General features: G+C 45.1%; 1 protein-coding gene and 1 long non-coding RNA gene across 9 annotated transcripts; one reads left to right on the top strand and one right to left on the bottom strand.

The window, feature by feature from the left end:
• Positions 1-42897: 42897 nt before the first annotated feature.
• LOC144457874 (uncharacterized) lies at positions 42898-46938 on the bottom strand. Its single transcript, XR_013487465.1, has 2 exons — positions 46103-46938; positions 42898-43851 (listed from the first exon to the last, which is right to left on the bottom strand). It is a non-coding gene; the product is annotated as an uncharacterized LOC144457874 (long non-coding RNA).
• Positions 46939-47119: 181 nt separating this feature from the next.
• Positions 47120-66158, top strand: SERBP1 (SERPINE1 mRNA binding protein 1). Of its 8 annotated transcripts, none has more exons than XM_020993010.2 (9): positions 47120-47640; positions 50255-50405; positions 51085-51228; positions 51361-51432; positions 52490-52609; positions 59752-59929; positions 62683-62730; positions 64650-64823; positions 65761-66158. In XM_020993010.2, the coding sequence occupies exons 1-9, from the start codon at positions 47235-47237 to the stop codon at positions 65815-65817; spliced, it is 1350 nt and encodes a 449-aa protein (XP_020848669.1). In that variant the 5' UTR covers positions 47120-47234; the 3' UTR covers positions 65818-66158. The 8 variants fall into 8 exon arrangements, with proteins under 8 accessions (XP_020848669.1, XP_020848668.1, XP_020848673.1 ...); XM_020993009.2 differs by having other exon boundaries at positions 51337-51432; XM_020993013.2 differs by having other exon boundaries at positions 47123-47640; positions 52535-52609.
• The last annotated feature ends 4885 nt before the right edge of the window (positions 66159-71043 follow it).

Below are 71043 nucleotides of genomic sequence, written 5' to 3'. Positions count from 1 at the left end.
CAAGAACAGCCAGTACAAACCATCCCCCAAAGCTAGAGTCTGGGGGGAAGTGGGCTCAAGCTCAGAGAGCACATTTAGCAAAGTTACCTCACAGTCTCTCATTGCTAGAAGTCCCTTTCTTCCATTCATGAGGTAGTCAATAAATTCCTCTTAGGCACAGAATGGTCTTGGTTGGACTCCTTTGTGAAGCTGTGAATCTTAAGTTGCCCTGGGCTCCCAACTCAAATCCTACCCCCAGCTTCTGTGTTGCTGAGGGACATGATGCTAGGACAATGATGGGAAGATGGGAAGTCCAAAATCCTCCATTCTTACATGTAGGAAATGGCAAAACCAGAATTTGGGTTCCATGATTTCAAGTTCACAGCTCCTTTCACCACCCTGGGCTACATCTCTTCTTCCAACAAGGTGAGAAGGTTTAGTTAAGTGCATACCTGGTGAGAGTCTACATCATCTTCCTTCTCCTCCCCAACAAGGGGGAACCAGTGGGAAAATCTAGAGTGGAGCAGGTGTGCAAACGGAAGGTGAATGTATCAAGAATCTTAGCATCTCCAAGTCAGGGAGGATTTAAGAAGTCAGCCCATCATAGGATCATCAATTTCCAGCCCGAACAGACCTGCGAGTTTATCTGGTCCAACCACCTCATTTTCCAGAGAAGGAACCTAACACCTAGGAAAGTTAAATGATTTGCTTGAGATTATACAGGTAGTAAGTAACTAAGCCAGAATCTGAATCCAGGTTCCACTCCAAATCCAGCCCTCTTTTCACATGATCACAGTATGATGAACCATTATAGCAGAGTATAGTAATGGTTACTCACTTACAATTAAGATTATTAAAAAGTTCATTCCTAATAGGAGCTGGAGGAAGTCAGGGTAACCCCAGAATCCTAATGCATATTCTAGAGTTGGGGGGGGGTCTTAGAGATCTATTGTACAATCCAACTAAGACAGGAGGTGAGGCTTGAGGATGTGCCTACAAGGGCAGCAAAAGGAATGAGAGAGAGTATATTTTTCTTAGTTTTCATTGTACTTCACTTTATTGTCATACATAAAAGGAGATGGGGCCATCCAAAGAAACACAAAAGTTCACCTCCTACCCTCCTTTACAAACGTGGGGGACAATGGGTGTAGAACGCAGCAGGCGCTGTCTGACACAGCTGAGGGTTTGTTGAACTGCTTTATTTTTTATATTTTGTTTACAAGCGATGGCTTGCTGGGGCAGGAGAGGGGAAAGAGATCTACTCAGAAGTGAAGATGACATAAAAATAAAACACATTGACAAAAATTAAACAAGTGATGTCATAGAATGGCAGGACCATAGAATCATAGATAAAGTTAGAAGGGAATGCAGAAGCCATCTATTCCAACTCCTTCATTTTTACAGTTAGAGAAACTGAGGCCCAAAGAGGTTATGTGCCCGTAGATGAGCTCTGAGCTCATTCTAAATCCCATGGATGAATGAGGAGCGGTGCCCTGGTCTCCTGACTCATCTGTAGCATGGTGAGCTTTCAGGAAAGATGTGAATGGTCAGGGTGAGGATGGCCTTGCTCACCCAATGTTGGTTGGATGCTGGGACTCCAAGCCTGCCTTACAGCTCTAAGGAGATAAAGTTAGGACAAATAAAGGAAAATACCATTTTACAAACCCCATAGGAAACATGTGAAGCTCTGTCTGCACCAGCTGAGGCTCCAGGACCCCCTAAGAACCCTGGCTTTTTGTGAGCATGACACATTAGGGCATGACTCAAAGCTGACCACTTTCTGGCAAGATTGTTTTATTTTGTTTTATTTTTACTAACACCCTTCCCCTATCCCCATTGAACACTGTTACAACCTCTGTTTGAAACATGGGTAAATAGCTCAGCAAAATCAACCACCAAGATGGCGGGATCTGTTGATGTAGTCACCATTCTGCATCTATAGTGTTCCACTTCTCCACCAAGAGGAGGTCATCTCTTCTCAAGGTTGCAGTGGGGAGGGCACAGGACCTGGAGTTGGGTAGACAAGCTCAGAAACATGCTAGCTGTGTGACCCAGGGCAAGTCATTTAACCTTTGCCTGCCTCAGTTTCCTCATTTGCAAAACAGATCACAATAGCACCCACCTCACAGGGTTGTTGTGAGGCTAAAATAAGACAGTTTTTGTAAAAGCACTTTTATAGCTTAAAAAGCTATAAAAATGCTAGTCATCATGATTACTATTAAGTCATTTAACTTCATCAGACCTCAGTTTCCTCATCCGCAAAATGGAAATAAGAACAGCATCTTCCTCACAGGGTTGTTGTGAGGCTTACATGAGATCATTTTTGGGAAGCTGTGAGCAAACCTTGAATAGCGACAGAAATACTCACTGTTAGGATTGCACAGAGTTCAGGTCTCTGGCAAGTAAACTAACCATCCCATAGTCACTGAAAGTGCTGATGAAAGTCTTCCCTTCCTAGGAATCCACCCTCCCCCCCCACATAAACATACACATACTCAAATGCACTCTCACACACATTCACTCACATACAATACACACACAACACCCCCCCACAGGCATAAAACCTACTCACATCTACCCACCACACATCCACAAACATCACGTGCACACAATACATGTCCTTACACACATTCACGTCCTTACACACATTCACATCTACATACCACAGTCTCACACACATACACATTTTCACACACATATGAACCACACACTTATACATTTATATACTCACACACTCTTACCCACCTACCACACACTCACACTACAGGCATACACTACATACACTCATACACATTCACACTCAACCTACCACATACTCTCACACACACTCTCACACGCTTACACTCATACCACACATACTCACACCCGCCTACCATCCATCTACCCACACACACCATATATACACATACACCCTGACTTCCTGGATCTCTGCTTGGCTTTTTGGCAAATAACTTCAATTTACAATCTTGGTTCTGCTTCCAGGAGCCAAGATGGTGGAGTAAGAAGTAAATCGCTCTTATCCTCCTTCACTGACCTCTGAAAGCCCGGAAAATATCCACCCAGGAAAAACCCTCAGGCAGCAAAAAGACAGGGCACAGCAGTCTTGTACCCCAGGAAACTTGGGGGATTAATGAGAAAGGCCCCTCTCGCTCTGGGGGAGCAGTATAGGACTGAAGGCAGCCAGCGGCAAGCCGCACCTCAGCATACCAAGGGGAGATCCTGAGACCCAGGTTGGTGGAACAGGCAAGTGCCCACACCATCCACGCTGAGCCTCAATTTAGGAAAGGGAACTGGTAGACATCAGCTCGGAAAGCAACGCTGGGTGACGGCGTTCTGCAGCAGCAAAATCACCTGGTGCTTCAACACAGCTCTGGGAAGCACGACTGCAGAAGGCAAAGTTACAGGCTGAAATCCACCAGCACCGAAACATCCATGTGCAAGGCCCCACTGAGCAGGAAAAGAAGCCTGGGTAAGTGCCCCCTTCGCTCCAGCAGGAGAACTCAGCATTTTTTTTTTAAGTCAGAAAATAGGCAAACACTATGAACAAAAAGCAGAAACAGAAAATGACGATAGATTCTTATTTTGGGGAAAAGGAAGATCAAGACCCAGACTCAGAAGAGGACAACGTTGTTAATATACCCACATAGGAAACCTCAAAGGGGAACATGAACTGGCCTCAAGCCCAAAGAGCCTTCTTGGAGGAGCTCAAGATGGATTTGAAAAGTCCAAGAAGAGAGCTAGAAGAAAAACGGGGAAAAGAAATGAGAGGCATGCAAGAGTCAATAGCTTGGAAAAGGAAGGACAAAAATTAACTGTAGAAAACAAGTTCTTAAAAGGAGAATTGGCCAAATGGAAAAGGAGGCACAAAAACTCACTGAAGAGAGGAACTCCTTAAAAATAAAGTGGGCCAAAAGGAAAAGGAGGTACAAAATCCAATAGAAGAAAACAACTCCTTAAAAATTAGAATGGGGCAAGGAGAAGCTAATGACTCTAGGAGAGAGCAAGAAGCAGTCAAACAGAAATGAAAGAATGAAGAAGTACAAGAAAACATAAAATGCCTCATGGGTAAAAACAACTGACCTGGAAAATAGATCCAAGAGAAACCATTTAAAAATTATCGTTCTACCTGAAAACCATGGTGGAAAAAAAAGAGCCTGGACAACATCCTTCAGGAAATGACCAAAGAAAACTGCCCTGAGGTCCTAGGACCAGAAGGTAAATTAGTCATCCAAAGAATCCACCCTTCACCTCCTGAAAGAGATCCCAAATGGAAAACACCAAGGAATATAATAGCTAAATTCCAAAACTACCAGATCAAAGAGAAAACACTTCAAGCAAGCAGCCAGAAAGAAACAATTTAAATATCATGGAACCACAGTCAGGATTACAAAGGACCTTGCAGCTTCTACATTAAAAGATAGGAGGCTGTGGAATACAATATTCTGTAAGGCAAAGGAGCTTGGATTAGAACCAAGGATCAACGACCCAGCAAAACTGAGCCTAATCCTTCAGGGGAGGAGATGGACATTCAGTGAAATAGGGGACTTCCAAACCTTCCTGATGAACAGACCAGAACTCAATGGAAAATTTGATCTTCAAATACAAAACTCAAGAGGGGCATGAAATGATAAACAGGAAAGAAAAAAACATTATTAATAAAGACAAACTATATACATCCCTACAAGGGAAGACGACACTTGTAACTCTTAAGAACTGTAATGTCATTATGACATTTAAAAGGTAATACACTTAGAGGGCATGGGTTTAAGTTGACTTTGATGTGATGGTAAAAAATCTAATTAAGTGGTGAAAAGGGATTGTGCTGGGAGAAGAAAAGAGGAGGCAGACAAAGATAAACTACATCACATGAAAAGGTACAAAAACCAAATACAGTAGAGGGAAAGAAGGGAGGGAGGTGAGCATTATCTGAACCTTATGCTCATCAGATTTGGTTCAAAGAGGGAATAACATAATCAGTTAAGTATAGAAATCTAACTTACTCTATAGGAAGTAGAAAGGGTGAAGGGAAAAGAAAAGAGATGGGACCAATAGAGAGGAGGGCAGATTGAGGGAAGGGTGGCTGACAGTAAAACTCTACTGAGGAGGGAAAGGGAAAAAGGAGAGAAAAAAGCATAAATGAGGGGGAAGAGGAATAGGATGGAGAGAAAAACACAGATAGTAATCATAACTGTGAATGTGAATGGGATGAACTCTCCCATAAAATGGAAATGGATAGCAGAGTAGATTAAGAACCACAAGCCTACAATATGTTGTTTACAGGAAACACATTTGAAGCAGAGGCATACACACAGAGTAAAGGTAAAAGGCTGGAGCAGAATATATTATACTTCAGCTGAAAAAAAAAAGCAGGGGTAGCAATCCTGATCTCAGACAAAGCAAAAGCAAAAACAGATCTAATTAAAAGAGATAAGGAAGGAAACTACATCCTGTTAAAAGGTATCATAGATAATGAAGTAATATCATTACTAAACATATGTGCACCAGGTGGTATAGCAGCCAGATTCTTAAAGAAGAAGTTAAAGGAGATACAGGAAGAAATAGACACCAAAACTATACAACCTCCCCCTCTCAGAACTAGATAAATCTAACCACAAAATAAACAAGAAAGAAGTTAAGGAGATCAGTAGAATCTTAGAAAAGTCAAATATGGTTGATCTGTGGAGAAAACTGAATGGAGACAGAAAGGAATATACCTTTTTCTTGGTGGTACATGGCACCTACACTAAAACAGACCACGTACTATGGCATAAAAACCTCACAATCCAATGCAGAAAGGCAGAAATATTAAATGCATCCTTTTCAGATCATGATGCAATAAAAATCACATGCAATAAAGGGCCATGGAAAGACAGACTAAAAATTAATTGGAAACTAAATAATCTAATCCTAAAGAATGAGTAGGTCAAACAACAAATCATAGAAATAATCAATAACTTTATTCAAGAGAATGACAATAAGACAATATACCAGAATTTATGGGATGCAGTGAAAGTGGTCCTTAGGGGCAGTTTCATATCTCTAAATGCTATATGAATAAAATAGAGAAAGAAGAGATCAGTGAATTGGGCATGCAACTAAAAAAGCTAGAAAAAGAGCAAATTGAAGATCATTAATTAAATACCAAATTAGAAATTCTGAAAATCAATCAATTAATTTTTAAAAACAGATTAATAAAGTTGAAATTAAGAAAACTATTGAATTAATAATTAAAACTAAGAGCTGGTTTTATAAAAAAAAACAATAAAAAGAGAAACTTTTGATTAATTTAAAATTTTTAGAAAAGAAGAAAACCAAATTACCAGCACCAAAAATGAAAAGGGTAAATTCACCACCACAGAAGAGGAGATCAAAACAATAATTAGGAACCATTTTGCCCAGTTGTATACCAGTAAATTTGACAATCTTAGTGAAATGGATGAATATTTACAAAAAATATAAATTGCCCAGATTAATGGAAAAGGAAATAAAATACTTAAACAACCCCATTTCAGAAAAAGAAATTGAGCAATCCATCAATGAACTCCAGCTCTAAATGCAAGCTCCTGCCCTTGGAGATCTCATGACCAGATGTCCCTGTTCCCCCCCCCCAATTTTCCTCGTTCATCTCATCCACTGACTAAGGACTTGGCAGCTGCCAAAGGCTGGCCCAATCCATTCTCCCTAGAAATAGACTCTGATTCTAAGAAGAATCAGCCAAATTCCAAACTAACTATGGAAGGCTGAGATTCATGAGGAGGCACCTTCAGCCTTTCAGGGTTCTAGACTAGAACAGGCTGACTTCTGAGCTCCTGTCAGCTCTAAGTCTATGACCCTAAGACCATTACGGTCTTCCCCCTCCTCCCTCACCAAGATTTTTTATTCAGATTAAAATGTGCATCAAGAGAAGTTTTAAAAGGGGAAAGGAGGCACCCAAGGGTGACATGCAGCCTCAGGGGAGTCTGAGGAAGGGGAAACAGATGAAATACCAGATTTTCCTTGATGATGGTGATGGGGTCGGGGCAGCGGGATTGAATATAATGTAATTAAATTCAACAAATATTTATTAGGTATTTATTAGGTTTGGAAAGGACCAGTGGACATTTGATTTGCTGATTATGTATGTTTGCTATGAGAGTTTTATGGGTTTTTTTTTCCCATGGTGAAGTTGGGAGGAAGAGGCTTTAGTGGAAAAGAAAGAAGGTGGATTGTTTTTAATTGTAATTTTAATTAAAAAACAAAATAGATTTTAAAGTGCCTACTACATATGTGTCAAGCGCTACTTCGGAACTCAAACAGTGCCTGCCCTCAAGGATCTTACATTCTACGAGGATGTGTTATCAACATATTGACACTCTCCTAGTGCCAGGTTCTCTCATAGCAAGAGGCATCACAAAGCAAGGACCCGATGTTATCAAATTTAAAAGCCGTCAGATGGCAATTGAATTTGTTATTCTTCCTGGGAGATGGTGGGGAAAGGGGATCATGGCAATGCATTCTTTTCAGATCTGAAGGGGAAAAAACACTTCTCAGGAAGATGATTTTATAAAAAAAAAAATTCTTGTAAGATGATAGATTTCAAGTCTGAAATACTCTTAGATTCAAGCCCCTCATTTTATCAGGGAGGAAAGTGAAGCCAGAGGTTAAGTGACTCACAGGTCACACAGCTGGTGAGTGTGTAAGCTGAGACTGAATAACAATAAAAACAGCATTTATATAGCACTTTAAGGTGTTTGAAGAACTTTGTAAATATTATCTCATTTTATGCCCTCAATGACCCTGGGAGGAAGATGCTATTATTATCCCTGTTTTACAGATAAGGAAGCTGAGGTAGACAAACTTAGATAACTTGCCCAGGGTCATGTAGCTGATTAGTGTTTGAGGCAGGATTTGAACTCAGGTCTTACTGACTCCAGGTCCAGAGCTCTACCCATGATACTACACTGTTTCACAAGCAGTACAGTCAAGGAAGTACTTACACTTGCTGAAGGGCTGAGGTGAGTAAAGTAGGCCTGGCCAAGGATGTGGCAGTCTGATGGCCCACCAGGCAGCTTAGGGGACAGTGGAAAGGCAGCTCTGCCAATTCCCTCCTCAGCCTTTGCGTGGCAGGGAATGCCACCAACTTCCAGGCATTGATTACTGTTTATCTAGGACTAGGACAGATGGATCTGAGGAAGGAATGGGGAAAAAAAGAGGCTTTGGAAAAAGATGATGGCCTGTCGGTGTTATTGGAAGCAAAATATGTACTGAGGAACTGGAGAATGGCTGAAAAAAACCTCCTGGTGTCCCAGTCCCCAGGCTTGCACCCTCAGTGTCAGCAGTGACTCCTCCCTCTCCATCATCCCACAGATCCACCGAGTCACCCAGCCTGGCCATTTCGACCTTCAGAGCATCTCCTGGAAACATCCCCTTATGTCCACTCACATGGAGACAACTGAAGTTAAAGTGTCCATCACCTCATGGGGACTGGTGCAATACCATTTGCACCAATCTCCCTGACTCTTCCTCTCCTCTCCAATCGATTCTTCACTCCCCCACCAAAGCACAGGTCTGAGGACGTCCTCTCTCTCCCTCACTTAATAAAAACCAGTAGCTCCCTATTTCCTCCGGGATCAAATAGAAAATCCTCCATTTGTCTGACCTCTTCTGACCTCTCTTTCTTCTCACCCTTCACTGCTCTCCATATACCCTGTTATTGGCCCATTCACCACTTTTCTAATAGGACACTCTATCTCCAGGCCAGAAATGCTCTTCCCTTCGCCTCTGGGTCTTTGTTTCTCTGCCTTACTGTCTCAGGGAGGGGGTCCTTAGAGCCCAGGATTCCAGCCTGGATGTTGCCAGCCCAGCAGAGAAGCTCTAGGTGGAGAATGTGCTTTGGACTCAGAACTTGGAGGGACTAATGCTATGTGTGAATTTAACTAACCTTTGAACCTAATCGCCCCTGCCCCAGACACTGAAGAGGTAAAGTGGGGATTATGTCTCCCGAGGGTTGGGGAAAAGTGTTGTCTCAATGTTGTGGTTATCCCTTTGAAGTACGTATTCTTTTGTAAAAACTAATCTGGATATTAGTGGTTAAATTGAACTGGGGTGCAGGGGACTATCCACTACAATTGGGGAAACCCTATCAGTGGAGGCTGCAGCCAATAGCAGAGAGCCTAGGCACCCCCAAATCTCCTGAAGGGTCTTGGAGAACCCGGGAGGAGGAGGGAGATGTAACACGCCTGGCCTGCAGATGGTGGGGCCAGGATGGCCAGTGTTAGATAAGGAACAGTGACTAGGAAGACTTCAAAGAACCACTATGGAGGAGGTGTGTGAAATGATGCTAGGCCGAGAAAGCAGAGCCCAAAGAACAATATACGCCAGGGTTCCCAAAGCCACCAGTGACAAGCACCAAGATCTTGGTGAACTACGATGGTCAGGGTCAGTACCGTCCTGCCAAAGGTCAAGGACCCAGCCCCCCTTTCCATTAATGAACAACAAACTCAATTCTAAACAAAGGCTTTGATTTGGGGAGGAGGGATTATGGTGAGAAGCCAACAGCAGTGATCCTAGTGTCCCAAAGGAGGAATGAATGAAAAGACAGTCAAGGAACCATTTAAAGAACATAGAGAAGATGGCAGAAGGCGGTTCAGAAGGGCAAGGGACACACAGCGCAGAGGTGGGACAACCACATGAAATCTCATATGCATTTAAAAAACCAAAGGCTAAATGTAAGAGAGATTCCTAGTGCCCTGTACATCCAGTCTCCCACCTCACTGTCATTCGTGATCAGCTCCCACACTGACAAGTTGTAAGTAGACAAATCAGTTAAACTTTGTGGGGCTCAGCTTCCTCATCTGTAAAATGGGATGATAATCCTTATGATAGCTATCATGTCTCTAATCACAGCAAACATTTATGTAGCACTTTAAGATTTGCAAAGTGTCCTACATATGTTAAACCATTTGATCCTGACAACAGCCCTGAAAGGCTGGTGAGGTCATTTTCCCCATTTTACATATGAGGCTGAGCGTGGTGAAGAGGCTTGCCCAGGGTCAAGAAAAAACAATAAGTGACATTCATGTAGCATTTTAAGATTCCCAAAGCACTCTGATGGTTTTATCCCAGTTTAACAAATGAAGAAGCTAAGGCAGAGAGGGGTCAGTGACTTACCCAGAGTCACACAGCTAGTAAATGTCTGAGGCAGGATTTGAACCCAGATCTTCCTGACTTCTCGACCATTGTTAAATCTACTAACTCAGGTTGCTTCATGTACTACCCCATCACAGGGCTATTGTGATGAAAATATCTTGTAAACCTCCAAGTGCTATCAGCACTTCTTGTAGCTCTCAAAAGCTGGAATCAGACAGGGTGTCCATTGACTGGGGAATGACTTTCCACACTGGTACTAGAGGAATGGAAGTGAAGTCAAGTCAACATTTATGACGCACCTACTATGTGTCAGGTACTGTGCCAAGTTCTGGGGATACAGTGAAAGGCAAAAACCTGATGATGCCCTGGAGGAGCTCACTACCCAATGGCAGAGGCAGTGTGTTAGCAATTATGTACAAATCAACTTTAGACAGGAAACGCTGTAGGATACATTGTGGATGATTGACAGAAGAATTAAGAAGGGTGGGAGAAGGCTTCCTGTGGCAGGTGGGATTTTAGAGGGGACTTAAAGGAAGCCAGGGAGGTCAGTAAGCAGAGTGGAGGAGGGAGAGTGTTCCGGGCATGGGGGACAGCCAGCGAGAATGCCCAGAGCCCAGAGGGGAGGGGTCTTGTCCATGGAACAGCCTAGAGGCCAGTGCAGATCTGTACATGCCATCAGATGCCTTGAGTTTGGCTTCACTGTTTTTCTTTGTTACAAGGAAGTATCCTGCCATACGACTGAGAGGCGAATAAGCAAATTTGCACCAATAAAACCTTTTTCAAGTGCTGTAAAAATGGGTCATTATGAACCTACAAGACCGCAGCATCAGAAAAAAGGCTGCAAGAGAAAGGACAGGTCAGAGTGAGCTGCAGGTGCCTTCGCCTGCTTGAAGCGCCACAATTCTGCCGATGACATGGTAACTTAAAGTCACGCGTTAGCAGCGCTGGTGTATCTGCTCAGCCGGGCTCCAAGCCACTGTTTAATAGTGAGAAGAGTTCCTTCAGAGTTCAGGATATCTCCAGCTGGTGTTTTCATCCAGCCAGATAATCTGATCATCTCTATTCAGTTTAAGGTTAACTGGAGGTGAGGTGTAGCTTGGTAGAATCAGTTATATTCAAGTACCTGGGATTTGCTTAAACCACCCAAAGTAAACACAGAACCTGGTACATAGTAAGTATTTAATAAATGCTTGTTTCTGTATTCCCTCCCTTTATTCCTTCTTTCCCCCCTCCTTCTTTTCTTCCTTTCTTTTATATTGCAGAATTCACTTTTCCCTGGCCTCATTTCTTGCCACAAGTGACTTCTGAGGAGGACAGAATTGGTCCCAACTAGATAGGAATGTGAATTTATTTCCTTCCTTCCTTCCTTCCTTCCTTCCTTCCTTCCTTCCTTCCTTCCTTCCTTCCTTCCTCCCTTCCTCCCTTCCTCATTCCCTCCCTCTCTTCCTGTTTTCCTTCTTTCCTCTCTCCTTCCTTCCTTCCTTCCTTCCTTCCTTCCTTCCTTCCTTCCTTCCTTCCTTCCTTCCTTCCTTCCTTCCTTCCTTCCTCCCTCCCTCCCTCCCTCTCTCCCTTCCTTCCTTCCTTCCTTCCTTCCTTCCTTCCTCCTCCTTCTTCCTTCCTTCCTTCTTCCTCCTTCCTTCTCTCCTTCCTTCTTCCTTCCTTCCTTCCTTCCTTCCTCCTTCCTTCCTTCCTTCCTTCCGTCCTTCCTTCCTTCCTTCCTTCCTTCCTTCCTTCCTTCCTTCCTACCTTCCTTCCTTCCTTTCTTCCTTCCTTTCTTCTTTCCCATATTTGCTCTCTAGGTTGCCAAGTATTAGGCTCAGGTTGACTGAGGGTCATGAGATACAGGGTGCAGCTCCACTTACACTTGCATCGCTGGGCTCTGGACTAAAACTCCAAAAGCATGCATCTGTTTTCAATGTCATTGTATAGATTCAGGTTTGCTTATGCTTGATATCTGACAATTTTTAAGAAAAGTCCACCTTCATCCCTCCCTGCACCATCCAATGCTGTTCATCATGACAGAGAGGTGAGCCTGAGTTTGTGAAAGTTCTGCCATTGGGATGCAAGATCAGGTGAGTCCTACGAAACTGGAGAGGCTTCCAGAGACAGTGTGGACATTCCATTATCCAGTGAGATATATTTGTAGAACGCTTAGCATCGTGTCTGGTACATAATAGGTACTTAATAAATACTTGTTTCCACCTCCCGGCTTTGTCTGAGAACCAGCCTGGCTAAGCTCAAAGCAGTTCACCAGGTTAGCCTTAGGTGGGATGGCTTTTTTGGCTACACAAAGACCCTCTGACATCACAAACTCAACATGCCCAATTGCCTTAGGGAGGCAGACCAGTGAAGGTTTGTGCTGGCTTGAATAGAGCCACCAAGTTAGAGGTTTTGTTGCTGGCAGTCAAGCACAACAGTACATCTACAGTCATTTGTAACGTGTCCTGTAGTGGGCTAGGGGTTGGATAAAGGCAGGAACATGGCCCCTGACTGCTGCACTGGCTGCATTTCTGTGAAACGTCATTTGCACTCTTCAAAGACGAGCTGAGAAATGAATTTCCCCTTGGTTTCCACACGGCCTTTATGCTTGTGATGTGGTTTTTGTTTTCTTCCAGGGCAGAAAGGGATGGGATAGAGAGTCAGGTTCACAATCAGGGATTTAACTGCAGTTAATGGGAATGATCTAACCCTAAGTCATGTATCTGGAACCAAGGACTGTGAGTTTGCCTTAGAATCAAGGAGTAGAAAAAACATAAACTTAGTATTAGCCTATGGCATATTACTTACTTCTGTTAGTCTCCTGGCTAGATGTGGTAGATCATATGGTTGGCTACCCACCACAAGGGGCAGCTAGATGGCTCAATGGATAGAGTGCTGGACCTGGAGTCAGGAAGACTTACTAGTCTTCCTGTGCGAGCCTGGGCAAGTTACTTAACTTCTATTTGCCTTAACCTACTAGAGAAGGAAATGACTCCAGTATCTTTGCCAAGAAAACCCCAGGGACAATATGGTCCACAGGGTCATGAAGAATTGGACACGACTGAACAACTGAATGACAACAACAATCCACTAAGAGCCTTAGCCTGCCCGTGTCAGGAAGAGGCTTTCTAGTCACTGCACTTTGTGGATAGTAAAAGAAAGCAGCAGATGTCCCTGAAGACCTGGAGATCTGCAAATGGAAACAGAGAGCGCTTCAGTGTCCATGAGACCAGTAGGGATTGCAGAGTGGAGACATGGTGCCAGCCAGAGGCAACCCAAGATCCAGCAAAGAATAGAGACATAATAATCAATGGAGAACAGCATAGAACAGTGTGGTGGCATTACCAAAGGACAATAGCAGCTCTGCTGAGTTAGAGAGTGCCTGGGCCACACATTTCCTTACAAAGGTACCCTCCATGCATGAGTCCTGGCCACACGGGCTCCTGACATTTGTGCACAGGCTCTGGCCACTTGGGCTCTTGGCATTTATCTCTTTATGGATATTCCCCTGGCCACATTTGGTCCCCATATGTGTGCCTTCCTTGAATGTCCCTTGGTCATATGTGTTCTCTGCAAGTCTGCTTTTTTCTTTTCTTTTCTTTCAGCCAAAGACAATATTTATTGGAACATCCATCATATTGGGCAGACTCTTAAGAAGCTTACATTAGTAAGCTATTGGTTAGATTATAAGAATCTCAGCATCTTAATAGAGACAAGATGGACTTTATGTACAGAAAGACCATGAGAGGGATCTGGGAGTGGGCAAGTAGTCTGAGGTAATAGAACTCCAGGGGTGGCCAAGGGAAAATGGAGCCTAGACAGGATTAAGGGTGGGAAGTGGCCTGGGGACATAGGGAGGTCTAGGCTAAGTTAAGGGTAAAAGAGAATTGGGAGATTATGTGTAGCCACAAAGAAATGCCAGTTGATGGGATTGTAGTCTCAGGCTAAAGCCAGAGACTTGGCCATGTGGGATAGTCCAGGGTTTTTCCTTTTTGGGGGTCTAGATCCCATCCTCATCATTCCCCCCTCAAACAAATGGGACCCAAATTCTTTTGGGGTAAGGGGCAAAGGTCTCATCTTCTGAAACTGCTTCTTACTGGCAAGGGGTGTAGAGCTGTCCCTGCCTCACGGGGGTCCCAAAGAGGAGGTTGACTGGAACCAAGTGTAGGCTGCATCCAAGGAATGATGGGGGGGGGGACATTGGCTGGTACCCACTGTTTGCTACCAACTGTAGGTGAATGGCCTGTAGTCTAGAAGACACAAATCTGACAGAAAAGAAACAGCAGGGCCCAGATATAAAGCAGGGATTAGATTTAGGGCCAACTTTTAGAGGATAATACATCCTTAGCTCTGTTTGGATTCAAATAATTCAGTTTTCCAACCATGTAGTATCAAATCCACCTCATAGCCAGACTCAGGAATAGCCAGGTGAGTAACATTCCCTTTCAAACGAACATAATGGGGAAACTGAGCCAGGAGGATCCCATCTTAGACTGAGGCTAAAATTGTCCTCTCAGCTTTTCCCGATGCTGACTTCCCACCAATATCACCTTCTCTGAGTAGCTTGTGGCATTTCTCTTAGATGGTGGATTTTTTTTTTTGCCTTTTTTTTTCAGACAGTTGAGGTTGATTGAGTTGCCCAGGGTCACACAGCTAGTGTCAAGTGTTTTGGTCTGAGGCCAGATTTGAACTCAGGTCCTCCTGACTTCAGGGCAGGTGCTCAGATGTTGGATTATTGATTATCAATGGATTATGACCCATTAGACAACTCAAAATAAAATCCTATGAGCTTTTACCTCAAACAGCAAATTTTAGTAATCACAGCTTACGAAAAACTTTTCCAGGATTTACATCTCAAACTTAAATTTGTTCTGGTATAAAAAGCCAATCATTAGAGATTTCTATACACTTGCAAATTCTCAGCAAGCCGTACATAACCCAAACAAACTTTTTGGCTAGTTTACACATTAAAACAATACCCCAAAATAGCTAAGTTATTTTAGCAGTAACCAAATTATGAAAAGTTGCTTGACATAACTGATACAGAAAGTTCACCAATTTGAAACTTGAAATAACCCATTACCAATCAGGTGACTTCAGTTTTGTTAAATGTACTTCCAAATTACCAAGTACACTCTTTTCCACTCACCATGTGTGGAGGTGATAGTGGGGCCGTCTTAGCTTATCATTTTATTGGATCTGCTGTTTAAGTAAACGGCTCTTGTTTTGAATTAACGTGTCCGCTGGCTGGATGATAAAAGTAAGCTTATATATAGGGGCTTGTGAATTAGAGTTTTGAATGAGTTGTGATGAGAGGTATGCTAGAGTCACCTTCAACCGATCAGCAGAACCGATTGCTAAATTCTTGGTATAAGCATTTGTACCCAGGAAATCAGCAAACACTGCAATCGAGGGCCGGATTTATTGTTTTGTTGATTGTTTAATTTATGAAGTGATGGAGAAAATGTTGATTTTTTTGTTGTTGTTCAGTTATTTTTCAGTTGGGTCTGATTCTTCAGATACCGGAGTGGTTTTCCATTTCCTTCTCCAGTTCATTTTTAACAGATGAGGAAACTGAGGCAAACAAGATTAAGTGCCTTGTCCAGGGTCATACAGCTAGTAAGTGTCTGAGGCCACATTTGAACCCATGAAAATGTTCCTGACTCCATGCCTGGGCACCACCTAGCTGCCCCATAATGCAGATTAAACTTTAAGATGTGTAATGCATACTTTTTCCCCTGGAGAGCTGTTGCTGAACATTCACCAGCACAGCACAAGGTTGTGACCTAAAGAGTATCTCACGCTTAGGGTGGCGTTTCTAGTGGCCCCTTCCAAAGAAGAACTGGGAAATAAATTTCCTGTTGGTGTCTCAGCCTCTATGTAGCTCTTTAGATTTTTTTTAAAGGACCTTCACATGGTTTACCCTTCATGCCACCAGATGAAGGAAAAAAGTTAAATCTATATGTTTGCAATTTAGTATTAACAGATCATACCATAAACATGTAGTCCAGAGGTGAACAAAATATGGCCTTCCAGTCCCACTACCTGTTTTCAGGAGGAAGAATGGTTTTATGTTTGTAAATATAATAAAACTTGATATAAAACCATAAAAGCCATTCTTTGCTACTGGGCTGTCTGAAGATAGGCAGCAGACCGTCTCTGCCCTACTGCCACATTTTGCTGTGAATACTTAACTCTCTACAGTACTTTAAGTTTCACAACCCCCCTGTGAGACAGGCGATGCAAGCACCACATTTTACAAGTGAGGAACCTGGAACTTAAAGCACAAAAGTAACAGCTCCCCAGAGTCACTCGAATAGTAAGCACCAAAGCCAAGATGTGCATTCCTGTGGCATTGGCTTTCAGAATCAAGTTGGGGTATGTGGCTTCTGGGGTCCCTTGTAGCTCTCTGATTCTGTGTGAATTGAGGTCTTCTGCCTGTCAGGAATCACAGATTTAGATCGAGAAGTTTCCTTACGGACCATCGAGCCAACCCTCTCATTTTCCAGATGAGGAAATTAAGGCTCAGACACAGTCACCTAAGGTCCCAGGGTCACATAAGGAGTGAGTGGCAGAACCAGGTTTCAGAAGCAGGTTCTCCGATGCAAAGACCCAGGCTCTTTGCACTGCCCCACATTGCTTCCTGAACCAAAAGAGCTGACCCAGCTCATGAGCTGTTATTTGAGTCCTGGGCCTGATTTATTTGGGGTCCACAAATAGCAGCATTCACATATTCCAGGTGCTTGTTTAAATATTCCATGAGGAAGCCAGGCAGAAGCCGCCTTTTATTTTTTCCAGGAGGCTCCTGGGTTACGTTTCCCATGGCTTGTTACAGGACCCCTTCCTGAGCAGACGAGCTGCAGCTGTCCACTGGTATTGAAAATAGCAGATCCATGGGATAGGGTGTCACAAAGCCCTGGGCTCCTGTTTTGGTAAGGAGAACAGGGGCAGTGCCCTAGGTAAGACTGCCATAAATAGCACCTGTGGCGTGGGTATGTGTGTGAGCGTGTCAGTGTATGTGTATGTGTGCGCGTGCGAGCAGGCGTGTACAAATGCACACATGCACATGGTGCACGGAAGGGGGGTGGGTAAGTATACCCAAGTGCTGGAGATCTGCCAATGCTTTTCAAACAGAGATTCACAAAACAAGATGGCACTCTGGTGGTTTTACTGATCATCCTGCCTTTGATAAGATTATGCTGGATTGCTTTAATTTCCCCTTTCTCCTCCTCCTCCACTTTTTTCTTTTACAAAATATTAAATAGGCATTTGTCTTGAACGTTACTTCGTGTGTTATCAAATAATAGATTTTGGACTGGAACAGAACTTCATATAGCTAGAGGATTATAGGTCTAGAGCTGGAAGGACCCTCAGACGCCTTGGAGCCCCTTCCCCTCCTTTTCCAGATGAGGAAACCGAGGCTCAGGGCTGTGAGATGTCTCCCCAGCTCATGAACTTGGACTCTTGGTAGTTTTTTGGATCCAGTGCTGCTTTTCTTTTAGAATACAGACACATTGAATCTCAGAACCAGAGACCTTAGAGGTTCTCTAGTCCAACATGGAACCGACTAAGCTTTTCCTCTCCAATACAAAATAAGAGGTCATGCTTAAAGTTTGCCAAAGGCCCTATGACCGTCCCCGGCGAGTGGCCATTCAGCCTCCAATTAAAGACCTTCCTTTCCTTCCTTCCTTCCTTCCTTCCTTCCTTCCTTCCTTCCTTCCTTCCTCCCTCCCTCCCTCCCTTTCTCCCTTCCTCCCTTCCTCTCTTCCTCCCTCCCTCCCTCCCTTCCTTCCTTCCTTCCTTCCTTCCTTCCTTCCTTCCTTTCTTCCTCCTTTTCATCTGTAGGCATCTCAAAATCAACAGGTCCAAAACAGAACTCATTATCTTTCCAAAAAATACCATCCTTTCTTCCCAATTTTCCTGTTACCAGTAAGAGGACCACCATGCTCCAGGTCACCTAGGCTCACTCACCTCACCATCACACTCAGCTCCTCACTCTTGTTCATCCTGCCCATGGAGTCTGCTGTCCAGTCTTTTACTTTTTATCTTCCCATCTCCTGTATATGCCTCCTTCTCTCCTCTGATGTTGCCCCCGCTCTGGTGCAGACCCTGGATTACTGCAATAGCTGCTGGGGATGTCTCCCTGCCTCAGTCTTTTTCTACTCAGTCCATCCTCCACTCAGCTGTCAAAAGGGATCTTAGTAAAGTGAAAATCTGACTATGTCACCTCCCTAGTGAACAAAATATAGTGGTTCCCTGTTATCTTCAGGATCAAACAAACATCAGATGCTCTGTTTGGCATTTAAAGCCCTACCCAGCTTGGCCCCCACTCCCCTTTCCAGTCCTTGTTCCCAAAAGCACTGGCCATCTTGCGGTTCCTTACACACTACACTTCATCTCTTTGCCTTTGCACCCATAATCCCCCACGTTCTCCCTCCTTACTCCCACCCCCTGGCTTCCCTAAATTCATTTAAAACTCAGTTCAAACCCTCCCTTCTACTAGTCACCTCTTTTTGAGATTACATTGTATCTATCTTGCAGGTGCAGAGTTATTTTCGTGTGGTCTCCCCCATTAAACTGTTAGTTCCTTGAGGGCAAGGACTATACTTTTTGCTTTCTCTGTATCTGCTTTTTCTTTGTGTTCCTAGAGCCTGGCACATAGTAGGTTTTAAAAATAATAATAATAATAATATTTTATTTTCCCCGATTACATGCAAAAACAATTTTAACATGAATTTTTTAAAAAGTTTTGAGTTCCAAATTCTCTCTCTCCCTTCTTCTTCTCCCCCTCCCTAAGACAATAAACAATCCAATTAGATTATACACGTAAAACATTTTCATATTGTTCATTTTGTGGAAGAAAACTTGAACAAGAAAGAAAGAAAGAAAGAGAGAAAGAAAGAGAGAAAGAAAGAAAGAAAGAAAGAAAGAAAGAAAGAAAGAAAGAAAGAAAGAAAGAGAGAGAGAAAGAAAAAGAGAAAGGAAAGAAGGAAGGGAGAGAAGGAAGGAGGAAGCAAGAAAGAAGGGAAAAAAAGAAAAAAGAAAGACAGTGTGTTTTGCTCTATATTCAGATGCCATCAGTTCTTTCTCTGGAGGCAGATAGCATTTTTCATCATGAGTCCTTTGGGATTATCTTGGATCATTGTGTCGCTGAGAAGAGCTAAGTCATTCACAGTTCTTCAGAGGTGTCAAAAAGGCAATCCACATGCCACCCCCAAGACCCCCTGCCCAACTAGATTAAACCGTAATTAGGAAATATTTAACAAAATAAACAAGAATGCAATAGGCCATAGATAATGTTACCATGTGGTTTTCTAAGTTAATATGCTGCCAAAGGGATCCATACATATGGTTTAGTGGCCTCGGTTTTAATTGAGTTTGATGCCACCCTACCACATGCGCTGTGCTGCCTCTCTTGATTCCAAAAGACTAATCATGAAGCATTTCTTTCTTTTGATAGACAGTGCGTTTTGCATGTGGAATGTTGTAAACACTGTCAGGCAAAAACTCTAGCGTTTCCTCACGGTCTTCCTTAGGGCCCAAGAGACCCTGGAGCATACAAAACCAGCCCTGAGAAAATGAGAGCAAAGCCTGAGACTTTGGGTGCTGTGACGCCTAGAACTGTTCCCTCAGTTGTCTCATAGCCTTAAAATCACTGCTGATAAAAACAGACCCACTGTGTCTCTTGGGGATAGGACAAAGTCTAAGATGAATCTGCTGTGAAGCCACTCTTGCTAACCCACCTGGGGCTGCATCATCTATCTCAGAATGAGGGCAGCAGGCTTGGAGTAAGCCAGGCTTTTAATCCTCCATCCTCCAACAGCTAAGCTAAGTTGCTCAATGCTTTTGAGACCAAGCAGGGGAGGATCCAGCCAGGAAAATTCCGGTTTGGGGACCTGGTCAAGCAGGTCTCACCAGTTCTTCGCATCCTAATTTGGTATCCAAGGGCTAGTTGCAAGCTACTTAAGTCGGGTGGAAGATTGCCAAAGTCCATGTAACCTCAAGGGAGTTGACAGCTTCAAGAGAATCACCACCTGTCTCTGATGAGTTAAGACGGAACGAAAATCCTGCTGCCCTGGTAGTTTTGAGTCCCAGGGAAATGGTTCAGAATCCCAGAATCTCAGCCTGTTCAGAGGCAGGGGAGAACTTGTGTCTGAACAAGGATCCTCTTTAATTATCCCCAACAAGTACTCGGTGCAGTGTTGACGACCACTGGTGATGGGAGCGTAGCCCACTCCCTGCAGAGGCAGCCCATCCCTCTTGAGACAGCTCGAATTATTGGGAATTCTTTCCTTACATCAAGCCTAAACCTGCCTCTTTATAATTTGCACTCACTGTTCCCAGCTCTGCCCTCTGGGGCTAAGATGGATTCAGATCCAAAGAGACCTGTATTCGAATCCCACTCCCAAAATCATGAGCCACATGGCCATTAGGCCTCTCTGAGTCTTGGCCTCCTTACCTGCTAAAGGGGGACCTCACCGAACAGTTGTATGTTTCAATTGAGTTAACATCTGTAAAGTGCTTGGCAAACTTTAGAGCCCGATGTAAATGTCAGCCATTATCATCATCATGAATGCTAATAAGCAGAGGAATCTACTGCCCTTGAAATACTTGAAGACAGGCATTAAGTCTTGGCCTCAGTCTCCTCTTCTCCAAGCTAAACATCCCCCTTCCCAGGATCAAAGATCACAGGTTTAGAAATAGACCAGACCTTAAAGGTCATCGGGGGTCCAAGCCTTTTCCCTTACAAGTGAGGACTAATAATAACTTCAACTATTGATAAAGCATTTTAAAGTCTGTAAAACACTTTACAAGTATTATCTTATTTTACCTTTACAACTCTGGAAAGGAGGTGATATTATGATCCCCATTTTACAGTTGAGGAAACTGAGGCAGACAGAGCTTAAATGACTTTGCCGAAGGTCAAAGAGCTAGTGAGGGTCTGAGGTCACATCTTCCTTTCTCCAGATCTGGCACTTTTTATACCATGCCATACCATAGAACTGAGGCTAAGTGACTTACCCAGAATCCCGGTGACAATTCTCAGCTTTTCTTGGTTCCAAGTTCCGCATTCTATCTCAAACTCTCAACTAGTTGTCCTTTGGCATGGACTCAAGATCCTGCATTATCTTGGTTGCCCTCTTCTGAATGCACTCCAATCGATTGATTATCCTTCCAAAAACGTGATCCCTAGAACTGAAGAACAGTATGCCAACCCCTCTTCACTACATTTGTGTCACTAGCATTTAGCACTAGAGGAACAGTTGTTCGTTGATCTGGCTGAGGGTGTAGATTTAGAAGGTGAAACTAACCTCATTTTACAGAAAAGGAAACTGAGGCCCAGAGAAGTAAATGACCTGCCCAGAGTCAGAGCTAGTAAGTGAGACAGGAGTAAATGAGACAGGGCTGGAACCAAGGTCTTCCTGACTCCAGGCACCATCTTATGTTCTGAGGTCATAGTTGGGAATAGGCATGCTCCTGCCCATATTTTCTTAATTATTTTAATTCTTTGATGCCTTGAAGTTGGTGACTCCCTGAACTGATGTATATTGCAACCGATTTCTCACCCTGTGTGATGCTTTTGTCCATTCCCTCGAATTCCTTCAGGTTGCCCGTGTATTGTGTCTCGCTCATCCTATGACTGAGCTACCTCTTTCCTCATTATGTACAATCCCCAGCACCTCCCTGAAATGAAGCGGTTGAACAAGACCACCTCTAAGGTTCCTTCTGGCTCTGACTCTACGTTTCTCATTCCCACCACATCCCTGGTAACACCCTGCTTATTTATGCCCACTCTCCTTGGGGCTGTTTCCATTTTAATTTTTCTGAAGGTGACATTCCATGATTCATGACCACGTGAGCTTGAGCCCCAGGAGAACTCTGGAGTCCCCTTTGCAGGGAAAAGGAGCTTGAGATATCTGAGCCCATGCACATTTTCCCCAAAGCAGCCCACTGCTGTTTCCCTCTCTTCCCTCCTTCATCCCTGGACACCTTTCCCACAGCCTCACTAAAAGCTCTCCTGGCTGGTTACTGCCCCACCTGGACCCCATCTTCAGACAGGCTCCAGGCAAGCTCCTCTTCATGCCCGCCATTGCTGTCTTCTCAGCAACCTCACCATGAAGGACTTCAGCTCTTCAGCCCCAGCTTCCTTTCGCTTTCAAAATGACTTTTCTAAGTTTCATTGGATTTGCCACACTTGTTGCTCTTAATGGCACTGCAGAATTCCTTTACATTAATATATGGAAATTTTCCTAGCCATTTTCCTTCTATTGGACATTTAAGTTGTTTCTAATTTTTTGTAATTATATATACTGCTGGCATGAATGAGTACCTCTTTTTTGGGGTTACTTTTCATAACACTTTCTAGGTATATCTTGAAAAAATGGAATTACTGAGCCAAAGAGCCTGGGTTATTTTGTTTTGTTTTGTTTTGCTTTTTGGTGAGGCAATCGGGGTTAAGTGACTTGCCCATGGTCACACAGCTAGAGCCTGGATTATTTTTGTAGTGCTTCCTGTATATGGCCAGATTGCTCTTCAAGATAATTCTACAAGTTTTCGGTTCTACCAGTAATGTATGAGTGTTACTTTTATTCCATCTTCTGCCAACATTGAGTTTCACAGTTTTAATTATTTTTTCCTTAAAGCTATTAAATTGCTTCTCTTTGATTATTAAAAAGACTGAGCATTATTTCAATGAACTAACAACAATTCTTTAGTTGTCAATTACCTGCTAAGCTGTGTAATAATAATGACCAAGGTTGGTTGCAAAGAAGAGATGGGAAAAAGTACTTTCCTTTCTGAGGTGGAGGACTTTGACATCAAGTGAATCAATCTTCACTCCTTTCAATGATATCATTTCAAGGCTATGATGAATTTCCCGAGAAGAAACCTCTGGGCCTGTGGAGCACAGTGAATTATAACGAAGCCACTACCTCTGGCCTAAGCAGAAGCAGCTAAGTGGTCCAGTGGATAGACTGTTACAGTCAGGAAGATCTGAGTTCAAATCCAGTCTCAGACACTTAACTAGCTGTATGACCCTGAGCAAGTCACTTAAACTTTCTCTGCCTCATTTTCCTCATCTGTAAAATGGGGGTAATAATAGCACCTACCTCCTAAGGTCCATGCAAGGATCAAATGAGATAATATTTGAAAGCATTTCATAAATCTTAAGGTTTTATGTAAATGTTAGCTTTTATTAATATTACCAATGAAAAACAGCCAGTTGTAACCAAAAGTGGCATTTGGACCACACCCCTCAGATTTCAGCTCCACGGTTCTTCCTAGTGCTAATCCATGACTAACTCCATTGACTTTTCCATACTGCTTAGAGAGAGGAAAAGAACTAACTCAGTGCATATGGTACTTTCTTAATGGATTCACCCAAAGAGACCCTTTAAATAAACTCCCAGAGCCTTTCATCTGGTTGTACCTGAGTTCATTAGAGGCCTGAGTTGACCATCACAGAGAGCAGAAGGACCTGATAGCCTGATAGTTAATTAACTGGCAGTGATATGGAAGCTGGCCTCTTCATCATCTTTTCAGCTTTTAATGTGACAGGATAGCTCAGAAAGCTGATGAGACAACACAGTCTGGTTCAAAGGGTGTTGGGATAAAAACCCAGCCTGGGCTCCAAGCTGACACTCCCCCAGCTCTCTGCCTGCTTCTGAGTGAGTCACTGGCACTTTGGCAAAACTCGGCTTCATTCATCTGTGAAATGGGGCTGTCCTTGGGGAAGTTGTGAGGGTGAATTAGGTTATGCTTATAAAACACCTTGTGGTCTTTGGAAGAAAAGCATTATGAACCCATAAACGGCAGCATTAATAGCATCCTCCTTATTATTGTTGCTGGGGATGGGGAATGACCCAATGTTTGCGCTGATTGTCAGAGCTAGAAATATTTGTCTACAAAGAGTGCACAGCAGCAGGATCTTTGTGCCTGTAACCATGGCCTTGACTGCTCTCCCCATCCCACTGCACAGATTATTCAATGTGGAATGTAAGCTCCTTGAGGGCAGGGACTGTTTAGGACCCTTTATCTAGCACAATGTCTGGCGCACAGCAGATAGCAGAATCATTGATGTACACCTGGATGGCTCTCAGAGAGGTCCTTCCTAGTTCTAAGTCTGTGATCCTTGCTCAATCCCCTCATTTCACAAAGGAAGAGATTGAGATCTGGGTAGGTTGAATACTGCCCAAGGTACCATGCTATTAAGTACCAGGGATAGGATTTGAACCCAGGTTCTCTGGCTCCAGACCCAGTGCTCTTGAATTTGTAGAACCACAGAATCTCAGAGTGAGAAGGGACCTCAGAGGACATCTAGTCTGAACTGTCCACGAGATACCAAAGAAATGGACCATCCAACCTTGCTTGAAGACCTCCACAGAGCAGGAGCCTTCTCCTCCCAAGGCAGCCCATTCCACCCTTCAAGGGCTCATGTCAAGTCTCAACCTGCCTCTGTGCTTCTTGCACCCACTGCTCAGAGTTCTGCCCTCTGGGGAAACAGGACAAGACTAATCCTTCTCTGCTAAACAGCTCTTCAGATCCTTACAAACAGCTCTCAGGCTCCCTCCATGGTTTTTTTTTTTTTGTCTTCTCCAGGCAGACCTAGTCCTCCTGGTCCATCCATATCATGGGTGCCCGCGTGGGCTCTCCAGTTTATCAATGTCCTTCCTCGGTTGGACCGCGCAGAACAGAACGCGACATTCCTGATGTACCTTGGTCAGGGCCGAGCGCAGGAGAACTCCCACTATCTTAATCCAGGATCCTCGGCTTTTCAGGTAGTCAGAGATCGCTCAGTTCCGTTGGCTGCAGTCCCACACTGTTGACTCATATTAATCCTCCCAATCTTTTTTAGGGGAGCTGCTATCTAACTGTACTTCTCCCATTTTGTACTTTTTGCAACCGAGCTTAAGACTTTTCATGCACCCCCATCCTATTCCTTCGATTAAATTTGGCCCAGTATGGCCTTTGATTTTTGAAGATCCCAATTCTGGCATCCAAGACGTTCAATATCTCCATTAGTTTTGTGCCGTCTGCCAACTGGAGTAGCATGTCCTCTAGGCCTTTATCCAAGTCATAACCCAAGTGCAGATGGCTGGGGCAATCCACTAGAGACAGACCTCCTTCCAAATCAGTTGGGTTTGGAACTGGCTGAGTGCCCCAGCTCAAGGAAGAGTCAGCAGTAGAAGCCATTGATGACTATTCATCGGGTCAGGCCTCTCTGCCAATTCCAAGCCCATTTAGCTATACTGCCAACCTAGAACATGTCTCTCCATCCTGGGTACAAGAATAGCATGAGAAGCATTCTCAATTTTTTACTGAATTGCTAAATTTACTAAATTTTTGCTAAAATCTTGGTAAGCAATTTTCGTTTGACAGTATTTCTCTGGACAAGTCATGCTGTCAAGACAAATAGTTTCCATAGATTAGGGTTATTTTGCAAAAGCACCTGAGTAAATGCTTTTTTTCCCTCTAGGTGAAAGGCACCCCAGACATAGTCCAGGCTATTGAAAGGGTCGTCATCTTTAGAACATTTATGTGAAGTCAGTGTATTCCTGAAAAGGAGTCCCAGTGACTCACTATTTTGAGTATCAGAAATGCCATCACATAGTAGGCCTGGAGAAATTTTCCAGTTTGCCAGATAAAAGAAAATTACATTATAGAAAATCCTTAAGTAGCAGCAAGGATGGGTAGGTGATAGAGAAAGGACAGGAACTGTGATTTCACTGGTGTAGGGCCAGCCTGATTGAGGGGCTCACTCCATCAGTAGAGAGTGGTACCTTCTCTGAAGCACATAGAGTAGGGGGTTCCCAACCTTTTTTGTGTCATGACCCCTATCCACTTCCCCATTCTTGGCACAGTTTGGCAAAGCTGATGATAGACTCTTTCCTAGAATACCATTTTTAAATATTTGAAAGAAATGCTACATTTGAGTTGGAGATTAATGAAAATAAAGATTTTTTTTTCTTATTTAAGTTCAAGAACCCTTTGGGATCTTTCCATGGATACACTGAGGGGTGTCTGTGAACCCCAGATTAACGAGCCTGGTCTTAGAGGGTTGCCTGGGGTGCAGAAGGAGGTCACAGAGCCAGGAAGTGTCAGAATCAGAACTGGAATCCAGTTCTTCCTGACACGGAGGCCAGCCCTCTATTCACTTCGCTGCCCTTCCTCTAGAAGTAACTAAAATAACATCACACATGTGCTAGAAAACATAAATCTTTATCTGAGAGTCTTGAGGCAGAAGAAGGCAGGGCTTACTGGAACTTGGGACAGTTGGAGAAGAAAAACTCAAACTTTTGGGGAGGGAGTGGGCCAGGATAAAGTAATAAAAGCTAGCCATTTGCAAAGCACTTTACATGTTACCTCATTTTGTTCTCACAACAATCCTGGGACATGGATGCTGTTATTATCCCCATTTCACATAGTCCGGGATATTAGAAAGGTGCTCATCTTTAGAACACCCATGTGAAGTCAGTGTATTCCTGAAAAGGAGTGCCAATGACTCAGTGAGGCTGAGAAGTGAGGCTGAGAATGGAGAGGTGACCTGCCCAGAGTCATAGAGCTAGGAAGTATCTGGGGTAGGATTTGAACCAGGGCTATATCAGGGGTGGGCTGGGTCCAGCTCTTACTGACTGAGAGCTGATCGTTAAATTTTCAGCGTGAACACTTACACTCAGAAATTAGCAAGCTACAAATCAGGGCTTGGTTTATTGCCTGTTGGTTGTCAAGGCTTAAGAAAGTGTTAGGAAAATGTTAATAATGCCCTTGAAATTGACCTGTTGTTGAACATTCACCTGAACATCCCCGGTTTGAACCTAGGTTCTTCGTGCCTCCAGGTCCAGTACTCTATCCACTGCCTTTGAAACAAGGAAAGAAGAAGGGTGGAGGTTTGGAGGAAGAGGTCTTGGCAGCACTCCAGTTGTTTAGGGGAGGTCCCGGGTCCGGGAAGAACCTGGTGATCGAGTGATACAAACAGCCTATCCCTAGAAATCTGAGGACCGGCCTTCCAGTAATGCTGTTTGTCATCCTCAGAGGAGCAGACCACGGGGTGGGGAGAGGCTCTGGAGCAAAGGTTCCACCCTGTCTGTGGCCGGACAACCTGATCTGACCTTCAGGGCCCATGGAATTCCGGGATCCTGCTTCCCCCAAGAGAACCTCTCCACCAGCTCGTTGACATCGGAGATATTTTTAAGAAACAAAGGCTTTCTTCTCTTTGGCAGGAGTGAATTTTAAAAAATGAAAGTGAAAGTGTCAGGCGGCAGTCCCCTCTCAGTGGGGAAGTTTCAGGTAAAGTAGGATGGGCTGGTCACCAGGTGTTAGATCTTTCCCTGGGTGGATGGAGGTGAAGGGGATGCAGAGAGAGGGTGCAGAAGTCAGAAAAGAGTGAGGAAAGTCCTCCTCAAAGTGCATTTGTCCCGCCCCAGTCTAGTAATCGACACTGTGCGTTTTTGTTTCACGTCCGTGTTTCCTCCAGCCTCGCCTCCAAGCATTTCAGCAAGCTCTTTTCATTGCTGTCTTCGTGTCTTGATTACCCAAGACTGGCACACAGCAGACATTTAATAAATGCTCCTTGAATTAAACTGGAGATGACTCATCTAAGGACACAACCAAGGGAAGGGGATAGAACCAAGGAGTCCCCAAATTCATGGATTCTTTGTGATGGCTCATGAGACATCGTCTTCAAGTCAGAAGAGATCGTAGACACCATTGAGTCCAGCCCCTTCATTTTACAGATGAGGAAACTGAGGCAGAGAGAGGTTTACACAGCTAGAGTATCTGAGGTAGGATCTGAACTTGAGTCTTCTTGACTCCGAGCCCAGAGCTCTGGCAGCTGTGTCACTTCCAGGCCAGCAGGAAGAAGTCAGTCAGTTGGGTTGCCCTACCACTTAACTCCCTTAGTTTGGATAACTCTCCATTTCTTCAGTTTTCATTCACATAAATTATATTTCTTATTTAAATTCATCTAATTTCTTGGCAACACAAGTATATTGTATTTGCTTAGTGGTTGTTTATTTTTTCAAAGCACTTGAGCATGTGCTCTGAAGCTCAGAATATGGACAGGGCTCTGAATGTGGAGTCCAGAGGCCCTGGGTTCAAACCCACCTTGGATACTTCCCAGCTGCAGGATCCTGAGTGGGCCCCTGAACCTTTTTCCTCTTCAGTGTCCTCATCTGAAAAATCAATCAATCTATATAATTTAAGGACCTACTGTATGCCAGGCACTTAGAATACAAAGACAAAAATGACTTGGATCCTGCCCTCAAGGAGCTTACATCTAATCAGAAGAGACAAAGTGTATACACATAAAAGCATAGATAGAAGGGATGCAACATAAATGCAAGGGAGTTAGAGGGACAGAGAGAGAAAGAGAGAGGGGGAGGAGAGAGAGAAGAGAAGAGGAGAGGAGAGGAGAGGAGAGGAGAGGAGAGGAGAGAGAGAGAGAGAGAGAGAGAGAGAGAGAGAGAGAGAGAGAGAGAGAGAGAGAGAGAGAGAGAGAGAGAGAGAGAAAGTTACCAGGAATTGTAGGGAATCAGGAAAGTGGGAGATAAAATTGGGGGGAGGTACTAATAGCATGCACTTCTGGTCTCAGTAAGATAATAAAGGCAAAGGACTTTGCAAAACTGAAATCATCTTGTAAAGGGGAGATGTGATTATCATTCTGCTTGATTTTGCTTTAATGGTCTTGCTCTTTATCCGGACACAACTTTTGTCAATGTGGCCCTAAACTGGCAAAAACCTTTGAGAAAAACAAACATCAGCACAGACTTGCCCCATCCCTAAGGCAGCTACAACCTGCACCGCCTCTGCCAGGAAGGAGGAGCCGGGTCTCCCGGCAGCGCATCCCACCACAAGAGCCATCAGGCGGCAAGGACGGAGACATCGGAGCCAGCCTCGGGGAATTGGAGAGAGGCAGAATGTGAGGGACGCTGACAGATGCCGACCACAAAGTCAACAGACTGTTACAGAGCCTGGCTTTTCCTCGGTGTGTTGGGTGCCTTAGCATCTTAAGTATTTAATCCCTCTCTCTTCTGCTGTTTCTGCCAGGGAAGTGTTTCCTGGTCAACAGGAGAGGCCTTGGTCAGCAGGACAGGCTTCCTCTTTGATGCCTTAACACTGAGCAAGATCCCTAACTTCAAGTGTCCTGGTGAAGAAGCACGTGGTCTTTCCATCACCGCCTGACCAAGGCAGCTTGTCCTCATGGCCATGTGCATTTTGGCAGCCCTCTGTGTGGGTTGGGGGTGGGCAGGGGTCGGCTACATCATCCATGTTATTTTACTCACACTGATTTACAAAGGGCACCTGTGAAGTGCTGTGAAGACTGAGACCTGACCTCTGGATTTGCCAAGTGCAAAGGCAAGATTGAGTACGATGGTTACTACAGAATCATGGTACTTAATACCTGTGTACCCTTGGACAAATCACCACACCGCCCAGGTCCTCAGTTTACTCTACTGTAAAATGAAGGGACTGCACTAGATGGCCTCTGGGGTCCCCTCCAAGTCTAAACCAGTGGTTCTGAGATGCATCCACCGCTTGGGATGCTCTGGCAGGCTCCCACAGGTATTCCTTACCCTTTGGGTCCTGGCAGGATACTTCCAGTTTACCTGCCTTCTGGCCTTCTCTAAAATAGCACAAGAAGGGGCAGAGTGAAAGCAGTGACTTGCTTGAGCTCTCCTCCAAACCCCTCCAAATACTCATAAAAAATGGCTCTAAACAAATTCGGAAGCAGCAGAACCCACAAGAAGACAGAGTGAAACAAATTTCCAACCCAAGACAACCTGGATGATTGATCAGAAAGGTGTATCACTCCGGGCTGGGAGCACGGTGTGGGCATGCAGGCTTCAGTGAACCTGGAGTAGGCCTCAGAGGACTGAATTGCGGGCAGCTGTGGAGGTTTCCAGACTCCTCAATCCACCAATGCCAAAGACAACTTAGAAGGTCAGTGGGAAAAGTCTCTTTCGGTGCTGAGAAAGGAAGGCGGGTTCTCAGGTCCATTCCCCAAGAGCGTGGCCCGGCGGGGGGGCACAGCTGCTTCCTGAGCTTCTGGCCCACAGACTGAGGGGGAATCCAGTGGCTGATTAGAGAGGGACTGCAGGGATCTCTTTGCCAGTGCTGAGGCAGGAATCTCTTGCTTTGCCTGTGTTTGGATCTGGGCCACAGTTCTGGGTGGCGGTGCTGGGGTGAGGAGGAACGCTGGCTGGTGGAGCTTGTAGTGCCTGTGGAGAGAAACCCCTCCTCACAGTTACAGGACAGAAAGGAGTACTTATGGTCACAGGCCAGGAAAGGAGTAAACACCTCACCTCTTATCATACCACCTTGGAAGAACTGAAAATTTACAGGTCCCTACAAGTATCTCTGAAAACAGCTGTACAAACCCCTGAAGCTTGGGACAGTACATTCTCCACATTGGAAGCAGATTCATACCTTAACAGAGTTTAAAACTCAAGTAATTGGCCGGGATCATGAGCAAGCCCTGCAGAAAGAGTGAGACTATATTATCTTACTTTGGTGAAAAAGAAGATCAAAATATACAACCAGAAGAAGACAACAAAGTCAAAGCTCCTACATCCAAAGCCTCCAAAAAAAATATGAATCAGTCCCAGGCCTTGGAAGAGCTCAAAAGGGATCTTGAGAAGCAAGTAAGGGAAGTAGAGGAAAAACTGAGAGTGATGCAAGAAAATCATGAAAAACAAGTCAACAGCTTGCTAAAGGAGACCCAAAAAAATACTGAAGAAAATAACACCTTAAAAAATAGCCTAACCCAAATGGCAAAAGAGGTCCAAAAAGCCAATGAGGAGAAAATGCCCTAAAAAGAAAAATTGGCCAAATGGAAAAGGAAGTCCAAAAGATTACTGAAGAAAATACTTCCTTAAAAATCAGAATAGAGCAATTGGAAGCTAGTGACTTTATGAGAAATCAAGACACTGTAAAACAAATCCAAAAGAATGAAAAATTAGAAAACAATGTGAAATATCTCATTGGAAAAACAACTGACCTGGAAAATAGATCCAGGAGAGAGAATTTAAAAATTATTGGACTATCTGAAAGCCATGATCAAAAAAAGAGCCTAGACATCATCTTTCAAGAAATTATCAAGGAAAACTGCCCTGATATAGTAGAACCAGAGGGCAAAATAGAAATTGAAAGAATCCACAGATCTCCTCCTGAAAGAGATCCCCAAAGGAAAACTCCTAGGAATATTATAGCCAAATTCCAGAGTTCCCAGGTCAAGGAGAAAATATTACAAGCTGCCAGAAGGAAACAATTCAAGTACTGTGGAAACACAATCAGGATAACACAAGATTTAGCAGCTTCTACATTAAAGGACGCAGGGCATGGAATATAATATTCTGGAGGGCAAAGGAGATAGGATTACAACCAAGAATCACCTACCCAGCAAAACTGAGTATAATCCTTCAGGGGAAAAAATGGTCATTCAGTGAAATAGAGGACTTTCAAGCATTCTGATGAAAAGACCAGAGCTGAATAGAAAATTTGACTTTCAAATACAGGACTCAGTGGAACATGAAGAGGTAAACAGGAAAGAGAAATCATAAGAGACTTATTAAGATTGAACTGTTTACATTCCTGCATGGAAAGATGATATTTATAACTCATGAGACCTTTGTCAGTATTAGGGTAGTTGGAGGAAAAATATATTAGATAGATAGATAGATAGATAGATAGATAGATAGATAGATAGATAGATAGATAGAGGGCACAGGGTGAGTTGAAGATTAAGGGTCATATCTGGAGAATAAAATTAAGGGATGAGAGAGGATTATACTCAGAGAAGAGAAAGGGAAAGTAGAATGGGGTAAATTATCTCACAAAAAACAGAAAAGTCTGTTACAGTGGAGGGGAAACAGGGGAAGGTGAGAGGGAATGAGGGAATCTTATTCTCACAGGATTTGGCTTAAGGAGGGAATAACATACACATTCAATTAGGTATGGAAATCTGTCTTACCCTACAGGAAAATAGGGGAGAAGGGGACAAGAGAGCAGGGGATGATAGAGAGGAGGGCAGATTGGGAAAGGGGTAATCAGAAGTAAATACTTCTGAGGAGGACAGGGTCAAAAGAAAGAATAGAATAAATGGGAGGGCAGGATAGGATTAAGGGAAATAGAGTTAGTTTTTCACAACATGTCTACTATGGAAGTGTTTTGCATAACTGCACATGTACAACCTATATTGAGTTGCTTGCCTTTACAATGAGGGTGGGTGGGGAAGGAGGAAGACAGAAAATTTGAAACCTAAAGTTTTAAAAACAAATGTTTAAAAAAAAAGTTTTCCGGGGGCAGCTGGGTGGTGCAGTGGATAGAGTACCAGCCCTGAAGTCAGGAGGACCTGAGTTCAAATCTGGCCTCAGACCAAATACTTGACACTTCCTAGCTGTGTGACCCTGGGCAAGTCACTTAACCCCAACTTCCCCCCCAAAAAATATTTTCTCATGCTACTGGGAAATAAGAAATAAAGGAAATGGGATACAGAAGTCTATCCTGCCCTACAGGAAAATAGAAGGGGAAGAGGATAAGAGAAGGAGGGGGGAAGAGATAGAAGGGAGGACAGACTAGGGGAAGGGATATTCAGAATGCCTGCCATCTTGGGGTGGGGGGAGGGGGAGATGGGGTGAAAATTTGGAACTCAAAAACTTGTGGAAGTGAATGTTGAAAACTAAAAATAAATAAATTTATATTCAAAAAAAATTTTTTTTAAAAGTACAAGAAGGATTACCAGGAGTCTGATTCAACCAGGCAATCCAGCAACAAGTATTTATTAAGCACCTACTGTGTGTCAAGCACTGCGGCAAGCAGAAAGAAAAGCAAAAATAAAATAAAATAAAAATCCTTGCTCTCAAGGGACTCACAGGCTAAGGGGGGAGACAATATGCAAACAATCAAGATCAGACACAATATCCACAGGATACATGGGCTTAGTCTCAGAGGGAAGGCACGAAGACAGGACCTGGGGGCTGAAGACAAGGGTTTCAATCCTGGCTCCATTACTTGCTATCTGTGGGACCTTGGGCAAGGCAAGTCATCAAACCCCTCCAAGCCTCAGTTGCCTCATCTGTAAAATGAAGATTGGGAGGAGATCGCCTTTGGGCTGCCTTCCAGGTCTGGACCTAGAGTCCTGTGAGCCCTATGGTGGACAAAGAGAGATACCCCACAACTCTGTCCTCTATGACTCTAATTAAAAGACACATCATGTAAAACTCACGTTTGGGCTATAGAAGGTGACTAGGTTTGTGGGGAGAGATTCTCTTGTCTGTGTAGCCATTGATGGAAATCCAAATCTTTTCCCTAGATGGTGTTTCTCAACTTGGACCTGCTGATGAACCCAGAAGCACAAGCCTTCGGTTAACCAGCTTTCAGCAATCCCAGTGACATTTGGCATTTTCCCTGGCTGGCAGCCAGAGGACTGAGTGTTCCACTGCTTTCTGTAACTTTCATCCCTAGTCTTTTGCTTGAAAAATACAAAAATGCAACTTGAGCTGTTACTAGTAGTAACATATTTTAGAGAGAGATTGGTGGGAACATGTTCCCAAGAGGGATGGTGGGGGGAGGGGAGTGTGGGAGAAGAATTTAGGTGGTGGAAGGAGAGAGGACAGGGTGTTAAAAGATAAACAAGATGGGAAATCTGTTCAACTGGTAAGTTTCTAAAGATTCTGTTACTGGACTCGTTAACCTTATCTTGTCATGGATCCGTTTGGCAATCTGGTGAAAGGCGTGGACCCCTTCTGAGAATCATGTTTGTAAAATACATAGGATGACAAAAGAAATCTATCACATTGAAACACAATTTTTAAAATATGAAAAAAAAATGCAAGTGCATAGAACCCACGTTGAGAACCTCTGGGAGCTTAAAGTTTGGGATTTTTTAAAAGCATTCTGAGCTCTTGAGGAGACTGTTTTCTAAGTATAAATAAACAACCAATTCTTCATGATATGAAGGAAGCCCAGACTTTCAGAGTAAGAAGGACCTCAGAGGTCATTTAGTTCCACCTATTTCAAAAAAAAGAAATTCTATTTTAACATAGCCAACAAATAAATGGCCATTCAGCCTTTGCCTGAAAATCTTCATTGAGGGGGAATAAGGTTACTTCCCCAGGCCCCCTATTCAACTGTAGGTCGGCCCTAATTGGTGGGAAAGTTCTTCCAAACTTCAAACCTAAATGTGCCTCTTTAAAAATATATATATATATAGTTGGTATCTTTTGTTTTCATATTACCTAGAATTCTTTCTTTATTGCCTCCACTTTACCTCTTCTCAGAGAGCCATCCAGCCATCCTTTATAGCAAAGGATTTTTAGAAGGAAGGAAAGAAAGAGCAGAAAAGGAAAAAGGAAGGAAAGATGCAAAAACAAGGGGGAAAGAAAAGAGGAAGGAAGGAAAAAAGAAGGAAGGAAGAAAGGAAAAAGGAAGGAAGGGAAGAAGATGTCTTCCCATATCTCTTCTTTGAGCTCCAGGTTCTTCCTAAGGTCACAATAGCCATCTTTGATCATTTCGTGGTGCCGTTGTTCTTTGCAGTTGCATTAATGCACTCCTTTTGTATTTCGTTTTCCTGACTGCAGTTTGCCTTGTTCCAGCTTTCAGCCCTACAGACCAAGACGAGCACGGCGAATCTTGCTGCCTTTCCAGATGACAATCTTCAGATACTTGGAGAAAGCTGTCCTGTCTCCCCTGTCTCTGCTAAACGTTCCCATTTCCCTCTACACATCCTCAGAGGGCCCTCACCATCCTGGCTGCTCTCCCCTGGAAGCTCAGCTCATAAACAACATCCCAACTGTAGTGCCCAGAACTGAACACGGTGCCTTTCCCCCTTCCGAGCTCGTGGCCTCCTGTCCAGATCCTCGTGGCTGTCAGCTGTAGATGTGCAGGGCATGGTCCCTCCTCCCCAGTGATGTCAACCCCTGCCTCACAGTTGTCTTCCCTTCCCCAAACTCTGCCTCCTTTGAAAACCCTGGACTCCGACTTCCTCCACTCCCACAGCCTCTCTCTCTCTCTCTAACCTGCTTTGAGCACACACAGGTGGACACCCCTGGCATCGCCACCCAGGTTCTGGAGTCCTAGCTCTGCAGTCAACTCATTTCTGGAAGCTCGATGCTGCCCACGATGATGTTAGTGTACTGGCTGCTGGCTGACTCACATTGAGCTGATGATCCCTGTGGACTTCCCTGATCCTTTCCCTGTCTCCAAACTTGCAAACCACCTTAACGCTTCTCCCTTCTCTATCGTTTTTAGCCTCAGGCCTTTTAAAAACTAGTGGAATGAATGGGTATAGATATGAACCCCAGCTGTTTATCCTGTCTACCCATTTGGTGAGGTTCTGGGCCCCCAGCCGGCCAGTGTAATACTGGTGCCCCAAGGAGTGATATTTGAGAACGACCTTCTGAACCTCAACCTGGTGTGCCTGAGAAATGGACCCATCTCACAATCACACCACATTTAGATAAGAACTTGGTAGAATCATTGCTATGGAAGAACTAAGTTTAGAGCTGACTCCTCCAGAAACCAGAGGTGGGATAGGGAGCTTGCAGTGCCTAGGTGTTGGAGAGGGGAAGTGTATCTATAGTTTTCTTGCTACATGTTGGAAGCAAATTTCCCTTTGTAAAAACTAGTCAATGTTCAATGGAAGTGAACTGTCGGGGCTTGAGCCAATAGCAATAGATTAAAAACAGCTCCAAAGTCCTTGGGGTACCTTGGAGGTCTGAGGGACTGATGTAGCAGCCTGGCTCTGGGAGAGACAGAGACAGAGAAAGGGAAGAAAGAGGAACAGAGAAACAGAATGGGGGAGAGAGAGGGAGAGAGAGAGAGAGAGAGAGAGAGAGAGAGAGAGAGAGAGAGAGAGAGAGAGAGAGAGAGAGAGAGAGAGAGAGAGAGAGGGAGAGAGGGAGGGAGAGAGAGGGAGAGAGAGAGAGAGAGAGAGAAGAGAGAGAGAGAGAGAGAGAGAGAGAGAGAGAGATAGAGGAGAAGAGAGAGTAAGAGAAAGAAGAGAGAGAAAGAGACAGAAAGAGATGGAAGAGATGGAAAGAGAAAGACAGAGATAGAGAATAACAGAGATGGGAGAGAAGGAAGAGAGACAGAGATGGGAGAGAAGGAAGAGAGATAGAGACAGACCAGAGACAGACAGACAGAGAGTCAGCTAGGTGGGTCAGTGGATACAGCACTAGCCCTGGGGTCAGGAGGACCTGAATTCAAATGTGACCTTAAACATATAACATATAACACTTACTAGCTGTGTGACCCTGGGCAAATCACTTAACTCCAATTGCCTCACCAAAAATTTTTAAAAAAATGTCTTCAAAAGCCTTGACTCTTACTTATTATCCCCTTCTGCCTTGGGTCACAGTGACCTGTGTATATAAGTTATTCTCCTTTTAAACTGTAAGCTCCTTGAGGGCAAGCATCGGGTCTTATTTCATTATTGAATCACCATATTCTAGTAGTGCTTTGTACAAACCAGGCAATGAACAAATGTTGTTGAATTGAATTAAGCAAGTAAAATACTTTTTAAACTATGAAGTGTTACATAAATTCAGCTATTATTTAGTGATAACTAATCATTAGTGGTAAATTAATTTTAATGATTAATTTAATAATTCATGAATACTGTCATGTTTATGAATCAGTATTGTTCCTATCATGGATACCTCTATGTTTCTCCATTGTAGGATCACTGCTTTATAGAATTAAAGCTAGAAGGAGCTTAGAGTTAGAAAGCTAGAAGTTAGCTTAGGCTAACTCCCTCATTTTACTAATGAGGAGACAGAAGCCCGGAGAGGTTAGAACTTGCTCAAGGTCACAGAGTAATTGACAGCCCTCTCCTGATTGCAAATGTAGTGCTCTTTCCACCTCACAAGCCCTAATGTGTGTGAGCTTCAAGGAGTTATTATAGTTTCAGGTATCTTGACCCCTTCATCTCAACCCTAAAGGAAAATGAGAGTGTCAGGGCAGGCCCTAGGATGTTCAGCAGCAGACAATCTCTTCCGTCCATTACCAACAGCCCAGTCACTTTACCTCCTTTGGCCTTAATTTTCTCATCTGTAAAATAAGGGAGTCAATTGATCTAGATGACTTTGGAGTCTGTTCCAGCTGTAGCTTACAATCCTATTATTCCATGTTGTTCTTATCTCCTAAATGGGAGTGAGAAAGCACATCTGCCTGAAAGAACAATCCCCCTGGAGTCAGAGGACTTGGGTTCAGATACCACCTCTCACACTGCCTGTGTTACCTTGGGGTAAGTCATCAGAAAAGTAAAGGGATTAATCAGCTTGTCCAGATCACTCATGTAGTGAGTAGCCACAATGGAATTTGAACTCTGGTGTTCTGACTTCAAATCTGGCAAGATGCCAAGCAAAGGTAGGGCAGGGCTGCGGGGGGGGGGGGGAACTGCAAAGTGTGAATTACTGTATGTAAATTGCAATTATGAGGCCACATGAGATGCATCCCAAACAAGCAAGACAGTAAGTCAAGGAGACTGGGACGGTGGTGCTGACCTAGACAGAAACAGAGAAACTGCCCTAGGGTGGGGTGGGCACAAAGGCCCCGATGATGAGCTCAGTTTTGCACCTTTTGAAGTTCGAAGTATCAGTAAAACATTCAATGGAGATAACCTGGCAATGAATTGGAAATGGAGGAGAAGCCAAGGTGGAGATGGATATTTGTTGGTCAATCTGCAAAGGCATGATAAGGGAAGCCTTGCTCCATGATGCTTACAGCTGACACTAACATGTACACTTTCAAAAGTACAAAGCATTTTGTATACGTCATGGGGTTGTGTGCAGGCTTCCACCACCTAAAATGGCAACACCCTTAGGAAAAACATTGAGGGTCCTGCTTCTTGGGGAAGGAGAACAGGAGCAAGCATGGACATTCTGTGCCAGCCTACTGTGGGGTTGGGAGCAGCATTTTACTGTTCGCTGCGTAGCCAGAACTGTCTGTCTTTAAAACAACCTGAAAGCCCACTGGAGTCATTTTCTTGCATTCATGTCTGAAAGTGAAGGATTCCCTGTCCTTTCTAGGTGCAGAGAGTGGAGCCTTTCCCACCCCCCAACCCCCACCCCCAGGAGCCTGAGCCATAAGGATCCAGGAGAACAGGATTCCGGTCAGGTGGTCAGTCAACGAACCTTTATTAAGTGCCTACAAAATACCAGGCATGGTGCTAATCAACGAGGACACAGAAAGAGGCAAAAATAAAAAATAGCCTCTGCCCTCAAGGAGCTCACAAACCAATGGGGGAGACAACACACGCAGGAAGGGCCTCGAACACCAAACAGGGTTTGATACTGGATCCTGAAGGTATGAAGAAGCTGCTGGAGTAGGGAGGGACACGGTCAGACCCGCACGCTTTAGGAAGATCTTTTTGACTGGAGTGTGAAAAATTTTGTGGCAGGAGACTAACCGGCTGGCTGTTGAGGTGAGGAGGTCCTGGCCTAGGGCTGTGGCAGTGCCAGAGGAGAGAAGGGAGCATGGGTCAGAAATGACGCAAAGATAAAAGCCACAAGCCTTTGCAACCAATTGTACTTGGGTGCTGAAAGGGAGTGAGGAATCAAGGATGACAGCTAGCCTGTGAGCCCTTGATGCACCAGGGAAGTTAGGAAGAGCTGAGGGTTTAGGGGGCGAGACAATGAGCTCAGTGTTGGACATGTTGAGTTTAGGGATGTCTACAAGGCGTCCAGTCTGAGATGTCCAACACGCAGTGGAGATGGGAGATTGGAGGTCAGCCAAGAGGCTGGGGCAGCACAGGTAGGTTTGAGCGTCTTCAGCAGAGAGTTAATAACTAAATCCATGGGAGCTGATGAGGTCACCCAGCGAAGTAGCAGAGAGGAGGGTTTAGGTCAGAACCCTGCTGGACACCTACTGCTAGAGAGCATGACTTAGGTGAGAATCCAGCAAAGGAGACAGAGGAGCGTCCAGATAGATAGCAGCAGAACCAGGACAGATTAGTGTCCTCAAAACCCCAAAAGAAGAGAATGTCAAGGAAGAGAGGGTTAACAGGGTCCAAGACTGCAGAGAGGTCAAGAAGGTTGAAGCTTTAGAAAAGGCCAGTTCAGAGATCATTAGTAACTTTGGAGAGGGCAGTTCTGGTTGAAGGATGAAGCCAGAAACCATAGAGAGTTAAGAAGAGAATGCAAAGGAAAGGTGGAAGCCCCTATCGTAGGCAGCCTGCTCAAGCAGTTTTGCTACAAAAGGAAGAAAAGATAGGGAACCCCAGCTAGCAGGGATGGCTGGATTAAGCAAGTGATTTTGAGGATATGGGAGACATGGCCATGTTTGTAGCCAGGAGACAGGGAGAGATTAAAGATAAGGGAGAGAGTAGAGATGATAGAAGAGGCTGTCTGTTGGAGGAGATGGGGTGAAATGGGATTGTTGGTGCAGGTAGGGCTTCCTTATCAAGGAAAAGGTCACCTCCTAATGGGAGAGTGAAGGAGGGCGAAGGAGGAAACAGAGGCAGAAGGCATCTGACTGGTGTGAGATGAGGAAGAGGTGAGAAGAGAAAGTTCACAGTGAATGGCCTTAATTTTTTTTCTCTAAAATATGAGGCAAAATTCTTCACTAAAGAGGGTGGGATGAGGGGAGCCATGAGAAGTTTGAGGAGGGTTGAGAAGGTTCAGGGAGCCACTGCGGAGAGTGGGATAGTGAGTAGATGAGGAGGTGTGATAGGATTGCCAAGCAGCATTGAGGGCCCAGTTGAGGTTATGTAATATGAATATGTAATGGATCCAACAAAAACAGTTGCAGTTCTCCACCTTCATTTCAGCAGTACATGTGTGAAGGAGTGAAGGCAGCAGATGGTGGGAGTGACCTAAGGCTGAGTCTTGGCAGGACAAGACTGATAAGATGAGGGGACCAGGGACCCAAGAGAAGAGAGTAATGCAGAGTGAAACTAATTTACCAAGGGGTCGAGATGGGGAAAAGAGGAGAATATGGCTAGCAGAGGAGTGATGGCCTGTGAGAAAAATGAAGGGGTCCAGAGATTAGAGGTCTTGGTGTTGAGGAAGAACAGGGTTTGGGTTTGCAAGGCAGAGGGAGGGGTGCAATGACAAAAGATTTGACTCAGGAACAAAGTCATAAATGGTCCTTAGGTTCCTAGTCTAGAATGTACCTGGAACCACTTGGATCACCTTTGGGAGAGACCCCCACAGTTCTCCCTGAAACAAAGGCCATCTTTTTAGCTTCAGAATTCTTCCCTGGACTGTGTGCAGCTGTGAGTCATGGAATCCAGTCTCTGAAGAGCTAAAGTTGAGGATCACCTTGAGGGCAATGGAGAAGTACATGGTGGGCATGAGCAGGCTGTACCACATTGTAACTGAAGAAGTATGCAGGAGAACTGGAGAAAATGTGTCATCAGAGATATGGGTGATAGAAAAAAAAGATGGGCTCTTCATGTAGTGAGAGTGAGGATTAACCAAATATGATCCATTCCACATCAAGAGAGCTTGAGGAAGGCACTTGGCATACCAGGAGGACCCCCTATGGTCAACTCATGAGAAGGTACGGACAAATCACATTGGCTGACTGGATATGAATATGAAATGTCATCTGTCTCATTGGAAGGAATAATAAAAATTAAAATAGCTAGCATTTACATAGAGCTCACATAGTAAGCTCTATGTAAATGCTAGCTATTTTTATTTTTACTACGCTTTATTATACTAAGCACTTTACAAATATTATCTCCTTTGATCCTCATAACCCTGGGAGGTAGGTGCTATTAGTATCCTCATTTTACAGATAAGGAAACTGAGGCAAACAAGTTAAGTGACTTGCCCAGGGTCATACAACTAATAAGTATCTGAGGCAAGATTTGAACTCAGGTCTTCTTGACTGCAGGCCTTAGACTCTAATACTTAGACACTGAGCCTCCAACAACCTCTACTACTACATCATGGGATCACACACTCTCTAGAGTTCTGGAGTACATGAAAAACAAATATTATGACTTCAACAATGCCTAACCACATCATATATCTGCTATTTAAATATAATACATGGTGCTATTATGCTATGGGAATATATTCCAATATATTTCTCATTACTCATCCTGACACGAAAGACCTAGAATCTTGGGCAAGTCATTGACAGTTGGAGGATCTCCAATCAACCCCAGTGATCATCCCCAAGAAAAAGGATATTGACAAGAAGGAAGAGAGGGAACCCCAAGAATACGTGGTTAGGTGAGGTACTGCACGTGCCTGGCATGTAAATAGGACATGCTTGGGGTTTTTTTTTGTTTGTTTGTTTTTTAGGCAGTTGGGGTTAAGTGACTTGCCCAAGGTCACACAGCTAGTAAGTAGGACATGCTTGTTGATCACTTGGCTAATTAATTGATATATGGGATAAGGCTGCAAAGGCAAAGCATTGCCATACCTGGATGGTCTTGAATGATGAGCTGAAGAGTTTGAACTTTACTTAGTTGGCAATGAGGAATCACTGAACGTTTCAGAGCAGAAGAGTAATGTGACTAGATCTACACAGAAAGAAGTGATAGAGAAAAGAAGGAGAGAAGAGAGATGGAGACAGAGACAAGGACAAGAGGAAGGAGAGAAAGAAGAGAGGAAGAAGACGAGGGAGAGAAAGAGAAGGAGAAAAAAGAAAGGAAGAGAGAGACAGAGGCAAAAAGAGGGATAGAGGAGAGAGAGAAAAGAGACAAAGACAGGACAGAGAAGCAGAATTCCAGAAGTCAGTCATGGCCCCAGGAGCCATTAGAAGTAGACAAATATGGCCAGTAGCCAAGCTGAGATCCATCCAACTTACTAGAGAGGCCGTGAGGGTCGTGAAAGGAGTTTTGGATTTGTAGTGGACAGATCTGGGCCCAGTGTCACCTCTGATGCTTCCTTGTTGTCTGACTACAGACCAGCCACATCATTTCTCTGGGCCTTGGTTTCCTTATCTGCAACATGGGGAAATAATACCTGCAGCGTTTAACCTCTAGATGATCTCCCATTTTTCAGACAAGGAAACTGAGGCCCAGAAAGAGTAACCTACTTGCCCAAGGCCACACAAGTAACAAACGGGAGAGGCAGAATTAGGACCTTTGACACCAGATCTCCAGCACTCTTTCCCAGGCACCATATTGCCTACCTTTGTGGAGGAAGAGGAGGAGGAGACATGAACTGTACCTTAAAGGAAGGTGAGGATTCTGAGAGTTGAAGATGGGAAAGCAGGACATCCCAGTCCTGAACGAAGTGAAGGGGAAAACTGAAGGAATCAAGGCAGGGCCAGGTCCTGAATTCACAGGGCAGCTAGGCCAGTTTGAGAGGAATATTGAGCCCGTGCAGTAGGATTCTATGAAATAAAGCCAGTTGGCACGGAGGACTCAGTATTTCACTCTAGACGTAAGCCAGAGCCCTTGAATGTCTCAGCAAGATAATTTTGGCAACTCCATGGAGGCTGGATGGGAGAAGTAAGAGACGGGAAGCGGGGAGGTCAGCTAGGAGGCTTTGGGAGCTGTTCAGAGCAGAGGTGATAAGGGCCTGACCCAGGGTGGGGGCATCGAGCTTAGTGCCAAGGGACGGATGGGAGCTATGATAAGCAGGTAGCCACGTCTGAACTCGGCTCCGGAGGAAGAGCCGGGGCTGGCTTGGAGATTATGAACGTGGCTGGCCGTGAAAACTGCACCTCTACTACAAACAGGGTGGTGTCGAGGACAGGGGAGCTTTTGAGGGGAAGGGTGATGGCGTGAGGTTTGAGAAGCTAATGGGACATCCAGCTGGCAGAGATGTGCCAGTGTGCCGACGGTGATGGGTCACTGGAGTTCAGGGGAGAAATCGAGAGAGCTATCGATCAGCATGGGGCTGACACCAATCAAGAATCAAAAAGAATTTATTTTTATTATCGATATATGATGACAAAACGAGAAAAAAATGTCAAGTGCTTCAAAGCAAAAACCTCCCTCAAATCCCCAAGGTTCTACAGGTGTTAGCTATTGTAATTACTCCTACCCCTTCCTCCCATGTGACAAGCTAGGCCAATGCCCCATTTCCCTATTGTTTCATCATCGAGCAGGTAAAAGGACTTGCGTTTGGTCATACAGCTCAGGAGGGTCTGAGGCCAAAATTTGAACTCGGGTCTTGCTGATTTTGAATTGTATTGATCCACAAGAGTTATCTAGCTCCAATTCCTAGCTCTGTGTGTGTATGTATGTGTGTGCGTGTGGAACTTCACACTGAAAATTAAGGGAAATAAATCTAAAAGTGATCTAGGGAACTCACCAGCAAAACAATCAATTCCTTTTCCCCAAGAAAAGCACTTCCCTGAAATATCAATCAGATAAACCAAAAACGGCCCTAGGGGATCCTGGGACTACCTTGGAGATCATTTTTCAGCCTTCAGTCAGTCAGCCAGTCAAGAAGCATGGGCTAAGCACCTACTGTGTGCCAGACGCCCTGCGAAGCACGAGGGGGACAAAGAAAACCCCAAACAGTCCCTGCCCTCAAGAAGGTCACGGTCTCGTGGGAGAGACAAGAAAACAACTCCAGGTAGACGAGACACATACAGGGTGAATTGAAGGTGATCTCCGCTGGGAGGGAGGCTTCTCTGGTCCAAGGTAGGCTTTTGGCTGGGATAGGCAGGAAACCAGGGAAGCCAGTGGCCCATCTCAGGGAGGAAGAAGCACAAGCTTTCCAGGCACAGAGGGCAGCCGGAGAAAACGCCAGGAGCTGGGACAGTCACAGGACATGGAGTCTTTTTCCAGGAAAAGCCAGCAGGCCAGTGTCACTGGACAGAAGAAGACCTGGTGGGGAAGCAGGCCTGAGAAGACTGGAGATGGAAGAAGAGCTCTGGTTAAGAAGGGCTCTGAAAACCCAGCAAGGTTTTCTATTGGGCCCTGGGGTAATGGGAAGCCCCTGACATGTATTATTCTCATTCTCTCTCTCTCTGTCTCTCTCTCTGTTTCTTTCTCTGTCTCTGTCTCTGTTTCTCTCTCTGTCTCTCTATTTCTCTCTCTCTCTGTCTGTTTCTCTATGTCTCTCTCTGTCTTTCTGTCCCTCTCTCTGTCTCTCTCTGTTTCTCTCTCTCTTTCTGTCCCTCTCTCTCTGTTTCTCTGTCTCTCTGTTTCTCTCTGTCTCTGTCTTTCTGTCCCTCTCTCTCTGTCTCTGTTTCCCTCTGTCTCTTTCTGTTTCTCTCTGTGTCTCTGTTTCTCTCTCTTTCTCTTTCTCTGTTTCTCTCTCTGTCTCTCTCTCTGTTTCTCTCTGTCTCTGTCTCTGTCTCTGTCTCTCCCCCTCTAAGATGTTCTATATGGTTTTCTGCCAGATTCACTTCTTTCCCTACCTCTGGTTCTGGCCATCTCTCTCCTCTGGGACAAAATCATTACCAGCTCCCTCCTGCCCACAGAGCAGAGTTCAGACTCCTTTCCTTAGCATCAATCAATCCACAAGCATTCATTAAACTCCTCCTGCCAAACCAGGCTGCCCTGGGCATCGGAGCACAAAGGATGAAACAATTTCTGCTCACAAGGTGCTTTTTTCCTGATGGGGAGACAAGTAAATATGTAACCAAATACAGCCCAAATAGAAAGTGGAAAAAATACACACCCATAATCTAGTGTACCCCCCCCCCATCAACTCTAGTTAAATCTTTAGGTCCTCCATTCTCTGCTTCTTGTTATAAGCCTTGTCCTTCTTCAAGTCCAGCTTGTTCTCTGTGCCTGGCACGCCCTAAATCGGCCTTTGCTTGTTAAAGCCCAATTCTAGTCCTGCCTCCTCCAAGAAGGCTTCCCTGATCCTCCCGGTCATTAAGAGACTTCACCCCAACACTTCTCTGAGACCCTGGAAGGCAGTGCAGCCTAGTGGATAGCAAGCCTCCAATTACCCCAGACCCTGGTTCAAGCCCACCCTCTGATTCTGGCCACTTGAGCAGGGAATAGAGTACTGGACTTGAATCCAGAAGATCCGTGTTCAAGTTCTGCCTCAGAAGCTTCCTAGCTCTAGGACGGTGGGGTTAATAACTGCTAATACTGTTAACAGCCTTCCTTCGGGGGTTCGTGTGAGGGTGAAATGAGATAAGATAGGCTGCAAACATTGCAGGGATCTAGAGATGTTAGCCATCACTATTATCTGCATTGGTAGACAGAGCTTCCTCCTCAGGAAAATCTGGATGTGTTTCTCACAGTAGTTCAGCTGCTTGTTCGTGAGTCTCATTGTGTAGGCAGAGACCCCGTCTTTTCTAAAGCTGAACCAGCCTCTTCCTGCACTGCTGGGGTTTAACAGACCTTTGCTGACCCCCCAATAGACTGTAAACTCCCCAGGGCGTTCATTTGTTCATTTGCTTTTGTTTTGTCTGTCTCCCCAGCATGTAGCCCCCCACCCGATTTCCTCCACACCTGGTGTGCTCCTTGGGGTGGATTGATTCTAGGATTTGGGAGGAAGAGTGGAAATTCCCAGACCCCCTTTCTGTGAGCTGTTTCCCGGGTGGGGAAAGTACCCCCCACCAAATCTCTGTCTCCTTTACATTGGTGTAGGATCTAGAGGGGTCAGGACAAAACCCTACAAGGGAAGTGACGGTTGGATGGGAGAAAAGAGAACAGGGCAGACGTGCGGCCATTTTGGGGAGAGCTGGAGGAGGGAGCTGGATCCGCCCCGATCTTGTGGTCCCAGAGAGTTGCCTGGCCGCTCTTCCTATAGTAATGGCGCCGTGCTAAGCCCAGAGGCTACACAGTTTAGCGCAGTTCCTGTTCTCGAGGAGCTTATAATCAAAAGGGGGAAGACCACACAGGAAAGGGAGATGGAAAGGAGAGGGGGAGGACACGGCACCCTGCCCTCAAGCGCCTTCTCTCTGAAATTGCCATTCGTTTACACTGTGCCCTACATACAAAGATACTGTGTAACTTTCCACATGTGCATACGCACACATATATTTGCATATTGTCTTCCCTATTAAACTAGAGCGTGAGTTCCTTGAGGGCAGGCAACGAGGTTTTGCCTTTTTTTGTTTGTTTCCTCAAGCCTCATCAAAGCGCCTTTCTCTGTAAGTTTTTAATAAACGTCTGTGGACGGACTAGGACAAAACGTACTGTTATCCCGGAGTGCCACGGTACTGAAATCTCACAGAGGCTTGAAAAGGACAATCCTGAGTGAAAGCCTCTCATGCTAAGGCAGGTGAACGAATGAAGATGGGGCGTTCCCTGGGAGAAGGGTGAAGGGCCGAGGACTCTCCAGGACCGTTCCTTCTGCACCAAACCCAGCGTGAAGGAGCTCCGTGGCCGCGGTCCTGACGATCGCCTAGCGCAGGGCTCGGTCGGGTTGCGGGCGTGCACACAATGCACCTGGGGGCTTCGTGCGGAAGCCGCGCAGCTGACCGCTGCCGGGGGGCGCTGCCTGTGCCAGGGCCCCGTTGACCCGTGACGCTCTCCGCCCCGTCTGGGGGGCCTGGGGACCAGAGACTTGCACGCGTAGAACGTTCTCGGAACAAGCTCGCCATCTCCCGCCCTCTGGACCCCGGCTCGCCAGCCCCCAGCCCCAGGCGGACCCTCCCAATGCATTTCTAGCAACACGGTCTAGAGGACCCGCTGCTCCAGCGCCTATCTAGATGCTAGACTGTAAGCTCCCCGAGGGCAGGCTCTGCTGTCTGCTTTCTCGGTGGCGCGCCCCGCATGCAGGGGGCATTTAATAAATGCAAGCAGCCTTCTGCCCACCTCGGATGCTTGGCTAACTTTGGGCGGCTCGCGCGACCTCAGTTTCCCAGCCTGGAAAGAGAAGGGAGGCGGGCCCCACGTGGTCGCCAGGAAGGAGTGACCTTGACCGAGCTCGACACGTGCGACCGGCCACCCTCGCCGGGCAGGGCTCGGCTTTCCAGGGCTGGGGGGGAGGGGGCGCGGGCTGGAGACGGCAGGTGTCCTCGGCTCCCGGCCTCCCCGCCCCACCCCCCACCCCCGCCTCCCCGCGCCGCTTCGCGCCCGCCGGCGCGCGTTGCCCCCTGGGAGTTGTAGTCCGCGCCGCCGCCGGCACGGGAGGAGCGGCGCCGGCCGCCTGCGCTTCCCGGCGTGCCCCGCGGCGCCGGCGGCTCCCGGATGTGTGTGCGGCGCCGGAAGAGAAGGCGGTCTCTTTCTCGGCCCGGCCATCTTGTGGGGACGAGCTGAAGCAGTCGCCGTCGGCTCGGCGCGGCCCGCTGCAATCCGTGGAGGAACGCGCCGCCGGGGCCCCATCATGCCCGGCCACCTGCAGGAAGGCTTCGGCTGCGTCGTCACCAACCGGTTCGACCAGCTATTTGACGACGAATCGGACCCCTTCGAGGTGCTGAAGGCGGCCGAGAACAAGAAGAAGGAAGGCGGCGGCGGCGGCGGCGGCGGCGGGGGCGGCGGCGGGCCCGGGCCCAAGAGCGCGGCGCAGGCCGCGGCCCAGGCCGGCGCGGGCGGCGGGGGCGGCGGGGGCGCGCCCGGGAAGCCGCTGCGCAAGGAGTCGCAGAAGGACCGCAAGAACCCGCTGCCGCCGCCTCCCGCGCCCCCCAGCGCCGCCGCCGCCGCCGCCGCCGCCGGCTCGGCCAGCGCGGCCGCCAACGCCGCGGACAAGAAGGACGAGGCCCCGCCGCCGCCCGCCGCGCTCAAGAAAGAAGGTGCTCGCGAGGGGGAAACTGAGGCCCGGTGGGGGGAGCGCCCACGTGCTGCGCGCCTGCGGGAAACTGAGGCTCCGCGGGGGCAACCACGTGCTCCACTGGGGAGGGGGAGGGGCTCGCGGGCCCCGGGAAACTGAGGCGGGGCGGGAAAGGGCCGCCCAGGCGGCGGGGGGGGAGGTCGAGGCGGAGGGCGCCGCGGGGGCGCACGTGGCTCGGGGGGGGGCACCGGGAGGAAACTAAGGACGAGGCCGCGTGGCCGGGCCGAGGCGCGGGGAGGACCCCGGAGGCGGGGAACGGCCCCTGAGCCCGCACGGCCGAATGTGCTGACAGGCCGTGCTTTTGTGTGGGAGACCCGGGCGGCGGGGGGCCGGTGTGAGTGTGTGTGCCGGGGGGGGGGCGCGCTGCAGCTCCGGACCGTGCGCCCCCGCGCTTTAAAACGCATTTAGTGTTCCTTCCCTGAGCAGCGCCCGGGAGAAGTGGGAGGCAGGTGAAGCCGTGTTAATGCCTTGGTTCTCCTGATTGGGGAGAGCGGACTGCAACCAAATTGTCGTCTGGAGATGGATGGTTTGTGAGAAACGTAGAGAGTCGCTCTAAGGGCTCACGAAGGCACTTTCTGCTTCTGGACAATGTTGCATGCCAGCCGTCACAGTCTTGCTCAGATTTTCAACAGTTACCGACCTCTAGTCGTAGGAAGAGCTTTTTAAATGTTATACCGCAAATGCTGGAACTTAGCAGAACGCCTGCTAGGAAAGGCAGTCCGTCACCAGGCATTCGTTGAAGTTTGGTCTGTGTTCCCAGTCCAGTGCTTGTGAATCCCGTGGGATGCCCAGCAAGACGTTGATAGTTAATTGAATTGATTAGCATTGTTTAATCTTTTAGTTGAACATGTTACCATTTGGTGTGTTGGAGATGCAGGTCGTACGGGTTGTGTTGGAAAACTTGAAAATGAAAAATGCTATTGTCCTTGTGGAAGTTTTAAAAAGAGAACCTTGGGTTTGGGCCCTCTGTAGAGCCCGTTAATTTAGTAAGACTTTTGGGGGCCCAGTAAATTGCTGTTGAATATTTGTTGGGTGCCGGAGCTATTGTTCGTTTGGGTGTGTTTGGCTTGGATATATCATCATGCCTACCCCTTCCTGCAGCCCCACCCAAATACTATTTTACTCCCAAGTAATGTGTTCCTTTGCCATGGTATAAGGTCTAATACACTTTAGCACGTGCATAGTTAACTTGGAATTCTTAGAATTGGGTTGTGTGAGCTACCATAGCTTCTTTGAGTGCCATACTGTAAATTAGTATAATATCTCCCCTGTGCCTTAGTAATTGTGCAATTTCTTAAATAAGTAACTGCAGTGAATTGATTCAGGGTGGAACCCCCCCCACCCCCCAGCCTCTCCAAAAAAAAATAGAAGGTGTAGCCGTTTGAGTTGAGCTGCTTAAAGTCTTTAACCCTGTGTATCTACTGGGGTTAGCAAGCTGCTTAAATAGCCTTGCCTACTTAAAGGGCTGCGCGCCGCTGTCATTGGGAGGCTTGAGGCATGGCCACAAAGAATGGTAGAGTACCACCATTGACTTAACTTACCATTCAGCTTAGGTTTTCTGTTGATGTAATGCCCAGAAGGATTCCTGTTTTTGTCTTTAAAGATTTTAAAAGAATGAAAATATCGGTCAATATTTAAGTGCCTACTATGTGCCAGGCACCAAGGATTAAAAAAAAAAAAAAGGAGATCGTTCCAGGCTTCAAGGAACTTAACTCTAATATTAATAAATCAACAGGTCAAATTTGTTTGTTTTTAGAAGAGGATTAAGCAGCAGAAATTCTTAGGAGGGCAAAGAAAAGAAAGTAACTCTTTGGAGTTTAGCCTCAAGAAAACTCTCCTATTTGGCCTCCTGTTTATATGATGTCTGTCAGGTCATCGCGTAGGCCGCAGTGTCTGGGAAGGAGGTGGGTTTTTGGTGCTCCTTGCTTTGCCAATCCCATACTTTGCTGTATGTGTTCACGTTTTTAATTTGGCACAATGAGGAAATACGGAAGTCTGTTCGTTCTTTTCAGGAAATGTTGTGAATGCAAAGCAGTGGCTTTTTAAGCTTTTTCTTAGGGTCAGTCAGTGAGCTAAATAGGGCCGTGTGTGTGTGTGTGTGTGTGTGTGTGTGTGTGTGTGTGCGTGCGCGCGCGTGTGTGTGTGTGTGTGCGCGCGTGCGCATGTGCTTTTTGTCTTTTAAGTGTAATTTGCAAATGCTTACACACGTGGTCTATCTGAGGTGACTTTATCAAGTTAAACTGTTCATTTGTAGAACGTCATTTCTTGATTCTTAAAAAACATAAATTGAAGATCGGTACAGGTCTAGAAGAGTTAAATTAATAATGATTCCTGAAATGGCTAGAGCAAATAGTTATTCAGAATGAGGGCTGTTTGCTGAAAATCAGACTTAGACCATCCCTCTAAAGGGGAACCTCATAAATACCTTGTGCTGGGTCTCAGGGTCCCTGACCACCACCTTTCCTAACAGGCTGTATGTTTCCTTTAGGGAACTCGGTTTTCTTTTAGCTTCCTGATAGTTTTCTTTTTTTGTGTGGCAAAAATAACATGCCTGTGTGTATTATCTATCATTTTAGGGATAAGACGAGTTGGTAGAAGGCCTGACCAGCAACTTCAGGGTGAAGGAAAACCAATTGACAGGAGACCAGAAAGGCGACCACCTCGTGAGCGACGATTTGAAAAATCAATTGAAGAAAAGGGTGAAGGAGGAGAATTTTCAGTTGATAAGTAAGCTTTCGATCTTTCCTCTTTGTTGAAATCTTTACAAGGGTCATACTTTACTAAAGACAAAGTTTAAAGTTTACCATCCTTACTGTGCAGTTGGCCTCAAAGGAGTCTTAAGAGTCCCTAAATTCGTTGGTTCCCCCATCCTCATTTGAAGATTTTCTAGTAAGAACTTTTTATTATTGTGGTTAGCCTTGGGTTTGTTTGATAAAACCCACTGTTAGATTTAGGGGAAGCTGATTTGTCACATATGAATCCCTAAATTCCTTGTAAGGAACTACTCTGTGCAACACTTGAGTCTTTATGGATTTTTTACCATTTCATACTGCCAGATTATGAAGTTAAAGCAAATATAGCACCCAGCTTTGGTGTTTTTCAAATAATTTAAGCATGGCAAACCTCACTCTCACAGATCAGACATTGATTTGTTTTAGTATTAGAACAGTTTAAGGATGTTGTCTATTTCCTAATGAAACACCTTCAGATAGGCCTGTGTGAAAGGATCTCGAGCCCTATATAGCAAAATGTTAGGTGTGTCAAGATAATTTCCCCCATTTGATTACCCTTTTCATAGCAGTATTGTCAATATGCTGTCGTTTGTGTTCTATGAATTGTCCACATGTGTAAGTCTCAGGTTTCCATAAATATTCTTAAAAGATGACAGTTTTTCCTTACGTCCTAGGCCTATCACTGACCGGCCGATCCGAGGTCGTGGCGGTCCTGGAGGAAGAGGCCGAGGTGGGCGTGGCCGTGGAATGGGCAGAGGAGATGGTTTTGACTCTCGTGGAAAGAGGGAATTTGATAGGCACAGTGGAAGCGATAGATCGTAAGTCTCAAATTTATTTTTTGTGCTGATTTTAATTTAATGTTCATTTTAGTAACACTTAGCTAGTTTCTGTCCTCAGTCACTATAATGTTAACTCAGTTTTGTTAGTTCTTTCTCACATTCACATTTCAGTGGTCTGAAGCACGAGGACAAGCGTGGTGGAAGCGGTTCGCATAATTGGGGAACGGTCAAAGACGAGTTAACGTGAGTTGCCTGCTTTCTTCCAAGTACAATTTCTGTGCCTTGTCCCGGCTTTATGGGCATCACTTTTTCAAGGGAGGGAATGCTCGTTCTGGACTGGCTGGAACAGAGCAATAACTTCAAAATCAGAGGGTCTGTATTCCAATCCTGCCTCATCACTGACATCCTGTGTGATCTTGGGCCAATCACTTAAAATCTCTGGGCCTCAGTTTCTTCATCTGTAAAATAAAGAATTGTACCAGATGGCCTCAGGGGTACCTTCTACCTCTAAGACTAATGATTGAAGTAAGAGGAATAGCCTTCATTTGTCTAGGACCTCTTATTGATCCTCACAAAAACCCTGGGAGGTCATTTTATACTTGAGGAAACTGAGACAGACAGAAATGAAAAGACTTGCCTAGTGTTAACCAGCTAATAAGTATCTGAGGCCAGATTTGAACTCACATCTTCCTGACTGCACCAAGTATGATCCTAAAATGGGTGTGTTATGTTAAGGGATCAAAGTTTCCATCAGCTGAAAAATTCTATCATTAGTAAGTTAGAATTTATCTTTTTTGGGGGAGGAGGTGAAGCAGTTGGGGTTAAGTGACTTGCCTAGGGTCACACAGGTAATGAATGTTATGTGTCTGAGGCCAGATTTGAACTTGGGTCTTCCTGACTCCAGGGCCAGTGCTCTTAGAATTTATCTTAAATTAGAATTTCAGTTATCCAAGTTTTCATTCCTTTCCCAGTATTTGTGAAAGTGCTATTCTCTTGGAAAAGTCAGTCATGTTATTTGAATAGCATTTTCTGTGGCATATTCTTATATTCACTTACGTTAGTTCTGATGGCTTTAAGCTATTTAAGCGTGTTCTGGTTATGTAGCAGTTGACCTATTATATCTGAATCTCGCTCACTGCCAGGGACTAGTGCCTTGATTCATTTTCTGGGCATTTGTGCGGTTCATGAATGTACTGGGGAGTGGGGGTTATTTGATATTTTTATTTGGGTAAAGAGGCTGTACGACTGGGCAATGTATAAACGAACCAGATGCCTTTCTTGTCTCTCTTTCTCTCCTTAGAGGGGGCCCCCATTACATTCAGAAACCAATGTCTTATAATTGCAGTGACTTGGAGCAGACCACTGTGACCGAGGAGACCCCTGAAGGAGAAGAGCACCCAGTGGCTGATACAGAAAATAAGTGAGTTCTGTGGCAGCAGAAGAGCCAGCCCCTTGGCCTCCTGTCCCGTCCCCCAGCTGTGGCCTCTTCTGAACAGAGTCACACAGTGCTTGGGGCACTTTGGTCTAATCAGAAAATGCGTTTGATTGAAAGTAGAATAGTGATGACAATGACAAGGAAGAGGTGAGGGGAAAACTGACCAGTTAATTTAGGATCTTGGCGAGTCTCTGAGGGACCTTTGCCAGAGGTATTGGGGTAGAAAGCTTTGCTTTGGGAGAGTTCCAGAATTGGGGGAAGAAGGACGGACAGAAGTTGTGGTAGTGCATAGCACCTGTTAAGTCTTCAAATGCAGCTGCCCTTCCCTTGTGAGGCACTAAGGGCCTGCTGTATTTCCCTTTGACACTGAAATCAGTTTTGCACCATTTGTGTGTTTCGTAAATCCCTGGATTCTTGTATCTGAATAATAGTTTTCCTTTTATATCAACAGAGACATGATTCTGAGAGGTCAGGTAGGTAGCCAGTATTTTAAAACCATTCTCCCATAGCCCACGTATGTGAACATACATAGTCATTTTTTTCCCTGTCTAGGTTTTAAGACAGAATGAAAGATTGTATTTACATACTAATGTTCACATCCCCTTAGGATAATCTGGTTTGAAAGATAAAGGCTCTTAGCTTACATATGGTTTAGGTATAAAAGAAGTACATCTGGAAAATCAAGTGGGTGAAAGTCAGGCTAGAACATGAAGCAGTCTGGATAACCATATTGGCATGTTTGGATAAGTTGGATTCATCTGGTTTAGTGCTGAAGTGCCTTTAATTTTATATTTGCTCCTTTAAGACAAGCATGACAGGCTGCTGACAGCCTCCATCTGAAATCCTGTCCCAAGTGATCAGTTACCCCAGTGGAGCAGGATTGTGAACATTTGCTAAAGAGAAGGGTTATCAGAAGTAAAAGCATTAACCAAAGAGATGGGGGGAAATTGGGAACATCTGGTCACAGGACAGTGTGAAAGGCGTGTGGTCAGCTTCTCCAGTGGGTACCTCTAGCATTCTGGCTTTTTTGCCTCACCTGCATCTGAAAATATCTGCACTATTCTTACCCCAGCCCCACCCCCTTTCCACTCCAGGGCTGAGCTTCCTTAGAAAGATTTTCGTGTTGTACTCTGTTTGCTCTGCTAGAGTTGGGTCCAGTTTGTTTCACTCTTCCTCTTCCCTTGATCACAACTCTTTAATTCCTTAATAGCTGTCATGCCTCAAGATGCATCTCATGCTTCAGAAATTGGGTCGGGGTGTCCAGAGCTAATCTGGGCTAGCCCTCCACCCTGCTGACATGGTCTTCTGCAGGGAGCCTCTCCTGATTGCCCCGGCTGCCGGTGCCCTCTCCAAACTGCCTTGGATTGGTCCTGTCCCTGTGCATGCACCTGCTGCCTCCCCCAGCAAGTAGAAGCACTTTGAGCAGAGGTTGCTTCTGGCGTTTGTCTTTCTCCCCAGTGTCTCGTGTACTTCATCCGTGGTGTAGGGAGCTCGTGGGTTAAGTGATTGGACTGCGAAGTTAGTTAGATAGGGAGCTTCTTAATAGGCCCTCCTGATACCCAGTATAGCTAGGGATTCCCCGCACACTTGAGGGGTGTGTAGGTGCTCCATCCATGCAGATTGCAGCTCTTGTACAACTGGAGACTTGGTCCGGCTACAAAAGTTCCTAGCTTCATCCAGCCTGGTGATGGACAGCTACTGACCTCCAGCAGGCTGGGCTGGCAGTGAAGTTGTCTTCAGGACTGTCCTTGAAGCCTGCCAGCTTGGCGCCTGGCAGCATCTTCTCCAGGAGAGAGCTCTGTATCACTGCTGTGGCGGGGGGAAGCTTAAAGCACTCTTCTTTCATTTCAAACTTAAGTAATCAAGCTTTACAAGATACAAGAAAGGAGGGGGTTGCCGCGTGTACAGCAGAGATGCAAGCAGCGGATTTCCGCTGTCTGCTCAATGCTGCCCCTTGTGTTCAGGGGTGGGCATTCTTCTTGATTGACTGCTCAGGTCTTAGCAGTCACCAGGGGACTGCCGAATTTAAGTCAGCAAGTATCTGAGATACCTATTAGGTGCCGGGAGGGAAAAGATTTAAAAACAGGCCCTGCATTGTTGTGGTAGTTTTCTTGCTTAAAGAAGTATTAATTTATTAGATGAGCATTTTTTTTTCTTTTTAAGCAATTGAGGTTAAGTGACTTTCCCAGGGTCACACAGCTAGTAAGTGTCAAGTGTTTGGTCTGAGGTTGTATTTGAACTCAGGTCCTCCTGACTTCAGGGCTGGTGATGTATGCACTGTGCCGTCTAGCTGCCCCTTAGATGAGCATTTCTCAGATGCGTTCTGTGTGCTCTGTAGGACGTGGGAGACCGGAAAGGCCAAAACAAGATAGGTAATAGTCCCTGTCCTCAAGGAGCTGAAATCATTTGAATTTGGCTGTTGGGATGGAGTTGGCTGTCATTGACTTTGACATTTGATTTTTTTCTCTCCTTTGTTCATCTCATCTGACCTCTTAATTTGATGAACTTGAGCATGGATAAGTCACAAAGCTGAATTTCTAACCTTGATCTTTCTCCTGAACTCCAAGTGTACATTTCTAGAACATCCTTTCTCCCTAAACCTGCATTTCCCAGTTTGCATATATCTATCAAAGAATCGTTGAATGAGAGTCTGTCAGAACTACAGGTGAATGAGAACCAGTGGTCATGTTGCTGCCAGATTGTGGTCAAGCCTTTGTCGCAGATCTCAGGTGAGGAGGAAGAGGAACCTGCAGCCTTCCAGGAAGGCCCATGAGATGGACTTTCAGGTGCTTGTCATTGATTGGGAGGGAGTTTTCCTGTATGGGGAACCCAAATTTATCTCAGCAGTTTCCCCACGTGTTATTCCCAGGACATGATTCCCTCTTCCACATCAGTGGAAAAGCAGCTATCATCTATCCGCTGCGTACATCTCTTCCTCCTTAGTGCTTCCGGAGAGTTTTCATTTGGGAACTAGGCCCTGGGGATACAGATCCTTGCCCTCATGGAGCTTAGATTCAAACGGGGGAAGACACCATTGGATTAGATTACAAAAGGAAGGTAGAATGCTGTCCAGCCCTAGGGCATGGCCAGGAGGTCCAGAGGAAGGCAGCTGGGTGGGAAATTGGGTGGCCTAGGGAGCCCTCCTTAAGGGGAGGTTTGGTGGCAGCTGGGGTCGGAGGGACTCTTGCTTTTCAATCCTGAAGGTCTCTAGGCAGAGTGTTGCATTCAAGGTGTGAGTAGCAAGGCTACTGTGATCTCCCAGAACAACAAAGTTCCGGGCAGGGAAGGCTGTGCCAGCCAAGTGAGCAGTGTCCAGCCTGAGTACCTCCTTAAGGGAAGCTTGGGGATGGCAGTGGGCACCCAGGAAGGTCCTGAAGGCTGGAGGGGAAGATCCAGGGTGCAGCTGGGTCACCTTCCTGGGCACAAGGCGCTTTGTCGAGGTGCTGCTGGGTCCCTCGCTTCCGTGTCCAATCCCAAGGGCCCACCCTTGTTGTCATCTTTTGTCTTGAGTTTCATCAGTACGTCTTTCAGACCAGATGAACATTGGGCATGTATCTGTACTCTTCCTCTTGCTTGAGTAGTCGAGTCCTGCCTCTTTGTGGAATGCTTTCCCCTTCCCTGATGCTGCTGTGTCAGCAGAGTTGGGGGAATGGTGGCTGTGTGGCTCGTGTGGAGCTGGGAGGCTCTGTTGCCTCATTCTCCAAGGTCTCAGGGCCTTCTCCTTGGTTTTACAGCACAGGAAGCTGAGGCCCAGGCAGAGGGGTTAGAACTTGCCCTAGGGCAACCTGCCTGGGTCAAGTTAGCCAGCCCCTCACTCCCAATTCCTTAGTTCCCTGCTATACTGCATTGCTGTCCAAAAGCGCGTATTAGGTGCTGCTGTAGGCTCAGTGCTAAAGGTGCAGAGGCAAAAGTGAGACAGTCAGTGCTTTCAAAGATTGCATGTTTTCTTGGGAGGATATATTCATGAGAAGTAAATGAAACATATATGCAGACAATTTCTGGAGATGTAGGGGGTGGGCTTGGAACAGTAATGACCATGGTGGTCTTTGAGGAAGTCTGGGTTGTGGATGGCAGGCCCAAGGTGGGCGTATTCTGCAGGATGTGCATGGTCAGACCCCTGTGCTTTGGTGATAGCCACTTGGCTTATGTGCCAGTGAAAGAATGGGGGAGGTGGGGTGTGGGAGACAGAGGTGCCCAGCAGGAGGCTCTTATAGTAAGTAGCCGGAGTCAGAGGTAGCAGAGGTCTGCCCTTGGGTAGTTGTGGTTGGAGGGGTGAGAAGGGGCAGAAGGTAGAGCCGGTAAAGGGTGAGAGAGACAGGGTGGCTTGTAGGTTACCCAGGCAGAGCGGTAGCTCCCACATTTGAGGAAAATAAAGCAAAGAGAGGGAGTGATTTTCCTCAGCAAGTGGAAAAGTGGGGTAGGAACAATGTAGGCTTCCCAGCCCTTTGTTTAGTTTTATTTGTTGTTGGCTTTGATGTAGGTTGCTAAAGCCTTTTACGCATATTATCTCATTGGGCTCTCATAATAGTTCTCTGAGAGAAGAAGTAGCCTGCCCTGCTCAGTGGCAGCAGCTCCTCATTGGGAGCCATGTTCCTCCTCACTCTAAATGAGCAGGCCCAGGACACAGTAGAAGAGGGGTCTGGATGACCTGACAGAGCTCAAGTCTGGCCTCAGACATAGGCTGTATGACCCTTGGGTAAGTCACTGCACCTCTGTCTGCCTTAGGTTCCTCATCAGTAAAATGGGAATTATAACTGCCTCCCTTGTAGGGTTGTTGTAAGGATCATATGAAAAACTTAGCATACAGTGCCTGGCCCATTTTGTTTTTCAGTTGTATCTGACTCTTCTGTGACCTCATTTGGGGTTTTCTTGGCAAAGATATTGGAGTGATTTGCCATTTCCTTCTCCAGCTCATTTTACAGATGAGAAAATTGTGTCAAAGAGGGTTAAGTGACTCACCCAGGGTCACCTAGCTAGTGAGTATCTGAGGCCAGATTTGAACTCGAGGAAGATCTGAGGCCAGGCCCAGCGCTTTGTGCACCATGGTGCCCCACCTAGCTGTTTGGTCCATAGCAGGTTCAGTAGGACCCAACCACTTTTCTGTAACAATAATAAAAGCTAGTGATAACTAACACATTAACAAATGGAGTAGAACACAGCAGTTACTTGACAAATCAAATGCTGAAACATATTTTGTAGTTTTTCTTACTCGAACTATTCTTATGTTATTTTCTATCAAAAAAGCATAACGCTGTGAATCACATTGAGGACAGATTAGCCTGAGAGTTTCGGTTCAGGAATGATCGCACTTTCTCCTTAGCGTGGCTTTCCTTGGCAAGCGCCCTTTTAGGAACGTATAGCAGCTGGTTTGAAGGTTGAATCTGAGAGAATTTTGGTTTTGCCTCCCAGGTCCTCCCTGCCTTGAGAGTTCGTCATTGGGAATCTAGGGTGGCTTTATGTGCCATCTGCTATGGCCCTGGTACCTTTCTGACTGAGGCCTCTTGGTCGCTGGGCCAGATAGAGGTGGCCTCTATGGCTAGTCTGTGCTGGTGCCCAGCGGAGAGGTGGGTCATCAGCCTCTTGGTCGGGTTTGGTTGTGTGGAGTGAGGGAGTTAAAAGCAGGCCCTGGTGGGGAAAGAAAGAACTTTGGATCTTCAGAGGTTGTCTCTACTCGGGGTTCTCCAAGCTGAGCCTACACCTGAACAAATGTAGAGTCATTTACAAATTAGATGCTGTGTGTACTTCTTTAGGATAATGTCCATCTGAGGACAACATCCATCAAAAAACTTGAAAGGATGAAATAACGTTTTGAAAATATCTTGCGATACAAAAACTCTTTTGCTGTCAACATGCTGCTAATAGTATTCAGAGTAACAGGATCAAATGTGGTGTCATTTTAAAAATAGTTGGCTTAGTTCAGTGATAACAGTGATTCTGTGTGGTTCTAAGTTTCATCTTTGGTTTGTGATGTTGTCGTAGCTGAAAAGAGCTCAGCGCTGGCAGTCTAATGGTGGCAGGGTGTCATCGGCCGCACTTAAATCTTTTCCAGTCTCACCTGCCCATCACATAAAGGCTTTTGGTGAGATTTACCTGCTCAGTTTCCATCTTCCCTGGTAGCAGTCACTTTTAAAAATCTAATCAGATGGTGCTGCTTTTTGAAATTTTATGCTGATTTCAGAACAACTCACTATCTCCTGCCCCACACCAGCCCCCTCCTCCCTTCCCATTTTAACCTGTCAAGGACACCACCACACTCCCAGGTACCCAGGCTCTCAACCCTCAGTGCCATCCTTGACTCTGCCCTCTTACTAAGCGACATACTCTCACATTTTGCCAAGTCTTGTAGTTTCTACCTTCATCTCTCAAGTCTCCTGTGCATCATACAGTGACAACCTGTGATAACTTTTCCTGTCTCAAGTCTCTTCTCTGCACTCCCCTCCAGCCCTCAATTCAGCAGCTGAGGTGATGGGCTTAAAGTTTAGTACTGGCCTCAGTCCCTCCTGGGTCAAATAGAAAATTCTCAGTCTGGCCCATGGAGCTCTTTACACCTCGGCCCTTGCCTACTTGGCTGTCCTTACCCCAGCTCTCCCAGCCTGGCGTCCTCCCAGTGCCTGGAACACTCTCCCTTCTTCCCTGGGGTCCATCAGGACTCAGCTTCCACCTTCTGCAAGGGGCTTTTCCTTGTGCCATTTCTTTCACCCCTCCCTCCCCACCCCTCAGGGCTTAGCACAGTGCCTGGCCTGTAGTAAGTGCTTAATAAGTGATTCTTGCCTTGCCATAGTCTCATGTCTACAATGAAGGGAGGATCGCTAAGCTTCCTTCTTCTAATCTTAACAGATTGTGAACTCGTCATTTAATATCAGTAAATCTCTATGAGATAAAAAACGACTCATTTATCACATTATTTTACAGAAGAAATTGCCGTGCAGTGTCCCAGAAGTGTTAGTGCAGTTCTGAGCTTTAACAGCTTAAACTGCCCTGAGACATTGGGCCTTCCCGTGTTTACTCTTCTGACTTCACCCTTTGTGGTGTTGTGTGTGTTGTAGTTTTTTTAAAGGTGTATACCAGTGGGGCAAAATAATGTCCTCTTCTCACTTCGCTGTCTTATGAAACTTTTCTCTTCACAGAGAAAATGAAGTGGAAGAGGTAAAGGAGGAGGGCCCCAAAGAGATGACGTTGGATGAGTGGAAGGCGATTCAGAACAAGGACCGGGCCAAAGTAGAATTTAATATCCGCAAACCCAACGAGGGTGCTGATGGGCAGTGGAAGAAGGGCTTTGTGCTCCACAAGTCCAAGAGCGAGGAGGTGAGTTGTGCTGCGGTGGCCTGGGGCGTGCACGGCTCCCAGCGGAGCACCTGGAGACCACTGCTGGGCTTGGGAGATGTTTGCCGCAACTGCTTGCATAATCCTTTGCCTAGAATGTTATTGTTGAACCGAGAGAGTGTGAGCGCTTGGCGCTGGCTTGGCTAGCCTTCAGTGTTCTGTCTGAGTCTCGGTTAGGTTACACTTTTTGCAAACTTTTGTCAAGTTGTGCCTGTAGTGTGTTGAATTGGGAGTAAAGCCATGTCATAAAGAGGAGGCTAGAAATGTGGGCACTTGTGGAAACCCTGGAGAAGGTCACACTTGTCCTGGCTTTGGACGTGAGCCTTCCTCATAGCTTTCACCAGAGACTCGTAAGCAGCATCCTGATAAGGTCTGCCTGACTCGAGGGTCACAGAAGGTGATGGGGTCTTTGGGCGTGGCTCACCTCAGCATCCTCGTAGATGCCATCACATTTATTCTTCAGTAGACCTGGATGCCGTGTTTGGTCCTTCTGGCATCCATGTGAGCATGGTCTAGGCAGGGGTAGCCTCTCTGCTGTACTTGTAGTGTCTGCCTGGAAATGAGACTGTGGGCATAACAGAGCGCCTGGCTGTTAGCAGTTAACAATGATTAACCATTTACTTCATGCTGGCCCTCTTACTGTTGAGGATATGTCTTACCTTTGTTGACATTTGTGCTGATGTTTTGGGGTTGTTGGCCTCACTCATTCCTGGTCAGCGGTATCTTAGGGGTGGGGAGACTGGCTCAGCCTTATTAAAATTCTCACATCTATGGGGTTAGAAACCCATCAGATGGGTTGTTGTATTTTCCTCCTAAAGCGATAGGTTGAGGAACAGGTGGGGGAAACCAAGCATGGTCCTAGTATGCGTTCCGCCTGCTAGTTGTATGCTTGCTGGTTACCAAAAGGTACCGGGCATCCTGCTGGTGGGCAGAGGGAGGCCAGGCCATAGAAGGGTGGGAAACTGGACAGAAGCCCCCACAGATTTCTGCTTTCTGCTTTCCTCTTCAGATGGGCTTTGTTGTCATTGGGAAAAGCAGCCTGCTGTGCTGTGAGGGGAGGGAAAGCATTGGGGCGTCACCTCTGTCTTTATCGAGTTGCCACTAAGCATTGAGGGATGCTAAAAAGATGAGTTTTTAAAGATGAGCAAAACGATTCAAAGAAGCAAGAGCGGGCAGAGGGCTCGCCAGCTTAGAGCTCTTTGTGGAGTCATTAACTGTATCGTATGTATCTTGGCTGACTGGATGAACGAGACTTCTTGCCGAAAGATATGTGCAGGGATTGGCCTTCTCTCTTCCCTGACTGCTGCTTTCTGCTTTGGGGGGAAGTGGGAAGGGTGGGGTGTAAAAGATGATGAATAACATTTGAAGTACCTGGTAACATCTTCACTGAGACTTAAGGACTGCTCCTTCTTTTTCTCTTCCATTGATGCATCTTTCATAATTCTGGGAGTTATTCTCTGTATCCAACTCTTTATTTTCCACCCCCTGGATTCCTATTCAGCTTGCATATAAACTCCTCAACAGGCCTAGATGGGGGAAGGAAAGGTGCTTTAATAGTGAGCAGCAGAATCCCCAAAGGTTTAGGTCAAGGCTCATTTATAGGCCACACTGGGAAGTCACTGCGTATTCCCTGAGTGAGGCCCATTGCTTGTCAGAAAAGTCTTCATTAATTTCACAGAAGAGATCATTTAAGTCAGGGAGCAATTAAGTGAGCTGCTTGTTATCAAAAATTCCCTGGTTTTTTTCTTGTTACTACGTTAACTGTGGATATACCGCTCATAAAGATAAGTAGTTACAAATTGCTTCTTTTCTGCATCTATAATTTACCATTTGTGACTTAACCTTTAACCTTTTCAGGGACACATCGATTAGAGTAAGGTGTACTGAAACTTAATATTTGGAACATTTTAGGAAACAAATGCCTTTCACCACCTGCTCACAGAAAAACCTCCTTAAAAGGTTAAGTGTGAGATGCTGTAAAGTCAGAATTTTTCATTTGGGCTTTATTCCATAAGCACCTGTTTAGAGTTTCTTCCCGAGATGCTCACCGTATAAGTCATGTATCTGAGGAGAGCCATGGCCATTCCATGCTAGTGGAAGGCACAGTGAGGTAGCAGTCAGAATAGTGAAGCTGCTTCCGTAGCAGCCACTGCATCCCACCTTCTGGTGCTACATGTAAGCCTTAACACAAGAGAACACAGCTTCGCCCCCAAGAAAAAGTAGGAGTCGTTAGGAACATTGATGAAGGATTTCATTGTAGGATTCCTCCACATGGTTTTACCTTGGACTTTCATTAAGTATTAGTCAGGGACCTTTTGTCCTGGCAAAGCTCAGGGAAAGTTGCGTGTGGCAGATTGATTCTGACTCACTTTGATCCTGGCCCCAAACACAGATGACTGTCTAGCTGCCTAGGGTTAGAAGCATTGTGACAGAATGAGGTGGGGTCCAGATTCTGGTTTGACGTTGTGGCCTCAAGGTTGCATTTTGTAAAACTCGGGAATAAGAAAGTTGTATAGCATGACCCTGAATGTGGCTCAGCAACCTGAAGTTGGCAAAGAGAAACCTGGAGCCCTGTTCCTCCTGAGCCCCTATGGTAGCTATGCCTTTGTATTTTTGTCTTGGACTTTTCACTTTAGAAATTTCATGTTCCTTTTTTTTTTTTTTAATTCCATATGTAATCTCATTTATTCCTTTCTCCCCCTTTTCTTGGGGTGTGGACCAATGACTTACCTCAGACGAAGGGAATGGCAGAGGTGCAGGGGAGCCCTGTGGAGTCGAATGAGGTGCTGATCTTTTCATTTGTTTTCTTTTCTAGTTTTAAGATGGTTTGTTGTGCAGAGAAGCTGTAGCGTAAGGTTCATGTTCCATTTTCCCTTCCTTGGGTGTAAGGATCTCACCAGGTGTGTAGTAATTTAAAAGGTTTCTTGTATCCTTGCAGTGTCCATAGCACTTGGCTGGCTTGGGCAGTTGGAGTTGCTTCATAGAAGCAATAGAATAACTTCTAATTGCTTTTCTTAGCATTTTCAGAGCCCTTTCATATTCATTATCTTATTTGATCCTCATGACTAGCTCCGTTTTACAGATGAGGAAACTGAGGCACAGCGTGGTTAAATGACTTGAATTGCCACATGTCACATTCACCTTAGTGACGTTACTAAGATGAGAACTCCTGATGGCCTGGATCCTCGTACGCTGCTCTAGAACAGAAGATAACGTAGTAAAACTACCTGGATGATGCTTGTCCGTTTGCTCCATCTGCCCAGGGTTCTGTCTTCTGGCAGTAGCATCTACCTTGGAGGCTAAGGGGAGGTGGGGAAAATCCCTTGAGCTAGAGACATACCAATGAGCCTTCCTCCTCATCCTCAGCATCTCAGGGTAATGCTGAGTTGGGAAAATTGTGTTTAAGCGTTCTTCTTAGAATCCACTTACTTTCTCTTCTCCGGAAGTGTCCGTGACTGATGGTTATAAAGTAATTGGGTATCACTGGGAATTAGTATTTCAAGAGCATTGTTAAACCTCAGTGGATATCATACAGTGTTTGTTTCTGAACAGTTTATTATTTGGAGATTCCATTTGCTCTGTAAACTTAGTTACAAAGGATGACATTTGTTTTGAAAGTAGATTTTCCAAAATTTAAGAGCCACCTTCATTTTTCATTCCTATTTGGTTCAACGAGAAAACATTTCTTAGCCTTTTGGGCTTTTGCTGTATATTTCACAAGAGAAAGCATAAAGGTCTCCGTTTGTTACCCTAATCCTAATGTGCTGTGGACATTGTCCAGAATTACAGATTCTTATGTGCATTACAGATTAGGATCATAGATATTTTTATGACTTCAGACAAACATAATGGAGATCTTGGATTTGTCTGTTGAGATTTGGGAGCCATTCTTGGCTTCGCCAAAGGACCCACAGAAACGTTTAAGTAATTCCTATTCTTAAATTATGCTTCAGTTTATTATGTATGACTTTCCAGGGATGTACCTTTTACACAAACGTACCATTGTCATTTGCATGCATGACTCCGTTCAAGTTTATGTGAACTTGTCTATGTGTATGTTACATATTTTAGTAAATTCTGTCTTGATAAAATACAGATGAGACCTAAATGTGACTGGATGTACTAAGCAAATACAAGAAAGTTCAAGATTCTGGGAATATTATCAATAAGACTTTGATGCCTCTTCCTTTAGTGACAACTTTTAGATGTCAAAACACAGCAGGTCACTTATGAGATGGCATGGGGTGGTGAACTTAAAGCAGGTGATAGCTTTCTTAATTAAATTCAGTGCTGAGATCTTTTCTCTCTGTTGATGTTATTATTTGAGTAACAAGATAAATTTGCAAAAAATCCAATTAGGTTGAAACTCCTTTTGAATCATAAACCTATAAAGAAGCCTTTTGTTTTTAAACTTTTAATCTATTTGGAAAAACTGGGTGCATGGTACCAAGGTACCAGTGTGGAGACCGTCCTGAGGGTCATCCTGTTGTGTGCTGCACTTGGTGGCGGGGGGGTGGGGGAAGATTTGCTTGGGGAGCATTTTCTAGGCAATGTCAGTTCTAGGGTCAGTTGGGAGAGGGCATCTGTTAGATTTAAAGAAGTTGTGTTCTCACCATGTGTAAATTTAATGTTTTTATCTTTCAGGAGAACTAGCGCCCATCATGACTCATTAATTGCTCAGTGGCTTTCCCTTCTGTTTCAGGCTCACACCGAAGAATCTGTGATGGATCATCACTTCCGTAAGCCCGCCAATGATATCACATCCCAGCTGGAGATCAATTTTGGAGACCTTGGTCGCCCGGGACGTGGCGGCAGAGGCGGGCGAGGCGGGCGTGGACGTGGCGGACGGCCCAACCGCGGGAGCAGAACTGACAAGGTACGCTCATCAGTAGCTTGACTCACAGGAGCCACCCAAGTCATTCGCTTACGGGCAGGCCTCTCTTCCTGAAGACCCATCCATCTTTTGGAGGGAGGTCAGCCAGATTATGAAGACTTCCATCCATCATTGTGTGGTCTTCTTGTTTGCTCTGCGCTGGGGCTGCTGTGGAGAACAGCTTGGAACTTGGCTGTCAGGGAAGTAGGGCTTCACGATTTCTGTCATGGCCCCAAAGCAGTTATAAACCTGCCTAGTGATCGAGACAGAGAATGGATTCCCAACAGCCGATTATTCACTTAAGGAATATTGGTGCCACAACCTGGCCCAGGTCATGCTAGGCTCTGTGGCGTGTATGTATACGTGCGTGCACATGCACACACCCCATCCCGCGTCGATTGGAGAGATTTAAGAGTTGCCCTTTTCCTAGAAATATACTTGGCTTTTTTGCTGTTAAGGACAAACTGGTCTCCACTGGTCATGTTGGGGTTTAGCAGTAGCTGTTACTAAAAGAGAATATGAATGCTAAGGACTTTGCTGTTAGCAAAGTGCTCTTGGGAATGGGGGAAAGAAAGACATCACCATGCTGATACCTTGTAAGGAGCATTACCCCAAATTTAAGTTTTGTTTTTGTTTTTTAAGTTTTTGTAGTCTGAGAAATAAGTTCCCATTTTTATAAGCCAGAACCTTCATTAGTAACGTTAACACTGTACTCTGAATAGCAGCTTTTATGTGGCTTATAGAAATTGGAAACAAACCATTGACATGTGCTCATTTTTTGTGCCCCAGAATTTTACACTCTGTATGGGTTGTCTAAAACCAGCCGTGGTGCATCTATGAGTAGAGGGGGGTGGGGTGCAGACGTAGCGGGTCTGGCTGGATGTGCTTGGGGGATCACCCAGGAGAAGGTCCTATTCACCCCTCTCTGTTTCTCTTCCAGTCCAGTGCTTCCGCCCCTGATGTAGATGACCCAGAGGCTTTCCCGGCTCTGGCCTAAACTGGACGTCCTCAGCCAGCCCCAGCTCCTTTGTGGACCCTCCTCCACGAGGCTTGCATGCTTAACAATCCTACACAACTCAGAAATTTTAAAAAAAGACTGTCCTTCATGCCATTCACACCTAAAGACTGGATTTTACCTGTTTTGAAAATGGACTTCTCTCGCTACACAGAAGCAGCGATATGGTAGTCAGTTTTGTATTTAGAAATGTAATGGTAGCAGGGATGTTTCCATCATTTTCAGAGGTTATGCGTTCTTCATGGATACTTTTTTGTATTGCTGCTTGCAAATATGCGTTTCCAAACTTGAAATATAGGTGTGAACAGTGTGTACCAGTTAAAGCTTTCCTTTCATTTGTGTTTTTTAATTAAGGATTTTAGATGTTTTCCCTCAACGACAAACTGGTTTTAACTATGGACGTCGTTTGTTTTCTTTAGTACCTGCTTTGCAGTTTGTCACATGTGGTCAAATGGGACGTGTATGCTTAATTTGGCAAACGGGATGCTGTGTGGAATACTAACTTCTGGAGTATTTTAACTTAGTCTTAATAATTTCAGTCTTGGAAGGACTGTTGTGGTAGCTTTCATGTATGCTAGGTGTTTATATACAGACAGTATCAGTACTTGAAGAGATTCCAAGCACATTGGTTGTCACATAACTCTTGATCCAGCAGGAATGCATGGTTCATTAGGCAAAAGTTAGGCCTTATTCACCCTTCCAAGTATCTACACTTTGATGTGAAACTTTTCTCTTTCAATTTAAGAAAAAGAAACCAGTTAGAGTCCTTGTTTGGTAAGTTGTTTAAACTACTTACTGTTGGTGAGACAAATTATCCTGTCATGTAAGATAGGTGGGGGTGGGGTGGGGTGGGGTGGGAAAAGGGCTTGCTTTGGTTAATGCAGCATATTTGAACTACTGCTGAATACGTGGCCAGTCGGTATGATTGAGTTGTGTCCAAGGCTGATGAGAAAATGTGTATCTTTCCATTATCTGGAAGCCTTGTTCTGAAGAAACCAAAAGGCGCTTGCTAGGGAAAAAGGAGGGAAGAGTTTAATTTCCTGAAAGAGAAAAGCAGACTGTTTTGAAATGGTGGGAACTACAGCATGCCGCCTGAAATACATGCCAAAAACCTCTTACTGTTTTCTGCATTTGCTGTATGACTTCTGGTATCCAGTTGCTGACAGATGAATGTGTTTGTTCTCTCCCCTCCCCTCCTTGAGAACTTCTCCCCTTCTGGAAAATTAGGTTAATAATTTATCCCTGTGAACAGGAGCATCACCACTTTCTAAAGACTGAGCTTGGAGTTAGCAACTAATGTTTGGGGGCGGGGGAGGGTTTGCCACATTTGTTAGGCTAATAGGAAATAATTTTCATTTAATGCTAAATACTTTAAACAAGTTGTTTGTAAATTTTTTTTTTACCAAGATAGAAAAACAAATAATGCCCTATTTTTAAAAAATGAGAAGGAGAGGCCGAGCCAACTATTAGAGAACTTTGAATATGAAAACTACAAACTCTTTGGCTTGCTTAACTAGGCCTTTTCTACAGAAAAATTGCTTGTACAAGAGTATTAACACACGTGGATTGATTCTTAAATGCATTCACTTCACTTAATCTCTAGAAAGGAGTGTATACAGTCCAGGAAGGAGCTAGGTTTTCTCTTTCGAGTGATCTTTCTGTGCTGGTGTTAGTGGATCTCGACACTTAAGCATGTTCTTTCTGCATTGGTGCTAACAGAACAGTCTCCTTCAAGTACCTGATATGGAGAGGCGTAAATAGAAATCCTCTGGGGACGCACAGACACAGCCTCAGCTGATGGGTGTGGTGGTGGCTGCTTAGGAACATGGTCTACTGGCCCAGCGACTTGGTGGCTCTGTTTCCAAAGCACAGATGTCTCAAACTGCTAGTCATTCAGATAGCACTTTCTTGTCTCCACCTTTATTGGTTACTGTTTTCATTGTCACCTTAGCCCTTCAGACTTCTAATATGCAAGCAAATAAAGGCTTGAATCTATGGTTCTGTCCCAGAAGCAGCCTCCCTGTTGACAAACCAGACCACAGAGCAATATTTGCGTTAATATGTCACATACATAACGATTTTCAAGCCAGTGTGTACTTTAAAGTTGGTCGATCTGTTTCTCTGATAGATGTAAATTTGCCTCTTGGTTCATTTTGTGTCTCACTAAAACTGTGAACATATCTCTTTGGTGGGTAAAAACTGAAAATAAAGGTTTATTTTCATGCTCTCTTTAAAAAGTCATGAAAACCATTTGAAATAGGAGCCCATTTAGAGTCATGTGTTTCCTGTTTTTTCACCTATATGTTTTTTCAAGGCTTGGTTTTGTGGGGTCATCATTGCCTGTGTTTACTAAGGGAGAAACATCAGGCCATTTTGATAGCTAAATGAGCTGCTTCAGAAGAGCTTCGCTTGATGTTTGGGGGAGGGGAGCATTGCTGGTGATAAGCTGATGCATCTCAGCTTTAGGATTTAGTGCTTCATTGAGCGGAATTGTCAAGGGCATTGGTTCACTATTGTAAGGGTGAGTTTTACGAATTGAAACACATGGCACCGTTTGGTATATTTGAGCATGAAAGTTAATCTTGATTTTTTTTAAGGAAAAAGTTGTGATAAATGGTATAAGCTGTTTATTCGAAGGAATGCTTTATTTCATTTTAAAGGAAGGTCAAGTTGTATGATGTGGGTATCTACCCCTATAAACTACAGATAGACTGCTAACGGAGGCAACTTTGAATGTGCCGAAGGGTGTCATTTGGAATGTTCTGCCCACTTCAGATAGAAAACCCGTGGAGAGCTTTTGTAGCTTTGTGCTGGGCTCCCCTGAGAAACCTTCCTAAGACACGAGTACACCAGCATCTTATGTCAAAACAGAAGGACTTGATCTCTCTGAGAGCACAGGTGAAAAAGATTTTGAGGGTTATTTTGAAGCCTGTGCTTTGAAGGGAGAAAGAACCCTTAGTGTTCTTTTGCGACAATGATGGGAGTAAGTCTCATTGAGAGTGAGTGTGAAATTCTCAGACCGCCAGAAGCCTTACGAGCTAGTGCTTTGAAAATCCAAATATCGGACCTGTCTTGCATCTTTAAGTGCACATTGGCATCATATGGAACTTGACTCAAGCAGAGCAAATGTATGTGTTTTTAAATGGGCACGCTGGTAACTTGAGAACCAATTTTGAACTCAAAGATTGTGCTTAACCTTGAGTTGACTGTAGCTCATAAGAATAAGTTGAGACTTAGTCACCCGTTTTTGCTGACTCAGTGATTACTTTCCAGTTTTCACTGGTTATAAGAGTATTAGGAAAAATAAATGTTACTAAGTACTCTGCTTGGTACAGTGATGATTTTTGTAGTCAGGAGAGGTAATATTGAAATCTAAAAGAGTCTGAATAATTTTAAGAAGAAGATGCAAATATGGAGCAGTATATGTCGGCACTCAGTATGCTTTTGTACCAAGTGAAGCCAAAACCCAGTGAATTTCTATGATGTAAGTCATTTAAAGTCTCATGCAAAAAAGATGGTAGTTTATAACTAACATTAAGATCATTTGCAAGGTGTGTTCGGTAGCAGTGTAGCAAAGACACCAGAAAGGTCATGACCCCTTTTGGGGCGCCTGCACCTAGTGAGGGTACATAGATTGATAGTCCACGGCATCTGTGAAATAATCATGAAGTCCCCTCACTGTAAACAGTGTGTGTGTCTAGATGAATTTTCGTAGCCTAATAGGTTGTGAAACTCTGGAATTACAGCTGATATTGGTGAGATTGTCTGCTTATTGGCTTGCTCTGACCTTCCCAAGAACTTTTTTTAAAAGACAAATCTGGAAACAGAAAAATTTTAAAAGGTGACAAAACATTGTTGGCCAGAAAAATGGTGTGAAGGAGATTATATTCAAACTGGGAAAATATCCCTTGAATGTTAGCATCTTTATAGTACTATAAATCTTGCTGAACAATTACTACATTTGAAGTCAAGTGGGTTTGGAGGAGATAAGGAAAATGATGAGAAAATCAGTATTATGTACAAGTTAGGGAAAAAAAACCAAAGATGATGGATATTGTGACCTTTAAAAACTAAATTAAAAGATGAGGCTCCCGAGTGTGATTAGTTGCAATCTAATAGTCTAGACTCAAGCCATGGGAAAGGGGGAGGTGTTGGTTGTAGGGGACAGGGGATGGCATCAGTTAACTCGTAAAGGAGGGTCAGAAATCACATTAGCATTAGTTAAATGTCAGCTCGATACAGATGGTCCACACTTGGCTAGGTGTTGTGACCTTCGTAGTTTCCGTTAGGGCACACGGTGATAAGGCAGAAAGAGCCAGAGTTGAAAAGTGGGAAGTATTTTGTAATTAAGGCATTGCTCGGGTAGGGGTATATGTGAGGAGAAATGGAATCCGTCACTCCGCTCCCCAGGATGTTAGAGGAGCAGGGAGATCTTATTCCAGGCTCCCTGATAGCTGGTTTTTGCTGGTACTAAAATTCTGCCTTACCACTAGATCTGATCGCTGTTCATACTTCATTTTTCTATGGCATCTGGTTTTAGGGACAAGTACATTTTCCTGCCTTTTCCTTTGGTTTCCAAAGCAGGCTTTTGAGTTTGGTGTTGGAAAGACCTTGCCACGTAGCCAAGAACAGGCCAGCCTTTATGCAGAGATGATGCTGGTGTTACATACAAGGCAATTTAGGAAATTCAGTGAGTCTGCTCAGATAGTGACTTAGACAGATGTGTTTCTTAGGCCATCAGTGAAGGCAGTATAAATCTAGAACTGGCAAAGAACTTGTCAGTCATCAACATTTCACAGTACAAATACGAAGCTCAATGGGAAATGCCTTACACAGTGGTTTAGTCAGTGCTCTGCATGGCATTGGACATTTGCTTAGAATTGAACCCCTTTTCTTGATTCCTACAACTACTTGGTCATTCCCTTCAGTAGCTTAGGAAATTGGAAAACATATGTTTGTCTGAAGCCCGTAAGGGGACCCATCGATGGGACACCAATCCTTCTCCATGAACACTTGCTCAATAATCGTTTCTGAGCAAAATAAAGATAGCTTCAGAAGAGGATATCTGTAGGCTGCCCATTTAGGAGAACTATATTGGGTAGTATTCAGCTTGGAGTTATTGTTCATCTCTGCTCAATTGCTAGCTCGTTGACCCTAGGCAAGTCACTTCAACCTCATCGCCAGTCTCCTCATCTGTAGAAAGGAGAT

The sequence above is a fragment of the Phascolarctos cinereus genome, unplaced genomic scaffold (assembly GCF_003287225.1).
Source record: "Phascolarctos cinereus isolate Bilbo 61053 unplaced genomic scaffold, phaCin_HiC Scaffold_5;HRSCAF=322, whole genome shotgun sequence".
Taxonomy (NCBI): domain Eukaryota; kingdom Metazoa; phylum Chordata; class Mammalia; order Diprotodontia; family Phascolarctidae; genus Phascolarctos; species Phascolarctos cinereus.
The sequence above is the reverse complement of the archived record's forward strand: the minus strand, read 5'-3'. Positions and strand labels throughout refer to the sequence as shown.

Bases quoted from the DNA above. Each gene is read 5' to 3' on its own strand.
- SERBP1 (XM_020993009.2), top strand. From the start codon at position 47,235: ATGCCCGGCCACCTGCAGGAAGGCTTCGGCTGCGTCGTCACCAACCGG. The intron at 51,433-52,489 runs GTGAGTTGCCTG...TTCTCTCCTTAG, and splicing joins ACGGTCAAAGACGAGTTAAC to AGGGGGCCCCCATTACATTC. The intron at 64,824-65,760 runs GTACGCTCATCA...TTTCTCTTCCAG, and splicing joins GCGGGAGCAGAACTGACAAG to TCCAGTGCTTCCGCCCCTGA.